This window comes from Gorilla gorilla, chromosome 20 (genome assembly GCF_029281585.2).
Source record: "Gorilla gorilla gorilla isolate KB3781 chromosome 20, NHGRI_mGorGor1-v2.1_pri, whole genome shotgun sequence".
Classification (NCBI taxonomy): Eukaryota; Metazoa; Chordata; class Mammalia; order Primates; family Hominidae; genus Gorilla; species Gorilla gorilla.
The window spans coordinates 56,278,942-56,348,479 of NC_073244.2; the positions used below are offsets into that span (position 1 = coordinate 56,278,942).

The window sequence follows — 69,538 nt, forward strand, 5'->3', positions numbered from 1 at the left end:
TGTCACAACCAGGGCTCTGCCACCAAATGACTAAATGACTCAAGGTGAAGTGACTTCACCACAATGAGCCTCAGTTTCCTCACCTGTAAAAAGGGAATCCCCCGGACCCCTTGGGGTTGATGGGTTGTTGGGCACTTAATGAGAGTGTGAGTGTCAGGCACTTAGCCCAGGACTTGGCCCGTCATCAGCCTGCAGTGTGTTGGAAGTCCTCTTGTGCTTGTGGGTCTAGGCTGTGGGTGATGTGGCTTTTCGTGTATGAGAAACCGTCCCCGGGCTTGAGAGCTGAACCCAGCACTGAACTTTATAAGTAACTTCTCTAAAACAAGGGATCTGGCCTCTGTACACATGGAAATCCCCTCTCAGCCTCCTAGACCTTGGGACTAGGCACATGTCCTTCCACAGTCTTCCCCCTTCCGCTGGAGAAAGGCAGACTCCAAAGATGGAGGAAGGGTCCTGCTTGGGGTCTCCAGCCTCCCAGCCTTCACAGAATTAAGCACTCATAGCCTGGCCAACATGGTGAAACCCCCGTCTGTTCTAAAAATACAAAAATGTGCTGGATATGGTGGCACACATCTGTAGTCCCAGCTACTAGGGAGACTGAAGTGGGAGGATTGCTTGAACCTGGGAGGGGGAGGTTGCAGTGAGCCAAGATCGTGCCACTGCACTCCAGCCTGGGTGACAGAAAAATAATAATAATAATTTAATCACTCACCCCTCAACTTCCAAAGCTCCTCATGGGTGACAGTCCTAGCATTCCGGGGACAGCTCTAACGCCAGAAGTCATACCTTCAATGCATTTCTCGGGGCTCCACTCGCTTGTCCTCACCACATTGAGTAAACCCAGAAAGACAGAGGACATCTCTCCTAGATGCGTGTGTGAAATCTGCCAGATTCTAAATGCCTGGGACATTCCAAAAAGTGACTTTAAGAGCATTGTCCGGGCGCAGTGGCTCACACCTGTAATCCCAACCCTTTGGGAGGCTGAGGTGGGAGGACAGACTGAGCCCTGGAGTTCAAGACCATCCTGGGCAACATGGGTAGACCCCGGCTCTAACCCCGAACATGGCGGCACGTGCCTGCAGTCCCAGATACTCAGAAGGCTGAGGTGGGAGGATCGCTTGAGCCCAGGAGGTTGAGGCTGCAGTGAGCTGTGACCATGCCACTGCACTCCAGCCTGAGTGACAGCGAGAGACTTTGCCTCAAACACACACACACAGAGTCAGGGGACGGTGTCTTACACCTGTAATCCCAGCACTTTGGGAGGCCAAGGTGAGTGGATTGGCCAGGAGTTCAAGACCAGCCTGGGCAACATGGCAAAATCCCATCTCTACAAAAATTAGCCAGGTATGGTGGCACCCACCAACTTGAGAGGCTGAGGTAGAAGGATTGCTTGAACCCAGAGGCAGAGGTTGCAGTGAGCTGTGATTCAGCCACTGCACTCCAGCCTGGGCGACAGAGGGAGACTCTGTCTCAAAAAAGAAAAAGAAAAAAAAAAAGAGTGTGAAAGGTAAACAGAACACATCTTTTTTTTTCATTGTTTGTTTGTTTTTTGAGACGGAGTCTCGCTCTGTCGCCCAGGCTGGAGTGCAGTGGCGCGATCTCAGCTCACTGCAAGCTCTGCCTCCTGGGTTCATGCCATTCTCCTGCCTCAGCCTCCCGAGTAGCTGGGACTACAGGCGCCCGCCACCACGCCCGGATAATTTTTTGTATTTTTAGTAGAGATGGGGTTTCACCGTGTTAGCCTGGATGGTCTCGATCTCCTGACTTCATGATCCGCCCGCCTCGGCCTTTCAAAGTGCTGGGATTATAGGCGTGAGCCATGGCGCCCGGCCGAACACATCTGTTCTTTAAGTGTGTTTTCAGACCTTCACATAAGCCAGACTTTTACTTTATAGAAAGGGAAACTGTGGCCCAGGGATGGAAGAGACTGACTTGGTGAATCGATAGGTCTGGGATTCCATGATTCACCATAACCAACTGACCAAATCTGTCAGCATTCTTGGGACAACCAGCATCATGTGCCTCCTGATATCATGTACAGAGAAGGACACAGCATCACTTCTGTAACACTCCTGCCACCAGAATCTAATCACAAGGAAACATCACACAAACCCAAATCAAGGAGACCTTCTCCAAAAGAACTAGCCTATAATCTTCAAAAATGTCAATTCCATGAAAAACAAAGAAAGGCCAAGGAACCGTACCAGACTGAAGGAAACCGAAGAGATGAAAACTTTTTGCTATGACAGATAGTTTGGGGACAGCTGGCAATTTGCATACAGGCTGCACTGTTGGATACTACTGTCACTGAGAAATGTACACTGCTCCTCTGTACTGTGGTGGTGTAAGAGAACGTCCTTACACTTGGAAATGCAACTGAAGCATTTAGAGGCAAAGGGACATAATGTCTGAAACTATTCTTGCAACTTCTCTGTAACTTTAAAATAATTTCAAAAGAAAAACAAATGATTTCAAAGTAAAAGTCATGGTTTAAGAGTCTGTGATTTTGGCCGGGCGCGGTGGCTCTCGCCTGTAATCCCAGCACTTTGGGAGGCCGAGGCGGGCAGATCACTTGAAGTCAGGAGTTCGAGACCAGCCTGGCCAACATGGTGAAACTCCATCTCTACTAAAAATACAAAAAATTAGCCGGGTGTGGTGAGATGCGCCTGTAATACCAGCTACTCGGGAGCGTGAGGCACGAGAATCGCTTGAACCCGGGAGGCGGAGGTTGCAGTGAGTAGAGTTCGCGCCACTGCACTCCAGCCTGGGCGACAGAGCGAGACTCAGTCTCAAAAAAAAAAAAGAAAAGAAAAGTCTATGGTTTAAGGTTCTGTGTTTCCGAGGATCTCTAAGTCTGTGCATGCATTTGTGGTCAGAGTCTGGGGAGCTGGGGGCGTGAATGGGCTGCTTCAGACACTGCTTTGAGGGTGTGACCAGGACCTTAGGGTGTGGTTAAGGTGTAGGGGTGGGGCTAGGCCCTTGGGGGTGTGACCACAGTCCCAGAGGCGTGGCCAGGGCCTCGAAGGTATGGCCATAGTTTGAGGCGTGGCCGAGAAACTCCGTTCCCAAGGGAAGTGGTAACCCTGTGCTCAGAGCGCCCTCTTGTGGCTATCCTCAGGTCTCCACTTTTTATTCAACAGCTTTATTTCGTTTTATTTTTTTCAACTTTCATTTTAGATTCAGGGAGTGCATGTGCAGGCTTGTTACCTGGGTATATTGCATGATGCTGAGGTTTGGGGTACGATTGATCCCGTCACCCAGGTACTGAGCATAGTACCCAACAGTTTTTCAACACTTGCCCCCTCCCTTCTTCCCTCCCCACTTTAGAAGTCCTCAGTTTCTATTGTTGCCATCTTTATGTCCCTGAGTACTCAACGTTTAGCTCCCACTTACAAGTAAGAATGAGCGGTATTTGGCTTTTTGATCCAGCCTGTTTTATTGAGATATAATGTGTATACCATACAATTTACCTCTTTAAAGTGTACAATTCTGGCCGGGCGCGGTGGCTCATGCCTGCAATCCCACCACTTTGGGAGGCCGAGGTGGGAGAATTACTTGAACTCAGGAGTTCAAGACCAGCCTGGGCAACACAGAGAGACCTCGTCTCTATAAAAATAAAAATAAAATTTTAAAAAGTGTACAATTCAGTGACTTTAGTATATTCACAAAATAGTGCAATTATCACCAGACTTTTTTTTTTTTTTTTTTTTTTTTTTTTTTTTTTGAGGTGGAGTCTAGCTCTGTCGCCCAGGCTGGAGTGCAATGGTTCAATCTCAGCTCACTGCAACCTCTGCCTCCCAGGTTCATGCCATTCTCCTGTCTCAGGCTCCCGAGTAGCTAGGATTACAGGTGCATGCCGCCATGCCCGGCTAATTTTTTGTACTTTAGTAGAGACAGGGTTTCACTGTGTTGCCCAGGCTAGTCTCGAACTCCTGAGCTCAAGCAATCCACCTGCCTCAGCATCCCAAAGTGCTGAGATTACAGGCGTGAGCCACCATGCCTGCCTCACCAGATTCTATTTTAAAACAGTTGTTCACCCCAAAAAGAAATCTCATACCCATTAGTAGTCACTCCCTATTTCCCCTCAACACCCTTCCAGCTCTAGACAACCCATAACATACTCTCCCTTTTTTGTATTTTTGGAGATAACATAGTTGTACATATTGTGGGGGTACATGTCATGTTTTGATACATGTATACAATGTGCAATGATGAAATCAGGGTAACTGGGATATCCATCACCTCGTTTATCTTTTCTTTGTGTTTAGAACATCACAATATTCTCTTGTAGCTTTTTTTTTTTTTTTTTTTTGAGATGGAGTCTCGCACTGTCGCCCAGGCTGGAGTGCAGTGGCGCGATCTCAGCTCAATGCAAGCTCCGCCTCCCGGGTTCACGCCATTCTCTGCCTCAGCCTCCAGACTAGCTGGGACTACAGGCGCCCGCCACCAAGCCCGGCTAATTTTTTGTATATTTAGTAGAGACGTGGGTAACACGGTAAGACGTAGTAACACGGGGTTTCACCGTGTTAGCCAGGATGGTCTTGTTCTCCTGACCTCGTGATCCACCCGCCTCTGCCTCCCAAAGTGCTGGGATTACAGGCATGAGCTACTGCGGCCGGCCCCCCCTTTTTTTTTTTTTTTTTTTTTGAGATGGAATCTTGCTCTGTCACCCAAATTGGAGTGCAACGGCACTATCTCAGCTCACTGAAACCTCCACCTCCCGGGTTGAAGAGATTCTCCTGCCTTAGCCTCCCGAGTAGCTGGGATTACAGGCACATCTCACCGCGGCTGGCTAATTTTTGTTTTTTAGTAGAGAGGGGGTTTTACCATGTTGCCCAGGCTGGTCTCGAACTCCTGACCTCAGGTGATCTGCCTGCCCTGGCCTCCCAAAGTGCTGGGATTACAGCTGTGATCTGCCCAGGCTGGCCAGTGACTGGCTTCTTTCACTTAGCATTATGTTTTTTTTTGAGATACTTCATTCCTATTAGCAGGGAGTGACATGCACCTGTGGTCCCAGCTACTCAGGAGGCTGAGGCAGGAGGATTGCTTGAGCCCGGAAGATCGAAGATGCAGTGAGCTGAGATTGTGCCACTGCGCTCCACTCTGGGAGACAGCACAAGACCCTATCTCAAAACAAACAAACAAACAAAAAATCATTCCTTTTAATGGCCAAAGAATTTTCCGTTGTATGAGCAGACCACATTTTGATTATCCATTCTTCAACTGATGGACATTTAGGTTGTTTCCACAAGTCTTTGGGTAGATATATGCTTCCAATTCTCTGGGATATATATATACGTAGGAATGCTCTAGCCCTGTGTTTAACATTTTGGGGAGCTGCCAAACTGTTTTCCAAAGCAGCTGCACCATTTTACATTCCCACCAACAGCGTAGAGGGTTCCAATTATTTCTCCATATCCTTGCCAACACTTGTGATTGTCTGTCTTGTTTATGACAGTCATCGTAGTGGGTGTGAAGCAGCATTCACTGTGGTTTTGATGTTCATTTCCTTAATGGATCACATTGTGGAGCATCTTTTCATGTCATTCACTTCATTTGTATCCACTTTGAGTCAAATCTGGAAAAAGAGTTATTATAGTTGCAAAGTGGATACAAAAAAAACCTGTCAAATCTAGGAAAAGAGTTCATATAGTTGCAGATTTTTTTTCTTTTTTAGACAAGATCTCACTGGGTCATCCAGGCTGGAGTACAGCAACACAATCATAGCTCACTGAAGCCTCAAACTCCTGGGCTCCAGCAATCCTCCCACCTCAGCCTCCCGAGTAGCTGGGACCACAGGCAGCATCCCAGCACGCCCAGTTTTTTTTTTGTTGTTGTTGTTGTTGCTTGTTTTTGTCTTTTTCAGACGGAGTCTCGCCCTGTCGCCCAGGCTGGAGTGCAGTGGCATGATCTTGGCTCACTGCAGCCTCCGACTCCTGGGTTCAAGAGATTCTCCTGCCTCAGCTTCCTGAGTAGCTACGATTACAGGTGTGTGCCACCACACTCAGCTAAGTTTTGTATTTTTCGTAGAGATGGGGTTTCACCATGTTGGTCAGGCTGGTCTCGAACTTCTGAGCTTGTGATCCGCCTGCCTTGGCCTCCCAAAGTGCTGGGATTACACGCGTGAGCCACTGCACCCAACCATTTTTGGTTTTTTGGTTTTGCTTTGTTTTGTTTTTGTTTTTGTTTGTAGAGACAGGGCCTTGCTATGTTGCCAGGTTGGTCTCAAACTCCTGGCTTCAACCGATCCTCCCACATCAGCCTCCCAAAGTGACAGGATTACAGGCGTGAGCACCACCCCTCTTCCACCTTGTGGTGTTTACTGGTAATCTTTGGTGGTGTTTGGCTTATAGATGCATCACTCCAATCTCTCTGCCGCCATCGTCATATGTTGTGTGTGTGTGTGTGTGTGTGTGTGTGTTTGTGCACCTGTAACTGTATCCAAATTTCCTTTTCATAAGGATATCAGTCAGATTTAGGACCCACCCTAATCCAATAGAAACTTATCCTGATCTGATTACATTTGCAAAGACCTTATTTCCATATAGGGTCACATTCATAAATTCCAGTGAACATGAACTTGGTGGGGAGGGGAATGATTCAACCCAGGCCACTCATTATTATGTGCTTATGACACACACTGTTGGTATTTGTGTCCAGTTCATTCACCTTAATTGCTGCACAACAGTTTATTGTGAGAGTACACCACAATTTATGTCAGGCTGCTGGTGGTGAATACCCACCTTGCTGCCACTTTCCTCCACTTCCGACAAGAATGCAGTTAACATCCCTGAACATGTCTCTTGGAGTTTCTTAGGGCAGTATTTTTCAAACGGCCAAACGAGATCCATTAGTGGGTTGTGAAATCAATTTAGTGGGTTATAAACAATTTTTCCTTTAATGAAATGGAATTAAATAGAAGCTATTAGAGTGCATGCTCATAGTCGGAGTGAGAGCTCTTCTGTGAAACTTTTGCTTCAGGTGTCTATAGCTGTATTAATGTCCAGCAAAAGTGTTTACAAGCCACAGCTCTGAAAGAGGTAGCTGGACAAATGACCTGTCCATTTGTCCAAAGGTCTCGTGGATGCTGCTAAATTGCTCTGCAATGTAGTTTGTCCATTTGCACTCACAGCAGCTCCTTGCCAATACTTGCTAGTCAACACTTTGAACTTTTTCAGGCTAATGGGTTTTCATCCTGTTTTGTTTTTTGTTTTGTTTTGTTTTGTTTTGTTTTTTGAGACAGTCTCGCTCTGTCGCCCAGGCTGGAGTGCAGCAGCATGATCTCAGCTCACTGCAACCTCTTCCCCCCGCTGGGTTCAAGCGATTCTCCTGCCTCTGCCTCACAAGTAACTGGGATTACAGGCACACCACCATGCCCAGCTAATGTTTGTATTATTTTATTTATTTATTTATTTATTTATTTATTTATTTATTTTTATTTATTTTTGAGACGGAGTCTCACTCTGTCACCCAGGCTGGAGTGCAATGCTACAGTGTTGGCTCACTGCAACCTCTGCCTCCTGGATTCAAGCGATTCTCCTGCCTCAGCCTCCTGAGTAGCTGGGACTGCAGGCACGCAACACCATGCCCAGCTAATTTTTGTATTTTGAGAGAGGGGGTTTTGCCATGTTGGCTAGGCTAGTCTCGAACTTCTAGCCTCAAGTGATCCACCCACCTCGGCCTCCAAAAGTGCTGGGATTACAGGCATGAGCAACTGTGCCCAGCCTAATTTTTGTATTTTTAGCAGAGATAGGGTTTCACCATGTTGGCCAGGCTGGTCTCAAACTCCTGAACTCAAGTGATCCACCCGCCTTGGCCTCCTAAACTGCTGGGATTACAGGCTACAGGCATGAGCCACCACACCCGGCCCCATCTATTTTTTTTTTTTTTTTTTCTTTTTGGTCATTTTTTAATTTAAAGAAAAATTTTAAGATTTTCAATTCCTACGAGATGAGGGTGGGGCTAAGGAGGGGCTCAGGGTGCATTGGGAGGTTCGGCTCTCATCCTATGCCCCCTACCCGCCGACCTCAAAGGACTTTTGAGAATTCAGTGTGCAAATGTTTGCAAAGCATTACACACAGGGCCTGATAGACAGCAAGCATCCAATAAATGCTAGCTATGGCCGGGTGTAGTGGCTCATGCCTGTAATCCCAGCATTGTGGGAGGCCCAGGCTGGAGGATTGCCTGAGCTCAGAAGTTCAAGACCAGCCTGTGTAACACAGTGAGACATCATCTCTACTAAAAACTAAAAAAAAAAAAAATAGCCAACGTGGCAGTGCATGCCTGTAGTCCTAGTTACTAGGGAAGCTGAGACAGGCGGATCACTTGAGCCCCGGAGGTCAAGGCTGCAATGAGTGGTGATCCGACAACCACTGCACTCCAGCCTAGGAGACAGAGCAAGACCCTGTCTCAAAAAAATAAAATAAAATAAAATAAAAGTTAGTTATTACTATTATTCTCTGATTCAAAGTTCTCTAGATATGTGCACATTTGCGATCAGAACTTGGCCTGGTCTGACCAGGCATGGTGGCTCACTCCTGGAATCCCAGCTCTTTAGGAGGCCAAGCAGGCAGGATTGATTGAGCCCAGGAGATCCAGGCTGCAGTGAGCTATGATCAGGCCACTGCACTCCAGCCTAAGCAACAGAGCAAGACCAAGCAAGACCCTGTATCACAGGGAAAAAAAAAAAAAAAAAAGAACTTGGCTTGGCCTAGGATGGGGCGTGGCCAGAATGCCTTGCTTAGGGGCGAGGCCCACAGCGCCCCGATGGCTGCCCAGCGAGCAACTGAGCAACCAGGCTGATGTTACAGGTTCTACAGGTTGGGTGAAAGCCACGCCCAGCCACCCCTACACAAATGAGTTGCTCCCCGCCCCCACAGTCTTGAACCCCATCCTCCCACCTGGCTTCTTCGGGACTCAGGAGTATCTTAACTCTGGCCTGATTTCTCCCATGCCACACCATTAGGGGGACCCAGAAATCTTGTTGCCAAATTCCTGCCCCCTCAGACACCCACTTTCCAACCCTTGCTTCTAGGGAACCCAAGGGCCTGGTGGCTCTGTGCCTCCTTCCTCGGAGACAGAGAGAGAGCAATGCCTCCCTGACCGGTTCCTCCTTGAAATCTCAGTTATCTGACCTTTAACCCCATGCCACGACCAAAGACCCATACCTTCGACAAGGTGCTGTGTCCAAGTCCCACCTCTCGGTAGCTCCCAGCCCTTCCCCTCCCCTCTCCAAGAAGAGTCCCATGGCAGGGCAAAATGGCTCACGCCTGTAATCCCAGCACTTTAGGAGGCCGAGGCGGATGCATCGCTTGAGCTCAGAAGTTCAAGACCAGCCTGGGCAACATGGTGAGACCCAGTCTCTACTAAAAATACAAAAAATAAAATAAAATAGCCAGGACTGCTGATGCGCGCCTGTGACCCCAGCTACTCAGGAGGGTGAGGTGGGAGGATCACTTGAGCCTGGGAGACAGAGGTTGCAGTGAGCTAAGATCTCACCACTGCACTCCAGCCTGGGTGAAAAAGCAAGACGCTGTCTCAAAAAAAAAAAAAGTCCCAGGCCTCCCCTAGCCCCTTGCCCCTCTCTGAAGGGACCCAGATATCCTACCTGCACTTCCCATCCACACACTGAGAAGCCCCCTCCTACCGCTACCCACCAAAGCCACCCCACCCTGCTCCTTTTTGAGAATCAAACTCAAACCGCACCAGCTAATTTTTTTTTCTTTTTTGTATTTTTAGTAGAGACACGGTTTCACCATGTTGGCCAGGCTGGTCTCGAACTCCTGACCTCAGGTGATCCGCCTGCCTCGGCCTCCTAAAGTGCTGGGATTACAGTTGTGAGTCATCGCGCCCAGCCACATTTTATTTTATTTTAAAAAATTTTTTAGAGATAGGGCCTCACTATGTTGCCCAGGCTGGTTTATGAACTCCTGGGCTCAGGTGATCCTTCCACCTCGGCCACCCAAAGTGCTGGGATTACAAGCATGAGCCACCTCTCCCGGCCTCCAAATCCCACCTCTTGAAGACCCACGGGCCAGGTCCTCCAGCCCCCGCCCCCTTTGGAGACACTGGAACCTGCAGGCCCCTCCCCGGTTCTCTAGGACCCGCCCTCTCCTTTCACTCTGGGCGAGGCCGCGCCTATCCCAGCCGCACCGGTCCTTCGCGGCACACGCGAGGCTCCCATGGCTCTGGCGGCGGCCCCGTGGGGGCGACAGTGGGAAGAGGCCCGCGCCCTGGGCCGGGCAGTCAGGATGCTGCAGCGCCTAGAAGAGCAATGCGTCGACCCCCGGCTGTCCGTGAGTCCCCCTTCGCTGCGGGACCTGCTGCCCCGCACAGCGCAGCTGCTTCGAGAGGTGGCCCATTCTCGGCGGGCGGCCGGCGGAGGCGGCCCCGGGGATCCCGGCGGCTCCGGGGACTTTCTACTCATCTACCTGGCCAATCTGGAGGCCAAGAGCAGGCAGGTGGCCGCGCTGCTGCCTCCCCGGGGCCGAAGGAGTGCCAACGACGAGCTCTTCCGTGCGGGCTCCAGACTCAGGTGAGCCTTCGCCCCAGAACAAAGTCCTCTGGGGTGAGGCCCAGGTCTTGCTCCCAGCCCCTCCTCCCCCAGACCCAGGAACTCAGGCCCCCACCCCCTCCTCCCTCAGACTCAGGGCTCCAGCCCCCACCTCTCCTCCCTCAGACCCAGGGGTCCAGGCCCCAGCCCCTCCTCCCTCAGACCCAGGAACTCAGGCCCCCACCCCCTCCTCCCTCAGACACAGGAACTCAGGCCCCCATCCCCTCCTCCCTCAGACTCAGGGGTCCAGGCCCCCAGCCCCTCCTCCCTCAGACCCAGGGATCCAGGCCCCAGCCCTTCCTCCCTCAGACCCAGGGGTCCAGGCCCCAGCCCCTCCTCCCTCAGACCCAGGGGTCCAGGCCCCAGCCCCTCCTTCCTCAGACCCAGGGGTCCAGGCCCCAGCCCTTCCTCCCTCAGACCCAGGGGTCCAGGCCCCAGCCCCTCCTCCCTCAGACCCAGGGGTCCAGGCCCCAGCCCCTCCTCCCTCAGACCCAGGGGTCCAGGCCCCAGCCCCTCCTTCCTAAGGGAACCTGGAAAATGGGCCACCCAGTTTTCTCCTTCCTTGGGCACCCATGCCCTCAGCCTGATTTTGCCATTTCCTTGGTCACCCAGCAGCCCAATTCTGGTTCCCACTATCCCACTATCTCAGAATTCAGGGACCCCATGGGGTTTCCTACAATGAGGATAAAATAAAAGTTAGCTATTACTATTATTCTCTGATTCAAAGTTTTCTAGATGTGTGCACATTTGTGATCAGAACTTGGCCTGGTCTGGCCGGGTACAGTGGCTCACACCTGTAATCCCAGCTCTTTGGGAGGCCCAGCTGGGAGGATCAGGCCTCAGAATGTGGAGACCCCATGGGCTCCTAGGTGGAGGAGAGGTAGATGGACACACCCAAAGAAACTGATCATTAGGCCCCCATCACGGTTTCTGCCTGGACTACCCACTTGGTCTTTAGTTCCTGAGGAACAGCTGGCTCCAGACCCAGGACCTGCCTGGAGGCCACCCCTCTGCTGTTCTGCACTGAGGAAGGAATCTCAGAGTGACCGGGCAGATGAGGTTTGGGGCCCAGAGCCCAGAACAAGGTCTAGTTCAGTGACCCATGCCACTTCTTTATATTAAATATTTTGTAGTGTCTCTTTTTTTTTTTTTTTTTTTTTTTTGGACACAAGGTCTGGCCCTGTCGCCCAGACTGGAGGGCAGTGGCACCATCATGACTCACTGCAGCCTCCAACTCCTGGGCTCAAGTGATCCTCCCACCTCAGCCTCCCATGTAGCTGGGACCACAGGCGTGCACCACCATGCCAGGCTAATCTTTTTATTTTTTGGTAGAGAGGAGGTCTTGCTATGTTGGCTAGGCCGGTCTCAAACTCCTGGCCTCATGCGATCTTCGTACCCTCAGCCTCCCAAAGTGCTGAGATTATAGGCGAGAGCCACCATGTCCAGCCAAGTGTTTCCTTAATTCATCCTGAAAGGACATGCAGAGGTTCAACAACCTACCCACCTATAGTTTTTTAATCACTATAATGCCCAAATTATAAGAGAGTGATCAAAGGAATTTTTTTCTAAATATTATCTATGTTTTAAATGAAAATGCCAAGGCACAATTATTCTTGGAAGGCAGAGCTGACTAGTCAGACACTCGTACCTGTAGGTAGAACCACCGTCATACAGAATCAAATAGTCTTCCCTTAATATATAGGAGAGCTGGATTTCTGCAAAATTCAGCATAATTTTTTTTTTTTTTTTTTAGACATGGTCTCACTCTGTTGCCCAGGCTGGAGTGCAGTGGCGCAATTTTGACTCACTTCAGCCTCTGCCTCCCATGTTCAAGCAATTCTCCTGCCTCAGCCTCCCAAGTAGCTGGGATTACAGGCACCCGCCACCACGCAGCGATAATTTTTATAGTTTTTATTAGAGACAGGGTTTCACCATGTTGGCCAGGCTGTTCTCAAACGCCTGACCTCAAGTGATCCACCCACCTCAGCCTCCCAGAGTGCTGGGATTACAGGCATGAGCCACTGCTTCTGGCCAAAATCTAATAAAAGCCATGTATATCATTTTTAATTTTTTTTTTTTTTTTTTTTTTGAGATGGAGTCTTATTCTGTCACCCAGGCTGGAGTGCAGTGGCGTGATCTCAGCTCACTGCTACCTCTGCCTCCTGGGCTCCAGCGATTCTCCTGCCTCAGCCTCCTGAGTAGCTGGGATTATAGGCGGGCGCCACCACGCCAGGCTAATTTTTGTATTTTCAGTACAGACAGGGTTTCACCATGTTGGCCAGGCTGGTCCCTAACTCCTGACTTCAAGTGATCCACCCACCTCAGCCTCCCAAAGTGCTGGGATTACAGGCGTGAGCCACCATGCCCAGCAGGAATGGACTCTTACCTTACACTGTTGAGATAGAGTCCAGAGCCTTATCCCTGCAGGTGTTCCCCATGAGGGGAGGAAGAGGGTGTCAGTGGGAGCCCCAAGGATAGCCAGAGTCCTTGCCCATCCCCACAGGCGACAGCTGGCCAAGCTGGCCATCATCTTCAGCCACATGCACGCGGAGCTGCACGCACTCTTCCCCGGGGGAAAGTACTGTGGACACATGTACCAGCTCACCAAGGCCCCCGCCCACACCTTCTGGAGGGAAAGTTGCGGAGCCCGGTGAGTAAGCCCTTGTCCTCAGGGACCCTCATCTCCCGGAGCCCCATCCTGCCCTGGCCCAGGGACCCAGGGGTCCAGGCCCACAGCTGCTTCTTTCCTGGAGACCCTCCCATCATAGGCTCTGGGAGGCCTCAGCGGTGTCTCCCCCACCCCTCTCCCACCCAGGTGTGTGCTGCCCTGGGCTGAGTTTGAGTCCCTCCTGGGCACCTGCCACCCTGTGGAACCAGGCTGCACAGCCCTGGCCTTGCGCACCACCATTGACCTCACCTGCAGCGGGCACGTGTCCATCTTCGAGTTCGACGTCTTCACCAGGCTCTTTCAGGTCAGGGAAGGCCAAGGCTGGGAGCTAGACTCGGGTCCAGGAGGAAGTAGAGGGCTGAATCCTGGATTCCTGGGTCTGAGGGAGGAGGGGCCGGGACCTGGACTCCTGGGTCTGAGGGAGGAGGGGCTGGGACCTGTACTCCTGGGTCTGAGGGAGGAGGGCCTGGGGCCTGGACTCCTGGGTCTGAGGGAGGAGGGGCCGGGGCCTGGACTCCTGGGTCTGAGGGAGGAGGGGCCGGGGCCTGGACTCCTGGGTCTGAGGGAGGAGGGGCCGGGACCTGGACTCCTGGGTCTGAGGGAGGAGGGGCCGGGACCTGGACTCCTGGGTCTGAGGGAGGAGGGGCCGGGGCCTGGACTCCTGGGTCTGAGGGAGGAGGGGCCGGGGCCTGGACTCCTGGGTCTGAGGGAGGAGGGGCCGGGGCCTGGACTCCTGGGTCTGAGGGAGGAGGGGCTGGGGCCTGGACTCCTGGGTCTGAGGGAGGAGGGGCTGGGGCCTGGACTCCAGGGTCTGAGGGAGGAGGGGGTGAGGGCCCAGACTCCAGGGTTTGAGGGAGGAGAGGGCTGGGGGCCTGGACTCTTGGGTCTGAGGGAGGAGGAAGCTAGGGTCCCAAACTCCTGAGTTCTGGAGAAAGAAGAGCTTGGGGTCTTGTAGAAGGGATATGCCTGAGGCCCACCATGGGTGTGAAGGAGGTGGTTGGATCCTCGAGCCCTAGGGACTACTTAGGGATGTGAGCTGCTTCCCTGGTCGCTCCCTGACCCAAGCCCTGCCCCACCCCAGCCATGGCCAACACTCCTCAAGAACTGGCAGCTCCTGGCAGTCAACCACCCAGGCTACATGGCCTTCCTCACCTATGATGAGGTCCAAGAGCGTCTGCAGGCCTACAGGGACAAGCCAGGCAGGTAAAGGGTCCAGGGCTCAGCAGAACAAGGCTGCAGGACTCAGGGATCTGGGCTCTGGGCTGGTGCGTGGTGGAGCCCAGATGTCCTTCCAAGAGTGGGAACAGAGGTACCCAGGACCCCAGAGAGTTGATAACTCAGAGGCAGGACACTGAGTGCCCCTCCCAGCCCACCTCTTCTCTCGAGGCCTCCTGTACTGTCCCATAATCCTGCAGCTAAGGGACAGTGCCCGCTCTAGCAAGGAGCCCAAAGACCCGCTTGAGGGTAAGGTCCGTTTCTGGTAGGTCAGTCATGTTGTACCATCTGTTCAGTATTTTGAGTATGAATTTCCCACCTGTTGGCATAGGAGACTGAAAAACAAGACATGAGAGTCCTTAAATTATTTCAACCAGGAGTTTTGAGCTGTTGGGTGGGTCCCCCTAGAGGGCTGAGAATTGAGCTGTCTAGATACCAAGAGAATAGAAGGTCAGGTTTGTGAATCTCTGCAGGGCTGAGGTGCAGGGGTAGGACGGTGAGTGCATTAGCATTCTTCCAGTTACACTTCAAACTGATTTAAGGGAAAAGAAAAAGGAAAGAATAAGTTCCTATAATTGAAAAGGCCAGGCCCCGCACAGTGGCTCACACCTGTAATCCCAGTACTTTGGGAGGCTGAGGCGGGCAAATCACTTGAGGTCAGGAGTTCGAGACCAGCCTGGCCAACATGGTGAAACCTCATCTCTACTAAAAATACAAAAATTAGGCCTGGCGCAGTGGCTCACAACTGTAATCCCAGCATTTTGGGAGGCTGAGGTGGGTGGATCACCTGAGGTCAGGAGTTCAAGACCAGCCTGGCCAGCATGGTGAAACCCCATCTCTACTAAAAATACCAAAAATTTAGCCAAGCGTGGTGGCGTGCGCCTGTAATCCCAGCTATTTGGGAGGCTGAGGCAGGAGAATCACTTGAACCCAGGAGGTGGAGGTTGCAGTGAGCCAAGATCACGCCATTGCACTCCTGCCGGGCAACAAGAGTGAAACTCCATCTCAAAAAAAAAAAAAATACAAAAATTAGCCTGGCATGGTGATGCGTGCCTGTAGTCCCAGCTACTTGGGAGGTTGAGGCACAAGAATCACTTGAACTCGAAAGGTGGAGGTTGCAGTGAGCCAGGATCCCACCACTGCACTCCAGCCTGGGCAACAGAGCAAGACTCTGTCTCAGAAACAAAAAGGAAGAAAAGAAAAGAAGCCTAGGGTGTGGGTTTCAGGCACAGCTAGATCCAGGTGCTCAATGGCTACTGTCAGGAATCAGTTCCTGTTCATCCCCTTTCTCTGCTTTCCTCTGTTTGCTTCATTCTCAAACATGGTTTCTCCTCATGGTGGCAAATGACTTCTAGAAGTCCCAGCTATGTACCCTACCTTTAGCAACCTCTGTGAGAAAGGGGGCACCTTGCTCTGACACTTGCAGCAAAAGTCCCAGAACGGACTCCCATCACTGTGGTCAGGGGTCCTGAAATGCACTGATTGGCCACCCCAGCCTTGTTTAAACTCCAGTGAAGCGAGGAGAGATCTCCAAATGGAATCAGGGCTGTTTTTATCATAAAAGAGACAAGCAGGCAAAAACAGCATATATCCCCTAGAGAGGCAGGCAGGGGTCTAGCACATGCCATTGCCTAGAGGATGGGAAGCTGGGGGTGAGGACCTAGACACCTGGATTCCCAACAGGCCAGGGGACTGGAAGTTCACAAAAGGGATGGCAGTGACCACTCCCTCACCCCATCCTACCTACCTCTCCCTCCAGTTACATCTTCCGGCCCAGCTGTACTCGCCTGGGGCAGTGGGCCATCGGCTATGTGAGCTCAGATGGCAGCGTCCTGCAGACCATCCCTGCCAACAAACCCCTGTCCCAGGTGCTCCTGGAGGGACAGAAGGACGGCTTGTGAGTCTCCATTCTGGTAGGAGGAGGGTGTCAGCAAAATCTGGTTGGAAAGATCTTGCATGTTGTGCACTGCCGGTGGCCACCACGTTTGAGGGTGCAACCATTCACATAGGGGACACCTCAAATCTGCAGTACTACAAAATTCCAGCAGGTGGCAGTCAAAGGTCTTGAGGAAGGGGCGCCTCTGAGGTTCACGCAAAGTGGCCATAGATCGGGCCCAGCCACAGCTCCGAGGAGAAGTGTGTGGGGCATTGGGCACAACCGCAAGGGCTCCATTCCTTGGAACTGAGCTCAAGAGCGTTTGCTTCTATTTTCTTCCTCTTTTACTTTAGTTAATTTTTAAAAAATGAGATGGGGTTTCGCCATGCTGCCCAGGCTGGTCTGGAGCTCCTGGGCTCAAGCGATCTTCCCGCCTCGGCCTCCCAAAGTGTTGAAATGACAGGCGTGAGCCACCGTGCCCAGCCAGCTTTTGTTTCTAGATATGAGATCCTGCTCTAGAATCTGGATTGATGGGGCAGAAACAGAACTGGAGAACTTGCTGGACAGGTGTTTTTTGTTTTTTGTTTTTTGTTTTTTTGAGACGGAGTCTCGCTCTGTCGCCCTGACTGGAGTGCAATGGCATGATCTCGGCTCACTGCGACCTCTGCCTCCCAGATTCAAGCGATTCTCCTGCCTCAGCCTCCTGAGTAGCTGGGATTACAGGCGCCCACCACCACACCCGGCTAATTTTTTGTGTGTGTTTTTAGTAGAGACAGGGTTTCACCATGTTGGTCAGGCTGGTCTCGAACTCCTGACCTCGTGATCCACCCACCTCGGCCTCCCAAAATGCTGATTACAGGCATGAGCCACCATGCCCGGTCCTAAGTTTTGGATTTTTAATAGAGATGGGGTTTTGCCATGCCAGGCTGGTCTCAAACTCCTGACCTCCAGTGATCTTCCCTTCTCAAACTCCCAAAGTGCTGGGATTACAGGTGTGAGCCACTGTGCCCGGCCAGGAAGACAGGTTTCTTTTCAGAGTTTCACCTTTAGCCAGAACTTTCTTATCAATCATATGTATATGACTACTGACATACAAGAGAGGAGATAGGAAGGTAGGTAGCTAGCTAGATAGTCAGATAGGTAGATAGATAGATAGATAGATAGATAGGCAGATAGGTAGATATGCTGTTGATTATTTGCAATAATTATTATTAATTTTTTAATATATAATTTTTTTAACATTTTTGGTGGGGCACGGTGGTTCACGCCTGTAATCCCAGCACTTTGGGAGGCCAAGGCAGGCGGATCACCTGAGATCAGGAGTTCAAGACCAGCCTGGTCAACATGGTGAAACCCCATCTCTACTAAAAATTTAAAAAAATTAGCTGGGCGCAGTGGCGTGCACCTGTAATCCCAACTACTCCGGAGGCTGAGGCAGAATTGCTTGAACCTGGCAGGTGGAGGTTTCGGTGAGCTGATATCACGCCACTGCACTCCAGCCTGGGTGACAGAGCGAGACTCCATCTGAAAAAAACAAAACAAAAAAATTTTATTGTATATTTGGTAGAGATGGGGGTGGGGTGTGGCTCACCATGTTGCCTAGGCTGGTCTCGAACTCCTGAACTCAAGCAATCTGCCCGCCTCACCCTCCCACAGTGCTCAGATTACAGGTGTGAACCACACGCCTGGCCAATTTGTAGTAATTATCTTCTATAAAATCACCACACACCCTGAATTATTGAATATCAAGCCGTTGCTCCCAGGGGAAATACATTCTTGGGTCCTGAGTAGCTAGGACTACAGGTGCACGCCACCACGCCCAGCTGGGTCACCACATTTTTGTCAACCAATCACAACATAGTAACCTTTATGTATGTTTTCGTTTAAAGACACTTTATTCAAGGCCGGGCGCAGTGGCTCACACCTGTAATCCCAGCACTTTGGAACACCGAGTCGCGCAGAACACGAGGTCAGGAGATCGAGACCATCCTGCCTAACACTGTGAAACCCCGTCTCTACTAAAAACACACAAAAAAAATTAGCCGGGCGTGGTGACGGGCACCTGTAGTCCCAGCTACTCAGGAGGCTGAGGCAGGAGAATGGCGTGAACCCTGGAGGCGGATGTTGCAGTGAGCCGAGATCGTGCCACTGCACTCCAGCCTGGGCGACAGAGCAAGACTCCGTCTCAGAAAAAAAAATTGACACTTTATTCAGTACCTATTGTTGGTTCACTAACATTGAACTCACAACCAACAGCAGTATAACTTGTGTCTCAGCAAAGCTTATACAACACACACGTTTTCTCCATAAGACACATCACAGCCTTCTTTCACTTAGGAACAGGAGACAACACTTCAGCTACTCTTGGGGACCATTTAAAACAGAGAAATCAGAGGCCGGGCATGGTGGCTCATGCCTGTAATCCCAGCACTTTGGGAGACTGAGGCAGGCAGATCACTTGAGGTCAGGAGTTCGAGACCAGCCTGGCCAACATGGTGAAACCTGGTATCTAGCCAGGCATGGTGGTGTATGCCTATAATTCCAGCTACTCAGGAGGCTGAGACGAGAATTGCTTGAACCCGGGAGGTTGAGGCTGCAGTGAGCCAAGATCACGCCTCTGCATTCTAGCTTGGGTGACAGAGTGAGATTCCATCTCAAAAACATAAAAATAAAGTCAATCATAAGCCGGGCGCAGTGGCTCACGCCTGTAATCCCAGCACTTTAAGAGGCTGAGGTGGGTGGATCACCAGGCCAGGAGATCGAGACCATCTTGGCTAACACGGTGAAACCCCGTCTCTACTGAAAATACAAAAAATTAGCCGGGCGCAGTGGCGGGCGTCTGTAGTCCCAGCTACTCAGGAGGCTGAGGCAGGAGAATGGCGTGAACTCGGGAGGTGGAGCTTGCAGTGAGCCGAGATCGCGCCACTGTACTTCAGCCTGGGTGACAGAACCAGACTCTGTCTCAAAAAATAAAAATAAAAATAAAATAAAGTCAATCATAGAAGTCCCTTCTTATTGGGTGTTTATGCACAGAGGAGGACGCTGCATTTAAAATTTTTTTCTAATTTAAAAAATTTATTTGCACCGGGCACGGTGGCTCACACGTGTAATCCCAGCACTTTGGGAGGCCGAGGCGGGCAGATCACCTGAGGTCAGGAGTTCAAGACCAGCCTGGCCGACATGGTGAAACCTCATCTCTACTAAAAATACAAAAATTAACCAGGCGTGGTGGCAGGCGCCTGTAATTCCAGCTACTTGGGAGGCTGAGGCAAGAGAATTGCTTGAACCCGAGAGGCAGAGGTTGCAGTGAGCCGAGATCACGCCATTGCACTCCAGCCTAGGGCACAAGAGTGAGACTTCATCTCAAAAAAAAAAAAAAAAAATTTATTCACCAAGCATGGTGGCTCATGCCTGAAATCCTAGAACTTTGTGGGAGGATCACTTGAGCCCAAGAGTTTGAGACCAACCTGGACAACATAGTGAGCCCCCATCTCAATAAAGAGAAAAAAAGAAAAAAAAATTAGTTACCGACAAGGTATCACTATGTTGTCCAGGCTGGCCTCAAATTGCTGGGCTCAAGCGACCCTCCCTCTTCGGCCTCCCAAAGTGCTGGGGTTACAGGTGTAAACCACTGCACCTGGCCAGTGCTTCATGTTTCTTTTGGTGGTTCTTTTTTTTCTGTGACAGGGTCTCACTGTCACCCAGGCTGGAGTGCAGTGACATGAACATGGCTCACTGCTGCAGCCTCGACCTCCCAGGCTCAGGTGATTCTCTCGCTCCAGCCTCTCCTGAGTAGCTGAGACCACAGGCACATGCCACCATGCCCAGCTAATTTTTTTAATTTTTTTTTTTTTAGACATAGTGTCTTTCTGTGTTGCCCAGGCTGGTCTCGAACCCCTGGGCTCAAGCAATCCTCCCGCCTCAGCCTCTCAGAGTGCTGGGATTCAGACATGAGCCACTGCTCCCAGCCAGGGCTGCATGTTTTATAAGCACTGTCTTTCTTATTTATTTTTAAAATTTCTTTTTTTTTTTTTTTGAGACAGAGTCTTGCTGTGTTGCCCAGGCTGGAGTGCAGTGGTGCGATATCCATTCACTACAATCTCTGCCTCCTGGGTTCATGAAATTCTCCTGCCTCAGCCTCCCAAGTAGCTGTGATTACAGACACGCACCTCCATGCCTGGCTAATTATTATTGTATTTATTTATTTATTTTGCTATTTTTAGTAGAGACGGGGTTTCACCATGTTGGCCAGGCTGGTCTCAAACTCCTGGCCTCAAATGATCTGCCTGCCTTGGCCTCCCAAAGTTCTGGGATTACAGGTGTGAGCCACCGTACCCAGCCAGCACTGTCTTATTTAATCCATCACAAATCTTTGCCTCAGGCATGATCATGTCCATGTTACAGAAGGGGAAACTGAGGCCAGAAAGGTCGAGTGGCCCCAGCCAGGTCACACAGTGTGTTAGTGAGAGAGCCACTGTGGGGCCCAGGTCAGGGATCCTGCACTGCTCCACATGACAGGCCAGGCAGGGCCACTAGCCTCAGGGAGTCTGAGGGTCCAATATTTCATGTGGTATACATGTCGGGATAACTGGAGTAGCATTGAGGCATGCCAGATAGGCCAAGGAAATGATCCAGGGGGAGACCCAGGGAGCCCAGAGCTTGCTTCTCCGGTGTCCTGGAGCCCAGTGCTGAGATCTCACCTACAACCCTGGTTCTCAATCTCTCTGGTCCTTGCTGTGTGACCTTGGGCAAGTGCCTTTCCCACCCTGAGCCTTGGGTCACTGTCTGTGAGGGAAGAAGTTGTACAGGTGTTCTCAGAGGATCTTTCCATCCTGATATTATCAAATTCTAGGATTTGATCACTTTCATGATCTGTGACGCTAAAATCTGTTATGCTTGGGCGTGGAGAAGGGTGAGGTTCTAGAAGAGCTAAGCCAGAGGTTTTCCTTTTTTTTTTTTTTTTTTTTTTTTTTTGAGACAGAGTTTCACTCTGTTGCCCAGGCTGCAGTGCAGTGGCATGACCTTGGCTCACTGCAACCTCTGCCTCCTGGATTCAAGCAATTCTCCTGACTCAGCCTCCTGAGTAGCTAGGATTACAGGCATGCACCACCACGCCCAGCTAATTTTTATATTTTCAGTAGAGACAGGGTTCCACCATGTTAGCCAGGCTGGTCTTGAACTCCTGACCTCAGATGATCCACCCACCTCGGCCTCCCAAAGTGCTGGGATTACAGGCGTAAGCCACCACAGCTGCCCTAAGCCAGAAATTTTCATATCGTTTTCTGGTTCTTAGTCTATCTCATCCTTGTTTCTGGAGCTTGAGTCACTGAGGTTTTGTGTGCCCTACCTTGGGAGTCTGAGGGGACATAGCCCTGCCCTGGGGTATCTGAGAAAACACAGTCCCAATTAGAGGCGGGTGGAGGGAAAATAAGCCCAGGCCAGCAATGGATTTGGGACAGATCCTCATCTCAGGGAAATATGGGGCCCTGTAGGGGGTAAAGGTCCTTGTTCGTCTGGGGGTGGGAAATACTGGATGGCCCCCCAGTCCCCCTCTCTTCCCTTCCCCCAGCTACCTCTACCCAGATGGAAAGACCCACAACCCAGACCTGACTGAGCTCGGCCAGGCAGAACCCCAGCAGCGCATCCACGTGTCAGAGGTGAGCCCCGCACCTGCACCCGCAGTCCCAGTTCCCTGACCCTGCCACCCCCACGTTGCCTTGGCTCAGAGGCCTGGGGTTGGAGTGTTGGCTTGGTGGCTCTGTGACCTTGGGTAAATCACTTGACCTCTCTGAGGCTCAGTTATTCTTCCGGAAAATACGGCTCCTCCTGCCTCTTTCCCAGGGGTGATCACGGGGATTAAATAAGGAACTGATGCTGCTGAGATCATCAGGACAGCTAATGCATTCGAGCATTTGCCAGCGATAGCCCCGTGCCAGCTCCTAATCTTCACGGCCACCCCACGAGTGAGAAAAACAACAATAATAAATAAATAATTTATTTTTTATTTATTTTTATTTTTAGAGACAGGATCTCTTCTGTCACCCAGGCTGGAGTGCAGTGGTGCGATCATGGCTCACTGCAGCCTCGACCTCTGGGCTCAAGCAGTCCTCCCACGTCAGCCTCCCGAGCAGCCGGGAGTACAGGTGTGAGCCACTGCACCCAGCTAATTTTTGTATTTCTCTGTAGAGATGGGGTTTCGCCATGTTGCCCAAGCTGGTTTTGAACTCCTAGGTTCCAGCAATCCTCCCGCCTCCACCTCCCAAAGTGCTGGGATTATAGGCATGAGCCACTGTATCTGGCCCTAAATTTTTTTTAGTATAAATATATCCCGTGCAATATTTGGGACATCCTTATACTTCAAATTGTATTCACGGTTTACATGAAATTCAAATTTGGAGGCCGGGTGCCACCGCACCCATAATCCCAGCACTTTGGTAGGCCGAGGCGGGCAGATCACCTGAGGTCAGGAGTTCAAGACCAGCCTGGCCAACATAGTGAAACCCATCTCTACCAAAAATACAAAAATTAGCTGGGTGTGGTGGCTCACACCTGTAGTCCCAGCTGAGGCACTTGAGTTGGGAGGCTGAGGCACAAGAATCACTTGAACCCAGGAGGCGGAGGTTGCAGTGAGCTGAGATCACACCACTGCACTCCAGCCTGGGCAACAGAGTGAGACTTGGTCTCAAGAAAAAAAAAGAAAAGAAAGAAAGAAATTCAAATTTAGGTTAGGCACGGTGGTTCATGCCTGTAATCCTAGTACTTTGGGAGGCTGAGGCAGGTGGATCACTTGAGCTCAGGAGTTCAAGATGAACCTGGGCAACATGACAAAACCCCATCTCTATAAAAAATGCAAAAAATTAGCCCACCTACTTGGGAGACTGAGGTGGGAGGATCACTTGAGCCTGGGAGTTGGCGGTTGCAGTAGGCCAAGATTGCGACCCTGCACTTCAACCTGGGTAACGGAGTGGGGCTCCATCCCACAAAAAAAAAAAAAGAAAAAGAAAAAGAATGAAATTCAAATTTAGCAGCATCCAATACTTTTATTTGCTAAATCTGGCACCACTGGGTGTAGACAACTGGGGAGAAGAAGTCTCATAACAAGGAGTGAAGACATGGCCGGGCGAGGTGGCTCACGCCTGTAATTCCAGCACTTTGGGAGGCCAAGGCGGGCAGATTACTTGAGGTCAGGAGTTCGAGACTAGCCTGGCCAACATGGTGAAACCCCATCTCTACTAAAAATACAAAAATTAGCCAGGTATGGTGGCTCATGCCTGTAGTCCCAGCTACTCAGGAGGCTGAGGCACAAGAATCGCTTGAACCTGGAGGCAAAGGTTGCAGTGAGCCAAGATCGCGCCACTGCACTCCAGCCTGGGCAACAGAGCAAGACTGCGTCTCCAAAAAAAAAATGAGTGTAGACATGTAGGAGGCCATTGGACATGCCAGCCTTGGACTTAGGAGAGGGTTCAGGTCTGGCACAGAGGTTTGGTTTATTATTTTTTTTTAAATAGAGACAGGGTCTTACTATGCTGCCCACGCTGGTCCAGAACTCCTGGGCTCAAGCATTCCACCTGCCTTGGCCGCCAGAAGTGCTGGGATTACAGGCATAAGCCACAGTGCCAAGATAGAGGAGGTTTGGGATTTTCTTTCTTTCTTTTTTTTTTTTTTTTTGAGACGGAGTTTTGCTCTTGTTACCCAGGCTGGAGTGCAATGGTGCAATCTCAGCTCACTGTAACCTCCATCTCCCGGGTTCAAGCGATTCTCCTGCCTCAGCCTCCTGAGTAGCTGGAACTACAGGCATGCACCACCATGCCCAGCTAATTTTTGTATTTTTAGTAGAGACGGGGTTTCAACATGTTGACCAGGTTGGTCTTGAACTCCTGACCTCAGATGATCCCCCTGCCTCAGCTTCCAAAGTGCTGGGATTACAGGCATGAGCCACCACAACCAGCCGAGGTTTGGGATTTTCTTCCTGTGGCCCGAGTTGTGTCCCCATGACTGACGCATGCCCCTCGCTGTCTTCTGTATCCTCTCACCTGCCAGGAGCAGCTGCAGCTCTACTGGGCCATGGACTCCACATTTGAGCTCTGCAAGATCTGTGCTGAGAGCAACAAGGATGTGAAGATTGAGCCATGCGGGCACCTGCTCTGCAGCCGCTGCCTGGCTGCCTGGCAGGTGGGTCTGACCCCTGTGGTGCCTTCCCCTCTGGTCTCCCCTCTCTACAGGGAAAGCCCCAAAAGGATCTCCATGCCTCATTGATCATATGGGGAAACCGAAGGCCAGAGAGGGCAAAGAGCTGATGGCAACCACTCAGGAGCCCGGCTGTCTTTCCCCGGGCCTCTGGTTCCATCGCATTCTGCACACGCTGCCTCTGTTTCTCCCTCTCCGGCAATGTTATCAGTGGAAAGCTCTCCTTCCTTCTCTGCCTAGGTGATCCCCAGCCAGTGGCTTCACGTCTCTGAGCCTTAGCCTCATCCCCTGGAGAACGGGGCTGAGAATAGTGACCTCCCAAAGGCCACAGTGAGGCTGGGCACGGTGGCTCACGCCTGTAATCTCAGCACTCTGGGAGGCCGGGGTGGGTGGATCACTTGAGGTCAGGAGTTCGAGACCAGCCTGGCCAACATGGTGAAAACCCGTGTCTACTAAAAAAAAAATACAAAAATTAGACGGGTGTGGTGGTAGGTGCCTGTAATCCCAGCTGCTCGGGAGGCTGAGGCATGAGAATCACTTGAACCTGGGAGGCAGAGGTTGCAGTGAGCAGAGATCGTGCCACTGCACTCCAGCTTGGGTGACAGAGCGAGACTCCATTTTTTTAAAAAACAACAACAGCAAGGGCCACAGTGAGGGTCTGAGCCCGGAAAGGCCTGGCCCGGAAGCTGTGGCCACAGCTCCATGGGGATCCCTGGCCTGTGTGCCCCCTCCTGACCTCAGCTCTGGTTCCGTTCCTCTCTCACCTTCCCTCCCAGCATTTCCCTCCACATTCCTCTGCTCTCCACGACTCCTCTTCTCTCCTTCCGTCTCCCTTCCTCTGTCTGTCTTCCCCACATCAATCTTTTGGGCAGGGAGCTCCTCGTTGGCCCAAGGGACAGGATGGAGAGCAGGGGAGCACTGACCCTTTCCCTCCCGACCTCCCCCAGCACTCGGACAGCCAGACCTGCCCCTTCTGCCGCTGCGAGATCAAGGGCTGGGAGGCCGTGAGTATCTACCAGTTCCACGGTCAGGCTACTGCTGAGGACTCGGGGGACAGCAGTGACCAGGAAGGCAGGGAGTTGGAGCTGGGGCAGGTGAGCAGGGCCAGCCGGGAGCTGGAATCCAAATTCCTGAGGCCTGAGGGGGGAGGGACTGGAGCCTGGACTCCTGGGTCTGAGGGAGGAGAGACTGGGGGCCTGGACTCCTGGGTCTGAGGGAAGAGGGGTTGGAGCCTGTACTCCTGAGTCTAAGGGAGGAGGGCTGGGGGTCCTGGACTCCTGGGTCTGAGGGAGGAGGGGCTAGGGGCCTGGACTCCTGGGTCTGATGGAGGTGGGTATGGGGACCTGGACTCCTGGGTCTGAGGGAGGAGAATATGGGGGCCTGGACTCCTGGGTCTGAGGGAGGAAGAGCTGAGGGCCCACACTCCTGGGTTCTAGGAGAGGAGGGGGCTGATAACAAGATTCTCAGGTCCTAGGGAACTGGTCTTTTGCTTCCCCAAGGGCTGGGGCTGTGGCTTTCCCTGGCTGTAACCCTCCTAAGCGTTCGTACGTTGTCTTGGTCTCTGTTATATCTTGAGTCTAGAACAGTGCCTGAATGCTGAGTCCCAGGCAGGAGAATATGGAGGCGAGAAGAAAATGGCAGCTCACAAGCCCCTTCTCCTTCCTCTGTCCCCCCCAGGTGCCCCTTTCGGCTCCTCCATTGCCCCCACGGCCAGATCTGCCCCCCAGGAAGCCCAGAAATGCCCAGCCGGAAGTGGTGAGTCAGGCACTGGTCTGAGGTTGGGGGCTGGGGTCTCACTTACCTCCAGGGTCCCTGGTTCACCTGTGCACTCAGGGGTGCCAGGGCAGGGACTCATCCTTGGCACCCATTTCCAAGGCACCCATCCCCTCTGTGACCTCTTCCCTTGTTTTCATTCCCCCTCTGGGACTTTCTTTTTTTTTTTTTTTTTTTTTTTTTGAGACGGAATCTTGCTCTGTCGCTCAGGCTGGAGTGCAGTGGCACAATCTTGGCTCACTGCAACCTCCACCTCCCGGGTTCAAGCAATTCTCCTGCCTCAGCCTCCTGAGTAGCTGGGATTACAGGCACCCACCACCACGCCCTGCTAATTTTTGTATTTTTAGTACAGACAGAATTTCACCATGTTGGTCAGGCAGGTCTTGAACTCCTGACCTCATTATCTGCCCCGCTCAGCCTCCCAAAGTGCTGGGATTACAGGAGTGAGCCACTGCACCTGGCCTCAAGGACTTTCTAGCTCTCCTTCCAGCATCCCAGATGTGTCCTACCTCAGGGCCTTTGCATAAGCTGTTCCCTTGGCCTGCACAGCCTTTCCTGAGACTTGCTTTCCCATCCCTTTTCAGGGAGGCCTTCCCTGACCACTCTGTTCAAGATAGTACCCCTAGCTGGGGTGGTGGCTCATGCCTGCAATCCCAGTACTTTTTTTTTTTTTTTTTGAGAGGAGTCTCACTCTGTACCCCAGGCTGCAGTGCAGTGGCATAGTCTCGGCTCACAGCAACCTCTGCCTCCCAGATTCAAGCAATGCTCCTGCCTCAGCCTCCTAAGTAGCTGGGACTACAGGCACCCACCACCATGCCCGACTAATTTTTGGATTTTTAGTAGAGACGAGGTTTTGCCACATTGGCCAGGCTGGTCTGAAACCCCTGCCCTCAGTTGATCCACCGCCTTGGCCTCCCAAAGTGCTGGGATTACAGGCATGAGCCACCATGCCCGGCCTGCAATCCCAACACTTTGGGAGGCCAAGGCAGGAGGACGGCTTGAGCCCAGGCATTTGAGACCAGCCTGGGCAACATCACAAGACCCCAACACTACAAAAAAATTTTAAAATTAGCCCAAAGTGGTGGCGCACACCCGTAGTCCCAGCTGCTCAGGAGGCTGAGGTGGGAGGGTCCCTTGATCCCAGGAGTTGGTAGCTCCAGTGAGGCGTGATCACACCACTGCACTCCAGCCTGGGCAACAGAATGAGACCCTGTCTCTAAACCAATAAAGAAAAAAAAAAAGAGTCTGTAATCCCAGCTGTTAGGGAGGCAGAGGCAGGAGGAAAGCTTGAGCCCAGGATTTCGAGACCTTTCTGGCAATATAGCGGGACCCCGTTCTCTAAAAAAAAAAAGAAAAGATGAAAATAGCACCGCTGTCCCTCGGGGCCCTGCTCTGCTGTAAGTTCAAAGATCTTTCGCCACCCGGCAGAGCTTAGGGTTGGTTTTGTCGGCTTTTATCACTGTCAGGTTGCAACCTTCCTGCAGGTCAGGCCTTTGTTGTCTTCTTCATCATATCTCCAGAGTGCAGAACGGTGCCTAGCACACACACACATCATAGGTGCTCAATAAATAGATGCCAAATGAATACACTGAAGTGAGTCTTCCCAACAGCCCTATGAAGTCAAAAGTATTCCTCTCCCGGCTGGGCGCGGTAGCTTATGCCTGTAATCCCAACATTTTGGGAAGCTGAGGCAGGTGGATCACTGAGTTCAGGAGTTCGAGACCAGCCTAACCAACATGGTGAAACCCTGTCTCTACTAAAAATGCAAAAATTAGCTGGGCGTGGTGGCACACACCTGTAATCCCAGCTACTTGGAAGACTGTGGCAGGAGAATCGCTTGAACCCGGGAGGTGGAGGTTGCAGTGAGCCAAGATCGCGCCACTGCACTCCAGCCTGGATGACAGAGTGTGAGACCCTGTCTCAAAAAACAAACGAATGAATGTTCCTCTCCCCATTTTCCAGAGGAAAAAAGTTCAGAGAGGTGACAGTACCTGCCCAAAACCACACAGCCTGAAAGAGGAGAAGCCAGCGTTGGAGTCTTTAAGGCCCCCAAACCATCTACTTATTTTTTTGTTGTTTCTTTGTTTGTTTGTTTTTCTTTTGAGACGGAGTTTCACTCTTGTTGCCCAGGCTGGAGTGAAATATTATGATCTCAGCTCACTGCAACCTCCGCCTCTGGGGTTCAAGCTAATTCTCCTGCCTCAGCCTCCTGAGTAGCTGGGATTACAGGCAGGTGCCACCATGCCTGGCAAATTTTGTATTTTTTAGTAGAGTTGGGGTTTCTCCATGTTGGTCAGGCTGGTCTCGAACTCCCAACCTCAGGTGATCCGCCTGCCTCGGCTTCCCAAAGTGCTGGGATTACAGGGGTGAGCCACCGCGCCCGGCCTACTTATTTTTTAATAAGCCTTGTCCTGGCTTTCTTTTCTCCCTGCGCTGCCACCCCAGGATTTTTGGGACCCTGGATTGCTGGGGAGAAGCAGATCTCTTAGTATCTCTGGCTGAGTACACACAGGCTTCGATCAATACTGAGCTGTCTTCAAACAAACAGCTCAGGAAGTCCGGGAACATTATTCGACCACAGCAAACAAGAGAGCCAGCAGGAAGCGGGGGGGTGGCGGTGAAACCAGCCAGGGAAGCTAAAAACAGATCCAACCTGCTGCCAAAAGCAAATGGAAACATTAGGAGGCACTCAGCCGGCTCTCAGAGGACAGTGATGGGGGACACAGCCAGGACAGCAGGCTGACAGGGACCTCGGGCCTGATGGTGACACCTTTGCCTAGGCCGTACCCTCCACCTCCCCCACCTTTTCCTCCTCTCCCCAAACCCTGCCTGATTAAAATTCCAGTCCACTCCCACCTACTCTTTCATTCTTCAAAACATACCACAGAAGAGACAGCCTTGGGTTTGTTACTTCTCAGCAAGGCACTGTCATAACTTTTGTTGTTGTTGTTGTTGTTTGAGACGGAGTCTCACTTTGTCACCTAGGCTGGAGTGCAGTGGCACAATCTCAGCCCATTGCAACCTCCGCCTCCCAGGTTCAAGCGATTCTCCTGCCTCAGCCTCCCGAGTAGATGGGGTCACAGGTGCTCACCACCATGCCCGGCTAATTTTTGTATTTTTAGTAGAGACAGGGTTTCATCATGTTGGCCAGGCTGGTCTTGAACTCCTCACCTCCGGTCATCTGCCTGCCTCGGCCTTCTAAAGCGCTGGGACTACAGGAGTGGGCCCCGCCTGTCATAACTTTTGCTATGTGCCTGGCATTGCTTTTTTTTTTTTTTTTTAAGATGGGGTCTCTGTCTAGCGGAGTGTGGTGGCGTGCACCTGTAATCCCAGCTACTCAGGAGGCTGAGGCAGGAGAATCACTTGAACCCAGGAGGCAGAGGTTGCAGTGAGCCAAAATAGAGCCATTGCACTCCAGCCTGGGCGACAGAGCGAGACTCCATCTCAAAAAAAAAAATAGGGTCTCTGTCAGCCAGGCTGGAGTGCAGTGGTACAATCACAGCTCACTATAGCCTCAATCTCCTGGGCTCAAGTGATCCTCCCTCCTTAGCCCCCAGAGTAGCTGGGACTGCAGGTGCATGTCTCCACACCCAGATCATTTTTAAATTTTTTGCAGCAGTGAGGCTGGGGCTGCTGTGGACACTGGATGTGATGGGACTGTGTCAGTGGTCAGTGTCACCATGGTTGTGATCTGTGTATGGTGCTGTGGCCCCTGGGGTTGCTGTCTGCACACTGCTGTTCTCCATCTGAGAAACCTCCCTTTAGGGGACGACACTGCCATTGAGCTGGATCTCATCACCCCACTGACCACTGGGGACCTCTCTGACCCTCAGTGTTTTCATGGGGAAAATGGGGACCAGCCTGACACAAGCCCCACAGGCTGGGTTTTTTTGTTTGTTTGTTTGTTTTAATGTTTTAATTTAATTAGAGACAGAGTCTCACCGTGTTGCCGAAGTTGGTCTCTAACTCCTGGGCTCAAGTGATCCTCCTGTCTCGGCCTCCCAAAGTGCTGGGATTACTGGCATTAGCCACTTCGTCTAGCCTCCCCATGAGTTTTGATGAAGCCAGCAAGCTCAGTCATCTCTAACCTGAGTCATATCCCCTCCCTCACCTCTCAGAAATCTCCACTGGCAGCCAAGCGCGGTGGCTCACACCTGTAATCTCAGCACTTTGGGAGGCCGAGGTGGGCAAATCCTTTGCTTGAGGTCAGGAGTTCGAGACCAGCCCGGCCAACATGGTGAAACCCCGTCTCTACTAAAAAATACAAAAATTAGCTAGGCATGGTGGCGGGCACCCGTAATCCCAGCTACTCGGGAGGCTGAGGTAGGAGAATCGCTTGATTCTCGCTTGATTATCGCTTCCGCCAGGAGGCGGAAGTTGCAATGAGCCGAGATTGTGCCACTGCACTCTAGCCTGGGCAACGGTGCAAAAACTCCGTCTCAAAAAGAAAGAAAGAAAGAAATCCCCACTGGCTCCCCAGGGCTCTAAGAACTCAAGCCAAAGTCCTCTCCACCGCCCAAAGACCTGGGGCTGGGGATCTGACTCTTCCCCACCTCTCTGATCTCCCCTACTCCACCTCCTTTCCAGCAACATTGGACCCTTGCTGCTCTTCTAACTTGCCAGCAAGCCCCCACTCACTCGGAGCCTCTGTCTGGATCCTTCTTGCACTCAGGCATCGGCTGGGTCATTCCCATCTCCAAGAGGCCTCCCCGGCATCTTCCCTCTCCCAGGCACTTTGAAGGACATGGAACTTGCTCTGGGACATTTCCTTGTTCAGGAGCTGATCATTCACTGCGAGCCTCAGGTTCAGTGGAGCATCAGCTCCACCAGGACAAAGATAGTTTTCTGTCTTGTTCACAGCTGTCTTCTCAGAGCGAAAAACAGGGCCTTGGCCTGGTGCGGTGGCTCATGCCTGTAATCCCAGCACTTTGGGAGGCTGAGGCAGGAGGATGGTTTGAGCCCAGGAGGTCAAGGCTGCAGTGAGCTATGGTCACATACATCACTGCACTCCAGACGAGGCAACAGAGCGAGACCCTGTTTTGCTTTGTTTTGTTTTGAGACAGTTTCGCTCTTGTTGCCCAGGCTGGAGTGCAGTGGTGCAATCTTGGCTTATGGCAATCCCCACCTCCTGGGTTCAAACGATTCTCCTGCCTCAGCCTCCCAAGTAGCTGGAATTACAGGAATGTGCCACCACCCCTGGCTAATTTCGTATTTTTCATAGAGACAGGGTTTCACCATATTGGCCAGGCTGGTCTCAAACTCCTGACCTCAGGTGATCCACCCACCTCGGCCTCCCAAAGTGCTGGGATTACAGGCGTGAGCCACCGCGCATGGCCCCTGTTTTTTCGGTTTGTTGTTGTTGTTGTTGTTGTTGTTGTTTTTAAAAAAGAAAGAAAAGGAAAGAGAGAGAAAGGGAGAGAGAGAAAGGAGGAGGGAGAGAGAGAGAAAGGAAAGAGAAATAGAAAAAGAAAGGGAGGGAAAGAGAAAAAAGGAAAGAGAGAGCAAGAGAGAAAGAAAAAAAGAAAAGAAAGAAAAAGAAAGAAGCAAAAAGAGAAAAGGAAAAGAAAATGAAAGAAAGGGCCTGACCCACTGGAGAGGCTTGGGAACTGTCTGTGGGGCACACGAGTGAGCAGAAGGGTGGACACTTGGATGGACAGGCGGACAGACAAACTGAAACTTCATCCTACACGAGTTAGAGGTGAGAGGGAAAAGGCAGCATGGACTAGTGACAAGGCCAAAGGTCCTGTCAGATGGTGGCCGCCACCACTGTGTCACCCCTGTCCAGGGCCTGTGAAAGGACGTCCACCCAGGCTGCAGCCTAGCAGAGACATTTCTTAATCTCCTCCCCCCAGGCACTTCTGGCCCTCCCCAGACTTCGGGCCCCTCTTCTCTTGCCAAGAATTAAGGCTGTGGCCTCAGCCGCGCAGGAAGCCACCTCCAGCCCCCAGGTGGTCTGGGACTCCCAGGTCTAAGACAAAGGGGACAGGGAAGAGGGGCAGAGGGAAAGATTGGATGCCGGGAATCAACCGCCCTCTCAAAATATCTCCATTGCAGAGACTCCTAAAGGGGAACTCCCCTCCAGCTGCCCTGGGACCCCAGGACCCTGCCCCGGCCTGAAGGCCAGGTGAGTCCACTCCCTAACCCTCCCTGGCCCACTCCACCATCCTCCACCTGGAGGTGACCTCATCTAACCCACCCCTCTCTCCGCCTACAGGGCACCGAGATGTGCTGCTCAAGGGAGCCCCAAGGGCTGGAAGGGGTTTGTGAAACCGAAATAAACTGCCAAGCCTGGTCTGTCCTCCAGGGTGCAAAGGAAGAGTGCAGTGGCCAGCAGGGGGCAGCAGAGGGCAGCAGGCACTGGGAAAGGGCCGTCCCCAGGCCTGGTCCCCACCTGAACAACAGGAGTCCAGGCCCCAGCCCCTCCTCCCTCAGACCCAGAAGTCCATACTCCAGCCCCTCCTCCCTCAGACCCAGGAGTCCATACTCCAGCCCCTCCTCCCTCAGACCCAGGAGTCCATACTCCAGCCCCTCCTCCCTCAGACCCAGGAGTCCATACTCCAGCCCCTCCTCCCTCAGACCCAGGAGTCCATACTCCAGCCCCTCCTCCCTCAGACCCAGGAGTCCAGACCCCCAACCCCTTCTCCCTCAGACCCAGGAGTCCAGGCCCCAGCCCCTCCTCCCTCAGACCCAGGAATTCAGACCCCCAGTCCCTCCTCCCCCAGTCCCAGAAGTCCAGACCCTAGTCCCTCCTCCCTCAGACCCAGGAGTTCAGACCCCCAGTCCCTCCTTCCTTGGACTCAGGAATCCAGACCCTAGACCCTCCTCCCTCGGACCCAAGAGTTCAGACCCCAGCCCCTCCTCCCCGAGACCCAGGAGCCCAGACCCCAGCCCCTCCTCCCTCAGACCCAGGAGTCCAGGTCCCCAGCCCCCTCCACCCTCAGATCTTCAAATGGAATCTGGGGCCAGGCACGGTGGCGCACGCTTGTAATTCCAAGGCTTTGGGAGGCCAAGTGGGAAAGACTGAGCCTAGGAAGCTGAGGTTGCAGGGAGCTGTGATTGTGCCACAGCAATTCAGCCTGGGTGACAGACCGAGATCCTGTCTTAAAAAAAAAAAAAAAAAAAAAAAACTGGGCCCCCAGCCTTCTCTGTGATACCCAGGAGTCCTGCTCTCAGGATTTAGAAGTCCAGAATCCCAAGTTTTCTGAGAATCGGGCATCCAACCCTCCTCCTTCATCATGGCAAAAAAAATTCCTGGACCCAGACCCAGATATCCAGGTTAAGTCCCTGGCCAAAAGGACCACACATTTCCCTGATGGTTATCCACCTTGCCTTGCCACGGTCTGTGCTCATCCCTCTCTCTGTCCTTCATTCCTCTCTGACATCTTTCTCCCAGAGTAACTGCTAACTTCCAGTCTAAATCTTGCTGAGGAAGAAGAGATACCACCTCATGATTCATCTTGGAGTGGCCCAAGCCTCCCTCCACCTTGTTTAAATTGTCCCATTCCCAGAGACCTTGCCCTGTGCCCAGCACTGGGCTGAGCAATGCTGACCAGGAAGCAGGGATCACTGCCCCACTAGGGCTCACCTTCCACTAGAGGAAAGAGACCTGTCCCTAGATAGTGATGACCCAGAGTGGGCATGGCTGGGGTAGGGAATCCCAGGGGGCTACAGGAACCCAGAGTGGGCACCTGACTCAGCCTGGGAGGTCAGGGAGTGCTTCCAGGAGGAGGCGATGTCTGAGCTGATACTTAAAAGATGATGAGGCCAGACGTGGTGGCTCATGCCTGTAATCCCAGCACTTTGGGAGACTGAGGCAGGCGGGATGCTTGAGCTCAGAAGTTTGAGACCAGCCTGAGCAACGTGATGAAACTCCATCTCTACAAAAAATTTTGGAAAAATTAGCCAGGCATGGTGTGGCACATGCCTGTAAGTCCTAGCTACTCAGGAGGCTGAGGTAGGAGGATGGCTTGAGCCTGGGAGGTCAAGGCTTCAGTGAGCCGAGATGGCACCATTGCACTCCAGCCTGGGCAACATGGCAAGACCCTGTCTCAAAAAAGAAAAGAACATTTTTTAAATGATGAAAAAGTATTCCAATGGACAGGAGGCTTGAAAGAATGTATCAGGGCCGGGCGCAGTGGCTCACAGCTGTAATCCCAGCACTTTGGGAGGCCGAGGCAGGTGGATCATCTGAGGTCAGGAGTGAAACCCCGTCTATACTTTCACCCCAACATGGTGAAACCCCGTCTGTACTAAAAATACAAAAATTAGCCAGGCATGGTGGCGGGCACCTGTAATCCCAGCTACTCGGGAGACTGAGGCAAGAGAATCACTTCAACCCAGGAGATGGAGGTTGCAGTGAGCCGAGATTGTGCCATTGCACTCCAGCCTGGGCAACAAGAGCGAAACTCTGAAAAAAAGAAAAAAAAAGGAAGGAAAGGAAGGGAGGGAGAGAGAGGAAAAGGAAGGAGGGAAAGAAGGAAGGAAGGAGAGAAAGGAAAGAAAGGAAGGAAGGAAGAAAGAGAGGAAGAAAGAAAGAGAATTATCACAGATTTAGTTCCAAGCAACAGACGCTACCTCAGGGGCAGAAAGGGAATTTATTGAGAGGATTTGGGGTCGCTCACAGAATCCCAGGAGTGAACTGGGGAATCAGGATTGGAAAGTGAGCAGGAAGAATCCTGGCAGCTGGCCAGCAATTGTAACCCAGCCACAGTGACACCACAGAACCGGTCTGATGAGGCCATGCTGGCGATGGCCACTAGACACTGTAGTTGTCTCGCTGCCTCTGCTGCCCCAGAAATAGGATATGGCTGCTCTTCTCATTAGCTATTGCTGGTAATAAATCACTTCACAAGTTAGCCGCAAATGACAGCAATCATTGCATTAAGTCTCATGGTTGCTGTGGGCTGGGATTTGAAGAAAGGCGTGGCTGGTTTGTTTTGGCTCAGGATGCAAACAAACAGGGCAATCAGTGATGCTTGCCACAGGGCGGCTGGGGGTGCTGGACAAGTGGGCATCTCTCTATGGTCTCAGGGCCTCCCCCACCATGTGGTCTCTGCACTGGCCAGCTTGGGCTTCCCCACAGCATGGCTGCCTCAAGGTAGTCAAACTTTATATGGCCGCTGAAGACCCAGGCAGAGGCTGCATGGCCTTTTCTAGCTCATTTTGGGAGTTCCGCAACTTCACTTCAGCTGAATTCTGTTGGTTGCATGCAAGTCACCAAACTGCACAGATTTGGGAGGAGGGTGCCATAGACCCCAGCTCTTGATGGAAAGAGTATCAAGCTCTCATTGTGGAAACACATGTGGGATGAAAGACACTGTCACAACATGGCAAAATCCCATTCCTACAAAAAAAAAAAATTTAGGAGTGGTGGTGCACACCTGTACTCACAGCTACCCAGGAGGCTGAGGTGAGAGGATCACTTGAGCCCTGGAGGACGAGGCTGCAGTGAGCCATGATCATGCCATTGCACTCCAACCTGGGTGACAGAGCAAGACCCTGTCTCAAAAAGAAAAAAGAAAGAGATTGTTGTAGCCGTCTTTGGAAAACAGAATCTGTCCCAGCTGCCATGCATGGCTGGAAGAGATGGCCAATTCCTGATATTCAAAAGTGTGGAAGGATTTGCCAAGCTTAAGTCACCTTAGCTCCAACAGATGTAGGAAAGCAAACATCCATTCTTGTTGGCTTCAAGAGTGGGCAACAGAGGCTTTCAGACAGTAGGAATTTCCTTAAATGTGGGAAGGGGCTGCAGATGCTAGGTAATCCTTCCCGCAAAATATCGACTATAGCCCGCTCCTTTGGTTTTTTTTGTTGTGTTTTGTTTTTTAGACAAGGTCTCACTCTTTCACCCAGGCTGGAGTTCAGTAGCACGATCTTGGCTCATTGCAGCCTTGATCTCCCCAGTTCAAGCGATCCTCCCACCTCAGCCTCCTGAGTAGCTGGGACTACAAGCACAAACCACCACCACCCCCGGTTAATATGTATTTTTTGTAGATACAGGGTTTTGCCATGTTGCCCAGACTGGTCCCAAATTCCTGGGCTCAAGCGATCTGCCTGCCTCAGCCTCCCAAAGTGCTGGGATTGTAGGTATGAGCTACCACAGCTGGCTTTGAATGTTCAATATCAATAGGCCCTTCGCAGAAGTTCTTATCGAAACTTTCCCTGCACAACCGTCTCTCATTGTACAATCAAAAAATGCATTCACACTGCCACCCAAGACAAAAAATTTCAATAGTTCCATTTTCCAGATCTGAGACTGGAATCAGGGAAGAACCATTCCCCTCCAAATATGTCATTCTCCCCATATTCCACAAGCTGTGAGCTAGTTGTAAAGTTAATCGTCATACACTGTGTGAAAAATAATGGGAAAAAAGGTCAAGAAAAGATAAGTCAGCCAGGCGCTGTGGCTTCCGCCTGTAATCCCAACATTTTGGGAGGCTGAGGCTGGTGGATCACCTGAGGTTAGGGGTTCGAAACCAGCCTGGCCAACATGGTGAAACCCCCTCTCTACTTAAAATAAAAAAACTAGCCGGGGGTTGTGGCAGGTGCCTGTAATGCCAGCTACTCGGGAGGCTGAGGCAGGAGAATTGCTTGAACCTAGGAGGTGGAGGTTGCAGTGAGCCAAGATCACGCCATTGCATTCCAGCCTGGGCAACAAGAGTGAAACTCCGTCTCAAAAACAATGAAAAGGTAAGTCTGGCCAACCGTGGTGGCCCACACCTGTAATCCCAGCACTTTGGGAGGCTGAGGTAGGAGGATCGCTTGAGCCCAGAGTTTCAGAAAAGATAAGCCTTGTTAGTTAAAATATGTGAGGATATACACCTGCGGCAGCATGGATGGAATTAGAACTTGCTTTTTTTTTTTTTTTTTTTGATACTGAGTCTCGCTCTGTCACCCAGGCTGGGGTGCAATGGCATGATCTCAGCTCACTGCAACCTCCACCTCCTAGGTTCAAGCAATTCTCCTGCCTCAGCCTCCCGAGTAGCTGGGATTACAGGCACCTGCCACAACCCCCGGCTAATTTTTTTATTTTAAGTAGAGAGGGGGTTTCACCATGTTGGCCAGGCTGGTCTCGAACTCCTGACCTCGGGTGATCCGCCCACCTCGGCCTCCCAAAGTGCTGGGATTGCAGGCATGGGCCACCATGCCTGGCCATTTTTATATTTTTTTGTAGAGACGGGGTTTCGCTATGTTGCCCGGGCTCAAGCAGTCCTCCCGCCTCAGGCTCCTAAATTGCTGGGATTACAGACGTGAGTCCCTGCGGCTGACCTGGACCTCAGCTTTTACCCTAAGTGAGACAGAAGTCATGGGAGGACCCTGGGGCAGAAGAGTGACATGAGTTGATTCACATGTAAAAGGAATCCTTCAGGCTGTTTTGTGAGAATAAATTACAGGGGACAAAGGCAGATGATGTTACAAGACTAGTTTCTGCAAGTCTGCAAGGGGCCACGGCTGCTGTTTTGGTGTTTCTGACTTTTCTCCTTCATACACATGCCATAGAGTTCTCCTCCCTCACCCAGAACCTCAGATGGCTAGGTTCTTCTTTTTTTTTTTTTTTTTTTTTTTTGAGACAGAATTTCACTCTTGTTGCCCAGGCAACATCGTGCAGTGGCACGATCTCAGCTCAGTACAACCTCCACCTCCCAGATTCAAGCGATTCTCCTGCCTTAGCCTCCTGAGTAGCTGAGATTACAGGCATGTGCCAACACGCCCAGCTAATTTTGTATTTTTAGTAGAGATGCGGTTTCACCATGTTGGTCAGGCTGGTCTCGAACTCCTGACCTCAGGTGATCCACCCACCTCGGCCTCCCAAAGTGCTGGGATTACAGGCATGAGCCACAGCGCCCAGCCTCAGCTGGCTGGGTTCTTGAGGGAGGTGGAAGTGGGGGATGGCTGCTGAGAGGGCATGTACCAGGGTCCAGCCCAAACAGAAGGTGCACAGGCTGGGGACAGAAGAGCTAGGGTATGGGTGTCGGTGCTCGCAGTGTGTGAGCTTGACAGCACCTGGGACTGTCTTGGAGTGCCGCCGCATTCCCCATGAGTGAGTTTGTATTGTGTATCCTGGGATGCTCCAGTCTGGATGGAATCTGCACGTGAGCTTGTGTGCCTTGCAAACAAACCTTCCCTGAGCACCTGCACTGTGTCTGGTCTTGTGCTGGGCGGGGTGCCCAGGGGAGGAGCCCTTAGCTCACCACAGTGATCAAGACATCCCTGGCCCTGCCCTCACAGGCTCACAGTCCACTGAGGGAGACAGACCTATCCCCAGCCAGGGACCCCCAGAGTGTGCCGGGCTCAGGTGGGGGAGCCCACAGGGGGAACCTGACCCAGCCAGGGAAGGCAGAGGGGACTTCCTGGAGGAGGGGATGGTACAGTTAATCCTAAAAGGTCTTTCCCAATGTAACAGTTGCTCTGTAGGATGGATGCAGTGGCTCATGCCTGTAATCCCAGCACTTTGGAAGGCAGGAGGATCACTTGAGCCCAAGAGTTGGAGACCAGCCTGGGCAACATAGTAATACCCTGTTTCTATTACCAAAAAAATACAAAAATTAGCTGGACATGGTAACACAAGCCTATAGTCCCAGCTACTTGGGAGGCTGAAGTGGAAGGATTGCTTGAGCCCAGGCGGTTGAGGTTTCAATGAGCTATGATTGCGCCCACTGCACTCCCAGCTGGGCAACAGAGCGAGACCCTGTCAAAAACAAAACAAACAAACAAAAAAAACGTTGCTCTCCTGTATGACCAATGGATAAAGTAACCTTGACCAGTCTAATAACTCCCAGGCTGACCTGTAGTCCAAGCCTTGTCTGTATGTCTGAGCAGGCAAAGCCCAGCTCCAGGGCTACCTCAACCCCCAGGCTGATCAGAAGCCTGGGTAACCTCTCCCAGTGTGGCCAGCGACCCCCCACCCTCCCAGGTTCTGACCACTGTCCTGGGCAACTAGTGACATCTAGTGGGGGATTTTGTCCCAGTCTGACCTGGCCTGTAGGGGCCTTGGGCAGTCGGACCTGTGACCCACGCTTCCTAGCAGTGGCTGGACTCCTCCCCCTTCCCGCAGGTGCCCTGGCCTCTTCCCCTGCCCTCCTCACCTGCTCCGGCCAGCCTGACTCCTCCCCTCCCCACAAGGTTGGGAGGGAATGAAGGAGAGAGCGGGAAGGAGGAAGGGAGGGTGGCATTCCTGGGATTCCCTGGATAGGGGGAAGAGTGGGAGGGCCTTCCATGGGTGAGCAAGCAGAGAGGGCACCCCGTACCCCACCCCCAGCCCCATCATCGAAGCGGCCTAGGAGGACCTGGATTTGAAGACCATTGAAGATAAGAGATTAAACCGGTTGATTCCAGGCTACTGGTCAGACGAGGAAAGCAGCCCAGAGCACTGACCACAGGGGAAAACATCTCCGGGCATACTGGGAGCAGCTGCTGGGGGCCACTGGTCTGGCTGCGGGGGTCACTGGTTGGACTGGGAGAGGCCAGTGCAGGCCACTCGGACGGCACGCTTGGGGCCATTAGTTACACTGGGAGAGGCCATCGCAGGCCACAGGTTGCAGTGGGGTCCTCTGGTTAAAATCGACGATGCCAGCCCAGGCTGCTGGTCACAGTGGGGACGAGTCCCCAAGGCCCCTGGTCAGAATAACGAGGAGAGGGTCCGCGATTGCCTGGTGAGATACCAGCTCGGGTCACTGGCTACACTGGTCGATCAGGCCCCCCGCTGCAGGCGCTGGTCAGTAAGCCCGGACAGCTCTAGGCTTGGGGGCGGACGAGCCCCGAGCCTGGCCCCGTGCACTGGGAGGTCCGCTCCGGGCAGTGGGAGGTCCTGGCCCCGCGCCCGGGCATGGGGGGACGAGGGGGGCCTGGAGGGCGGGGCGGGGCGGGGCTGCCGGGGGCGGGGCCTCTGGCTCCCAGCCCCGCAGCGGCCGAGCTGCAGCCGGGGCTCAGTCTCCGCCGCCGCCGTGAACATGGAGCCCCCGGACGCACCGGCCCAGGCGCGCGGGGCCCCGCGGCTGCTGTTGCTCGCAGTCGTGCTGGCGGCGCACCCAGGTATGGCTCGGGCTGAGGGCAAGGTGGGACTGGGGAGAGGCCCCTGGGGACCCCGGGAAAGCGAGGAGAAAGGGCTTTACCCTGACCCCAGGAAGCAAAATGTGGGGACCCCAAGGAGGAGGGATATGGGAGTGTTGGAAGGTATGCCTTCCAGTGAGAGAGATCTGGGGACAGCCAGGCAGGAGAGCTGGGGATACCCAGGCGGTGGATCAGAGACAACCAGAGAAGTCAGCCCCCTTCCCACTCAGCACCCTGGAATCTGGGTCCCACCTGCCTCCTCCCTCAGACCCTGGAATCTGGGCCCCCAGCCCCTCTTTCCTCAGACCCAGGAGTCCAGGCCTCCAGTGGCTAGAATAGCTTCCCCCAGGGCACAGAGGATCAAAACCCCAGGGCTTTCTCCCTCAAAGGTCCTCAAGTTTTGAGAGGTCCAGGGCAACTAGTGACCTTAGAGAAGCGAGGACCATGTGTCCCCACACCAGCGATCCACATGTATTTAGGAGTTTCCAGAGTCCAGTATAAAGAACCCGCCTCCCTCAGGAAAGGGCTGGAACACCAGCCCCGGGCAGTGACAGTGGAACAAAGTGTTTCCAAGTGACAGGCCCCCTTCCTGGGGCCTCAGCTACATTTACACACCTGCATGGGGATAGAAGGAGAGGAGGCCCGGGGCTGGGGGGTGGGGGTGGGGGTGCTGGGGACAGAGGGACAGAGAGATGAGAGAGATTGGGGAAGAGAGAGGAACTCTCTGCCTCCACTTGTCTGCAGATCAGACCCAGCCTTAGGCACCAGCCTGGACCCCGTCACCCCTCCCTGGGGACAGGCTGGGGCCAGAGGTGAGCGCTTGGGAATCTAGGCCCCTGGCACACTCATGGTCAACAGTGGGTCCCCAGGGGTAGGGCTGGGCCAGATTGAGCAGAGAAGGGAAGGGAGTTTCTAAGAAGCACTGAGAGCTGAAGCCAGGATGCCAGCCCAGAGGGTGAGGGAGGGTGGTGGTTTTTCTACAAGAACTACTCCACCAGGCCCCAGCCTCCTCTTCCCTCTGATCCCAGGAGTCCAGGTGCCCAGCTTCCCAAGATCCTGGGCCTCAACCTTATCCTTTTGCAAGATGACTCGACTTATCCCATTTGCTGTTGTATCAAACTGAGAGGGGGGCCAAGAGGCAGCTGGGGGCTCTGGCTCCAGGCCGGGCAGGTCTCAGCCAGCCTGTCCCTCCCACATTCCTGAAACCTGCCCAGCCCTGTCCCCCCTCACCGCCCCCACACACCCATCCCGCGTAAGCTCCGGGCCCAGCCACAGCCCACACCCCAGCCCCTCACTCATGGGAGAGCGGAAGAGACCCAGGGACTGAGTGGTGCAGGTGCAGAGAGAGGCAGAGACAGGGACAGAGATGGAGACCCAAGAGGAGAGACACACGCAAAGGTGGAGACCAGGATGGAGAGAGACATGTATCCATCATCACAGAGGTGGCCCTGCCCAGGGTGCTGGAGGCAAATGGCTGAGCCAGGCCTGGCCCTGCCCTGGGGGGTGGCGTGTGCTCTGTTGGGATAAGCAAGGGCTGGTGCAGTATTACCCCAGGAGTGTTCAGCGGAGGCCACAGGGCCCTGTGCAGCCCAGAGGAGGAGCCCTGAGCTCTGCAAGTGCAGGGAGAGATGGATTTGAGACCCAGAGATGCAGGGAGAAGGGATGGAGGGCGAAAGGATCTCAGGGAGGAGGGGCTGGGGCCTAGACTCCTGGGTCTGAGGGAGGAGGGGCTGGGGCCTGGACTCCTGGGTCTGAGGGAGGAGGGGCTGGGGCCTAGACTCCTGGGTCTGAGGGAGGAGGGGCTGGGGCCTAGACTCCTGGGTCTGAGGGAGGAGGGGACAGGGGCCCAGATTCCTAGGTCTGAGGGAGGAGGGGCTGGCACCTGGACTCTTGGGTCTGAGGGAGGAGGGGCTGGGACCTGGACGCTTGTGTCATGGGGGAGAGGGGACCCTGTCTGGAGGGCTCTTCCTGTTGGTGTGGTGGACGATAGCTCAGTTGCTCTCTTGCAGATGCCCAGGCGGAGGTGCGCTTGTCTGTGCCCCCGCTGGTGGAGGTGATGCGAGGAAAGTCTGTCATTCTGGACTGCACCCCTACGGGAACCCACGACCATTATATGCTGGAATGGTTCCTTGTGAGTGCTTGGGGCTGGGGGGCCTGGAGTCAGGGCACAGCAGGGCAGCAAAGGTTCATTCTCTCATCAGTGCCTAAGGCCTGTAGAGATCCACCAAGCCACCCTCCTTGTTACAGATGGGGTCACTGAGTCCCACTGAGGGGAAGGGATCTGCAAGGTGCCCCGTGTCTAGGCACAGCCAAGTCTAGAATGACATTGACCTGCTCTGGACCGTGGGCTCTTGAGAGAGAGAACAGAGACAGACATCAAGAAAGCAGAAGCCAGGCACGGTGGCTCACGCCTGTAATCCCAGCACTTTGGGAGGCCCAGGCGGGTGGATCACCTGAGGTCAGGAGTTCGAGACCAGCCTGGCAAACATGGCGAAACCCCGTCTGCAAAAATATAAAAATTAGCGGGCGTGGTGGCGGGCATCTGTAATCCCAGCTACCCAGGAGGCTGAGGTAGGAGAATCACTTGAACCTGGGAGGCGGAGGTTGCAGTGAGCCGAGATCATGCCACTGCACTCCACCCTGGGCAAAAAGAGCGAAACTCCATCTCAAAAAGAAAAAGAAAGAAAAAAAGAAAGCAGGAGACTCGAGGGGTCAGGGAGGACTAAAGAGGAGAGGCCAGGCACGGTGGTTAACGCCTGTAATCCCAGCACTTTGGGAGGCCGAGGCGGGTGGATCACGAGGTCAAGAGATCAAGACTGTCCTGACCAACATGGTGAAACCCCGTCTCTACTAAAAATACAAAAATTAGCTGGGCGTGATGGCATGTGCCTGTAATCCCAGCTACTCAGGAGGCTGAGGCAGGAGAATCGCTTGAACCTGGGAGGTAGAGGTTGCAGTGAGCCGAGATCGAGCCAATGCTCTCCAGCCAGGCGACAGAGCAAGACTCTATCTCAAAAAAAAAGAGGAAAGAAAATGAGAGACAATCGGGAGAGGGAGAGACCGAGAGGAGAAGGGATGGGACCGGAATGAGATGGAGAAAAGGAGACAGGAAAAATCAAGAACTGATAGGGAATGGGGGCAGGAGAAGGTGGGGAGGGACAGAGGGACCAGGGAGACCCATAACAAGAGGAAAAGAGGCAGAGCCAGGAGCTGCAGAGAGAAAGGACCCAGAGAGAGACTGAGGAGCGCTGGGACACCCGGAGCTGAGAGCCTGCCCCATGCCCACAGACCGACCGCTCGGGAGCTCGCCCCCGCCTAGCCTCGGCTGAGATGCAGGGCTCTGAGCTCCAGGTCACAATGCACGACACCCGGGGCCGCAGTCCCCCATACCAGCTGGACTCCCAGGGGCGCCTGGTGCTGGCTGAGGCCCAGGTGGGCGACGAGCGAGACTACGTGTGCGTGGTGAGGGCAGGGGCGGCAGGCACTGCTGAGGCCACTGCGAGGCTCAGCGTGTTTGGTAAGTGTCCTCGGGCATCCCCCGAAGGGAGGCAGGCAGGGAGGGGCGCAGGGCAGGGGCTCCTGACGTGAACGTCTTTTTCACAGCAAAGCCAGAGGCCACTGAGGTCTCCCCCAACAAAGGGACACTGTCTGTGATGGAGGACTCTGCCCAGGAGGTACCTCTCGGGTGGACCTTGGCCCCAGGGTCCTGGAGGAGGAGGGGACAGGGCCCTGGACTCCTGGGTCTGAGGGAGGAGGGGCTGGGGACCCCTGGGTAATAAAGGAGGAGGGGTAAGGCCAGGCGAGGTGGCTCATGCCTGTAATCCCAGCATTTTGGGAGGCAGAGGCAGGCGGATCACCTGAGGTCAGGAGTTCCAGACCAGCCTGGCCAACATAATGAAACCCCGTCTCTACTAAAGATACAAAAATTAGCCGGGTGTGTTGGTGTGCAACTGTAATCCCAGCTGCTTGGGAGGCTGAGACAGGAGAATCACTTGAACCCAGAAGGCAGAGGCTACAGTGAGCTAAGATCACACCACTGCACTCCAGCCTGGGCCACAGAGCAATACTCCGTCTCAAAAAAAAAAAAAAAAAGAAGAAGAAAAGAAGAAGAAAAGAAAAAAGAAAGGAAGGGCAGAGGGGGAGACTCCTGTGTCCTAGGAAGGAGAGAGCTGGGGGACCCAGAATCCTTGGTCCCTGGAGGATGGTGCTGGAGGCCTGGACTCTTTAGTCTGAGTCGGGGACTAGGAATTCGGACTCCTGGGTCCTGGGAGAGTCGGGAGTTAGGAACCCGGCTCATGAGTCTGAGTGGGGAGAACTCCTGAGAGAGGAGCCCCGACTTCAGAGTCCCAGCTCCAAGCCCAGGGCCATGCCCGTGTCTGCCTCAGATCGCCACCTGCAACAGCCGGAACGGGAACCCGGCCCCCAAGATCACGTGGTATCGCAATGGGCAGCGCCTGGAGGTGCCCGTAGAGATGAACCCAGGTGAGCAGCGCAGGAGCGCGGCGGGACGTTGGCTGGGGTGGGTGGCGGGGCTAGGGCCTGGCTGACTGCCACCTCCCCCGATCTCTCCCAGAGGGCTACATGACCAGCCGCACGGTCCGGGAGGCCTCGGGCCTGCTCTCCCTCACCAGCACCCTCTACCTGCGGCTCCGCAAGGATGACCGAGACGCCAGCTTCCACTGCGCCGCCCACTACAGCCTGCCCGAGGGCCGCCACGGCCGCCTGGACAGCCCCACCTTCCACCTCACCCTGCACTGTGAGTCTGTGCTGGCCTTTGACGTCTGACCTCAGGCTCCACACCTCATGAGGCCTGACCCTCCACCCGGGGGCTTCACACTCCCCTCTGACCCTCTGCCTCCCTACTTCATGCTAAAAAAAAAATGTGCTAGTGCTGGCCACTGACCTCTGACCTCAATTGGTCGCACAAGCCCCATCCTGACCTCTGACCTCCGACCTCCACTTAGCACCCTGGACCCCATGAAGTTTATGACTAAATGGTGCTTTCCACTTTCTCACACTGAATCCGGTCCCCCTATGACATCTGGCTCCAAGTCTTACACTGACCCATCGCCCATGCGGACCTCTGACTCTTGACCTATACTCTTAGTTTATTTCAACCTCTGAACTCTGGCACTCAGAATAAGTGTGAACCTGAGGCTTGAAACCTATGACCCGTAACCTTTGACCCGCCATAGCCCTCACCTGGGATGCAGGGCTGACCTCTCGCCTGTCCTCTAGCCTTGACCCTTCCCCTGATCACAATTCCCATCTCCCTGCCCTTCCCTTAGATCCCACGGAGCACGTGCAGTTCTGGGTGGGCAGCCCGTCCACCCCAGCAGGCTGGGTACGCGAGGGTGACACTGTCCAGCTGCTCTGCCGGGGGGACGGCAGCCCCAGCCCGGAGTATACGCTTTTCCGCCTTCAGGTGACCCACCCAAGGGTCCCTCTGGGATCCACCCCCCAGCCCCTGACCTCTGTGACCTACTAACCTGCATAACTTCTAATGTGGGACCTGGGAGGCCCCATGGCATAGGCAGCCACCTGATCTGGTGGCCCACGAACTAAAAGGACCTCTGACCCCTGATTTGAGAGAGTCAGGACTTAGCATGCCACCTGACTTGATGGCCCCTGACCCCTGATTCTGGCTTAGCATGACACTAACCTGGTGGCTTCTGACCTAGCATAAGCCTGCTGAACCGGGGTGGCTTCTGAGCCTGGTTCCTCGTCCCCCGTCTCCCAGGATGAGCAGGAGGAAGTGCTGAATGTGAATCTCGAGGGGAACTTGACCCTGGAGGGAGTGACCCGGGGCCAGAGCGGGACCTACGGCTGCAGAGTGGAGGATTACGACGCGGCAGATGACGTGCAGCTCTCCAAGACGCTGGAGCTGCGCGTGGCCTGTGAGAGCCCTGGGGGAACGGGCGGGCAGGAGGGGCCCTGGCATCAGTGCCTCTGCGCCCTCCTCCCTACAGCCCTGAAGTTGCTCTGTCATCCCGAACACTCTGTCTTCAACCCTTTCTCTGCATTTCTTGGGGGTTTTTTTGGTTGTTTTTTTTTTTTTTTTTTTTTTTTCAGAGACAGGACCTGGCTATGTTGCCCAGGCTGGTCTCGAACTCCTCATGCGATCCTCCTGCCTTGCTCTCCCAAAGTGCTGGGATTACAGGAGTGAGCCACCGCATCTTGTCGAGAGCTCTTTCCGTAGCACAGACCTGACCCTCCTCTGCTCAGAATCTGCCATGGCTCCCCAGTACCCTTGGGAGAAGCCCAGCTGTCTCACCACGGCCTTCAAGGTCCACCTGGCCAGTTCCACCATTAGCTAGCTGATCCTTCTCCCCAGTCAAGGCTATCTCCTCATCACCCCCCAGGCTCCTCTGGTTCCTACCTTCACTGCCCATCCTTCCTACCGTCTGTTTCTCACCAATCCCTTGAATCCCAGGCTTCTAAGAATGCTTTTCAGTTCACTCGCATCCAGGCCCTGGGGAAAGGCTGTATTCTCCCTTGGCACTTCTTACATATCCCTTCCTGGGGTAGACCCTGCGCCAGATGCTGGGGACACATCTGTGAACAAGACAGGCCACCCCTGTTATTTCAGTAGGGGAGACAGATGGTCAATGCTAACTAAGCCCTTTCGTAACAGTAGTGTATCTACAGGTGATATCACCAGTGAGAGAGAGCAGGAGAAGGGATTATTTTAGGTGGCGGGTGTTGCAGTCTGCTTTCCTGAGAAGCAGATTCTGACTTGGATGTTTTCAGGCAAGAAGTTTATGGGAAGTACCCTGGGTTCCACACCTCTTGGGTCTAGAGAGGTAAAGGAAGCAAGATTTGGCAAGGGGAGAAGTTGGACTGAAGTCTAAGGAAGATCTCGGGCTGGGTGCAGTGGCTCATGCCTATAATCCCAGCACTTTGAGAGGCTGAGGCAGGAGGATTGTATGAGCCCAGGAGTTTGAGGCCAGCCTGGGCAACAGAGGGAGACCCCATTTGCACACACACACAAAAATTAAAAATTAGCCAGGCATAGTGGCACACACCTGTAGTCCCAGCTACTCGGAGGCCCAGGTGGGAGGATCGCTTGAGTCTGGAAGGTTGAAACTGCAGTGAGCCAAGATTGTGCCACTGCACTCCAGCCTGAGCGACAGAGAAAGACCCTGTCTCAGGAAAAATAAAAATAAAAAAGTAGGCCGGGCCCCGTGGCTCATGCCTGTAATCCCAACACTTTGGGAGGCCGAGGTGGATGGATCACCTGAGGTCAGGAGTTAGAGACCAGCCTGGCCAACATAGTGAAACCCCCTCTGTACTAAAAGTTAGCCGGGTGTGGTGGCACACACCTGTAATCCCAGCCACTCAGAAGCCTGAGGCAGGAGAATCGCTTGAACCCAGGAAGCGGAGATTGCAGTGAACTGAGATCGTGCCATTGCACTCCAGCCTGGGCAACAGAGTGAGACTCCATCTCAAAAACAAATAAAAGAAAGAAAGAGGGCCTCAGTCAGCCCCACGGGGCACTTGGAATCCAGGATGGCCCTTCACAGTTGTCCCCAGTTGGGGTGAGGGGGCTGGGCCTTAATAACCTCTACATCAACCAGTCCTCAGAGGTGTGCTGGCCTTAGGCAAGGGGCTCTCAGCAGCTGAGGCAGCTCCCAGAGAGGGGTGACAGCTGCAGGCTGACAGCTGTCATCCTTCTTAGCAGCTGGTGGAATAAGTCCTTCCGTGCTGTAGGAAAGATCTGGGTGTCCACAATAGGGGAGGTCAGGGAAGCCTCTGAGAAGAGACATTTAAGTGAGACTCAGAAAAGCAGACAGCAGCCAGGCACGGTGGCTCACACCTGTAATCCCAGCACTTTGGGAGGCCGAGGCAGGTGGATCACCTGAGGTCAGGAGTTTGAGACCAGCCTGGCCAACATGGTGAAACCCCGTCTCTACTAAAAATATAAAAATTAGCCAGGCATGATGGCTGGCGCCTGTAATCCCAGCTACCCAGGAGACTGAGGCAGGAGAATCGCTTGATCCTGGGAGGCGGAGGTTGCAGTGAGCTGAGATCGTGCCACTGAACTCCAGCCTGGGTGACAGAGCAAGAGTCTGTCTCAAAGAAAAAAGAAATTGGCCGGGCGCGGTGGCTCACACCTGTAATCCCAGCACTTTTGGGAGGCAGAGGCGGGCAGATCATGAGGTCAGGAGTTTGAGACCATCCTGGCTAACACGGTGAAACCCCGTCTCTACTAAAAATACAAAAAATTAGCCGGGCGTGGTGGCAGGTGCCTGTAGTCCCAGGTACTCGGGAGGCTGAGGCAGGAGAATGGCATGAACCCAGGAGGCGGAGCTTGCAGTGAGCTGAGATCCCGCCACTGCACTCTAGCCTGGGCGACAGAGCCAAACTCTCTCAAAAAAAAAAAAAAAAAAAAAACAAGAAATGCAGAGAGCTACAAAAAGAGCACTGCAAGTAGAGTGAGCAAGTGCAAAGGCCCTGAGGCAGGCCCCAACTTGGTCTACTCAAGAAAAACAGCAAAATAACGGGGTAGCTGGGAGCACAGGAGGAATGGGGAAGAGTGGGAGATGGTTCAAGAGGTTGGGTGAGGGCCAGACCAGGCAGCATCTTTTAGGCACCCTCAAGAAGTTTGGCCTCGATGCCAAGGGTACTGGGGAGCCACTGCAGGGTTTTATGCAGAGGGGAGGGATGACCAGTGGGTGGTTGTTGTTTTTTTTTTTCTTTTTTGAGTCAGAGTCTCACTCTGTCACCCAGGCTGGAGTGCAGTGGCACGATCTCGGCTCACTGCAACCTCCACCTCCCAGGTTCAAGCGATTCTCCTGCCTCAGCCTCCCAAGTAGCTGGGACTATAGGCATGCACCACTATGCCCAGCTAACTTTTGGATTTTTAGTAAAGATGGGGTTTCACCACGTGACCAGGCTGGTCTCGAACTCCTGACATCAGGTGATGCACCCGCCTCGGCCTCCCAAAGTGCTGGGGTTATAGGCATGAGCCACCGCGCCCGGCCTGACCGGTGGATGTTTTAAAGAGGTCCCTCTAGCTGCTCAGTGGAGGATGGACAAGAGGGAGGAGCAGGCTAGTGAAGAGGTGGTTGGGACAGTCAAACCTGGGGCCAGAGATGGCAGGAAGCCAGAGGATTTGTCCTGGGAGCAGACCAGATAAAGACTTGCTGAGGCCAGGAGCAGGGGCTCATGCCTGTGATCCTAGCACTTTTGGGAGGTCAAGACAGGAGGATCACTTGAGGCCAGGAGTTTGAGACCCAGCCTGGCCAACATAGCAACACCTTGTCTCTATTCAAAAACAAAACTTTGCAGAAAAGATGTTTGGGGGTAACAGGGAGGTTACCCCACAGGTTGGGGTTTGAGCAAAAGGTTTGTGTGCTAAAGTCACAGAAGGGACACCTTCCACACCTAAGGTTATTCATTAACCTTGGGCTCAGATGTCAGCTCTGAAGAAAAGTAATTGACTTGGGCATGTCAATGTTGGGGTTAGACTGCTAGATTTTTGGTTGGAGAGCCTGGATGGGAGAATGGAGATTTCATGGAGATGGGGTAAACCAGGAGGATTACTTGCTGTTCTCTGCTTCCAACTGTCCATTCATGTTTGCACCCCTGAGCGCCCCTGGAGAGCCCCTAATTGAGTGGGTGGCGGCCTGGGAAGAGTGACGGTCTGTCCCCCACTGCAGATCTGGACCCCCTGGAGCTCAGCGAGAGGAAGGTGCTTTCCTTACCTCTAAACAGCAGTGCAGTCGTCAACTGCTCCGTGCACGGCCTGCCCACCCCTGCCCTACGCTGGACCAAGGTGAGAGGGAAAGGAGCCCCCTCGGGCCCTGCACTCGCACCCTCCTCTCTCCCCTCACTCCTCGCCCTCTCACAGCGTCCTCCTCCTCCTCTGCCCTTCCCAGGACTCCACTCCCCTGGGCGATGGCCCCATGCTGTCGCTCAGTTCTATCACCTTCGATTCCAATGGCACCTACGTATGTGAGGCCTCCCTGCCCACAGTCCCGGTCCTCAGCCGCACCCAGAACTTCACGCTGCTGGTCCAAGGTTCAGGGGGCAGGGAGGGGGTGGGCTTGGATGGGGACAGTGTGGGGTGTGGGACCTGGACAAACAGGACGAGTTCCTGAGTCCCTGGCTGGGGACTCCATCTTCTGCTCGATTCCTCTCTTCTCTCTCTCTCTCCTCTCCCTTCACTTTCTTCCCATCCCCACCACCCACAGGCTCGCCAGAGCTAAAGACAGCGGAAATAGAGCCCAAGGCAGATGGCAGCTGGAGGGAAGGAGACGAAGTCACACTCATCTGCTCTGCCCGCGGCCATCCAGACCCCAAACTCAGCTGGAGCCAATTGGGGGGCAGCGTAAGGGACCTTCCTCTCCACCCTGAGCTCCCTCTCACTCATCCAAGTATCACATCCTCCTTTCCACTTCCTGGGAGACTGGACGTCTTTCACCTCTGCCCTTGCCCCCACCCCTTGACCCCACCAGCCGGGGCCTGATCGGAGCCTCCACAGCCCGCAGAGCCAATCCCCGGACGGCAGGGTTGGGTGAGCAGCTCTCTGACCCTGAAAGTGACCAGCGCCCTGAGCCGCGATGGCATCTCCTGTGAAGCCTCCAACCCCCACGGGAACAAGCGCCATGTCTTCCACTTCGGCACCGGTGAGTGACTGAGGTGGTGGCAGAGGAGCCGGGTGTGGGGCAGACAGAGCCCACTGCCTGACCCACGCCTCTCTCCATCCTGTCCCTGCAGTGAGCCCCCAGACCTCCCAGGCTGGAGTGGCCGTCATGGCCGTGGCCGTCAGCGTGGGCCTCCTGCTCCTCGTCGTTGCTGTCTTCTACTGCATGAGACGCAAAGGGGGCCCCTGCTGCCGCCAGCGGCGGGAGAAGGGGGCTCCGTGAGTGGCCTGCTATCTGCAATGACCACCATAGCTTAACCCCATCCCCACCCTCAACCCCAAGCTCAACCCATAACCTCAACCACATCTTATCCTCCACCCCGCATCCCACCACATCCACCTCCATCCCCAACCCATCCTCATCCCCAACTACAGCCCCAAACCCAGCCCCAGGCTAATCCACAGCCATCCCCAACTCATCCTCATCCCCAACTACAGCCCCAAACCCAACCCAGGGCCATTCCCAAACCCATCCCCAAGCCAAACTCAACACCATCCCCTTCCCTAATCACCTCTCCTGCCCCTAGCTCAGCCTCATCCCCAACTCCATGCCTGTCTCCAATCCCAACCCTGCCCCCAATCTCCCCTCAACTCCAATCCATAACCCCCTTCAAACCATCCTCAACTAAGCTCCTCTCCAGCCCTGGCCACATCCCCATCCTCCCCCAACCTCCAGCCCCAACACCCATCATCCCCCTGAGCTCACACTTAACTCCAATTTATCCTCCAAGCCTATCTCTCACCATCCAGCCCTCACCTAGCCATTTCCCAACCCTAGTCCTCCACCATCCCGAAGCCAACTTCACCCATGTCCCCTTCCCCAATCTTGTCCCCATTCCTGACTCCGAATCCAACCCCTAAGCCTCCCCAAGCTCCTCCTCATCTAACCTTGTCTCCAGCCCCAACCACATGGCCGTCCTCACCTCCAATCCGTAACCATCCCAGACCGATCCCAAAGCCAACTCCAGCTACATTCCCACCTCCAACCCCAATAGCATCTGCATCCCCATGCCCAACCCTAACCCCAGTGCCATTACCAGCCCCTACCCCATCCCTATGCCATCCCCACCCAGCACACCCCCATCCTCACCTCCATCCCCAGCCGCATCCTAGTCCCACCCACCCCCATCCTCAGTTCCTCCCCCTGCTGTGTGCACCTCCAACACGACGCCTCCGCCCGCTGCCTCCTCCCCCCAGGCCGCCAGGAGAGCCAGGGCTGAGCCACTCGGGGTCGGAGCAACCAGAGCAGACCGGCCTTCTCATGGGAGGTGCCTCCGGAGGAGCCAGGGGTGGCAGCGGGGGCTTCAGAGATGAGGTGGGTGAGGGCCTGGGCCCCCTGGTGAGAGGGACCTGCTGGGCAGTGGAGCACGCCCGTGGGCACAGGCTGACATCTCCATCCGCTCCCCAGTGCTGAGCCAAGAACCTCCTAGAGGCTGTCCCTGGACCTGGAGCTGCAGGCATCAGAGAACCAGCCCTGCTCACGCCATGCCCGCCCCCGCCTTCCCTCTTCCCTCTTCCCTCTCCCTGCCCAGCCCTCCCTTCCTTCCTCTGCCGGCAAGGCAGGGACCCACAGTGGCTGCCTGCCTCCGGGAGGGAAGGAGAGGGAGGGTGGGTGGGTGGGAGGGGGCCTTCCTCCAGGGAATGTGACTCTCCCAGGCCCCAGAATAGCTCCTGGACCCAAGCCCAAGGCCCGGCCTGGGACAAGGCTCCGAGGGTCGGCTGGCCGGAGCTATTTTTACCTCCCGCCTCCCTTGCTGGTCCCCCCACCTGACGTCTTGCTGCAGAGTCTGACACTGGATTCCCCCCCCTCACCCCGCCCCTGGTCCCACTCCTGCCCCCGCCCTACCTCCACCCCACCCCATCATCTGTGGACACTGGAGTCTGGAATAAATGCTGTTTGTCACATCAACACCATCCTGTGGCCAGAGCTTCCTCTGGGAGTAGGGAGGGGAAGGGCGATGCAGGTGATTCCCTGCTCTCAGCTGCCCCCCCATCCGCCCCCTTGCAAGACCTCAGAAGACGCCTGATGTCATGGAGAAAGAAATGAGACAGGGCTGGGCGCCATGGTTCATTCTTGTAATCCCAGTGGTGGTGGCTCATGCCCGTAATCCCAGCACTTTAAGAGGCTGACACTGAAGGGTGGCTTCAGGCCAGGAGTTCAAGACCAGCCTGGGCAACATATGGAGACCCCATCGCTACAAATAATAATACTAATAATACAGAAATTAGCCAGGTGTGCCTATAGTCCCAGCTATTCAGGAGGCTAAGGTGGGAGGATTCCTTGAGCCCAGGAATACGAGGTTACAGTGAGCTATGATCACGCCATTGCACTCCAGCCTGGGTGACAAAGCGAGACTTCATCTCTAAAAAAAAAGAAGAAAACAAAAAGAGGCCAAGCTCAGTGGCTCAAACCTGTAATCCCAGCACTTTGGGAGACCAAGGCAGGGGGATCACTTTAGGTCAGGAGTTTGAGACCAGCCTGGCCAACATGGTGAAACCCCATCTCTACTAAAAATACAAAAAATTAGCCAGGCGTGGTGGCGCGAGCCTGTAATCCCAGCTACGTGGGAAACTGAGGAGGAGAAAATCTTGAACCCAGGAGGCAGAGGTTGCAGTGAGCCGATATCGCACCACTGCACTCCAGCCTGGGCGACAGAGCGAGACACTCCGTGAAAAGAAAAGAAAAAGAAATGACAGCATGAGAGCGAGTGAGCATGCAGAGGGCGACTTAGCTGGCCGAGGGTGGACGGAAAGATGCCAGGTCCCGAGGGTGCTGGGCTTGGCCCCCGAGGACCAGCGTCTGCCTGGAGATGGGGTGCTGTCCCCTTAAGTAAAAGTTCCCAGTCTGTCTTGCCAGAGCCCCAGAGGGAATTGAAACTGGGCGAGGAAAAGCTCCCTCTTAGCTGTAGAGTCAATAGAATTAGGGATGGAGCCACCTCCTCTGGGGAGGAGTCCCTGGGGAAAGCGGGGAGCTGGGAGGAATCCAGAGAAAAGGGGGCCTGGGGCAGAGAGGACACACAGACATTACAAGGCCAAGAAAGAGGGACGTGAGAAAGGGATGGAAAGATTTAGGGGGAGGCGAGAGGGATGGGTTGGGAAGCTCCGAGAGAGCCCTGGAGTAAGAGACAAAAACAGATCTGGGGAGACAGACAAAAAGAGTAGTGTGCCAGGTCCAGTGGCTCATGCCTGTAATCCCAGCACTTTGGGAGGCTGAGGCAGGAGGATCTCTTGAGGCCAGGGGTTTGAGACCAGCCTGATCAACATACCAAGACCCCATCTCTACAAAAAATAAAAAATTAGCCGGGCATGGTGGCACACGACTGCAGTCCTTAGCACAGGCAAGAGGATCACTTGAGGCCAGCAGTTCAAGACCAGCCTGGGCAACAGAGTGAGACCCCATCTCTACAAAAAAATAAAAAATTAGCTGGGCATGGTGGCAAACACCTGTGGTCCCGCACTTTGTGTGACCAAGGCAGGTGGTTCACTTGAGGCCAGTAGTTCAAGACCAGCCTGGGCAACACAGCAAGACCACATCTCTACATAATTTTTTAAAGAGAAATACAGAGAAAGAAGAACTGGAGTTCAGAGAGATCATTGCAGTTGGAAAGGGAGAGAGGAAATGAAGCAGCAGCCTAGAAGGACGGAGGAGGGTAGCGGGAGGTCAGCACGGGTGACTGGCTGGCGACCTCACCTCTGTGAGCCTTTCTTGTGCATCGAATGGGGATCAATTGCACTTTGGCCACGGCGGGCTGCTGTGAGGTGTCAGTGTGATCTTAGAGCCATGTGGGGTGATGGGGGCACTGCACTCACACACCACCCAGGGCCTCCTAGCATTGCCTTCTCAAATCTCAGGCACGCAGCTCCGCTCTCTGCTCTCAGTCACCTCAGCCACAAAGTGGACAGAGTGGGATCTGTCACCATAGGAAATTGTTCAGATGCTACAGAAGCCTCCTTCCTGGTAGGTAAACCAAGCAGCCTGCCCAGGCAGAAGAGCTCATGGGCCACGTTAAGGCGCTCAGATCCCATGGTTTATTGAATTCATTTAAAACAAACACAAGGTTATTGTTTGCTTTTCAACTGTGTGGTGGTAGGAAGTGCTCCTGACGGTTTTCCCATGGCAATAATTTACTCCTTGATTTCACCCACCACTACTGTGACAGCTTTCTCTCACTGATTCACCCAAAAGTGGGCTTTTCTTTGTCATTCATTCTTTTTTTTTTTTTTTGATGGAGTGCAGTGGCAAAATCATAGCTCACTACCTCAAACTCCTAGGCTCAAGTGATCCTCCTGCCTCAGCTTGCTCTGCAGCTAGACTCACAGGCACATGCCATCACACCCAGCTAAATTTTTATTTTTATTTTTTGTGGAGACAAGGTCTCAAACTCCTGGCCTCAAGCAATCCTCCTGCACAAAGTTTTAGGATTACAGGTATGAGCCACCATACCCAGCCTAAAAAAAAAAATTTTATTTTTTTATTTTTTTTAAACAGGGTCTCACTCTGTCACCCAGGCTGGAGTTCAGTGGCAAGATCTCGGCTCACTGCAACCTCCACTTCCCAGGCTCAAGCGATTCTCCAGCCTCAGCCTCCTGAGTAGCTGGGTCTGCAGGCATGAGCCACCAACTCCTGGCTAATTTATGAATTTTTTGTTGAGACGGGGTTTCACCATGTTGCCCAGGCTGGTCTTGAACTCGAGCTCAAAATGATCTGCTTGCCTTGGCATCCTAAAGTGCTGGGATTACAGGCCTGAGCCACTGAGCCCGGCCTCTAAAAAACTTTGTATTAACAACTTTCTTCTTCCAAAAAACCTGCAGTTCCCACTCTTGTCGATGTGTGTGAGGTGCCCATTACTCCATACTTTGGCCAGCACTTGCAATTATCCTCTAAATTTTTGCCTACTTGATGGGTAACAAAATGGCTCTCATATTTGTGTCTCTTTTTTTTTTTTTTGAGACGGAGTTTCGCTCCTGTTGCCCAGGCTGGAGTGCGATGGCACAATCTCAGCTCACTGCAGTCTCTGCCTCCTTGGTTCAAGCAATTCTCCTGCCTCAGCCTCCTGAGTAGCTGGGATTACAGGCACCCGCCACTACGCCCAGCTAATTTTTTGTATTTTTAGTTGAGACGGGGTTTCACCATGTTGGCCAGGCTGGTCTTGAACTCCTGACTTCGTGATTCACCCACCTCGGCCTCTCAAAGTGCTGGGATTACAGGTGTGAGCCACTGTGCCCGGCCTAATTTTTAGGCGGGGTTTCACCATATTGGTCAGTCTGGTCTTAAAACTCCCGACCTCAGGTGATCCACTCGCCTCAGCCTCCAAAAGTGCTGGGATTACAGGTGTGAGACACCGTGCCTGGCCGATAATTTGGTCTTGAGGTCCCTTTCATGAGCATGGCCATAGACTCTGGCTTTGCCCTGCCTGGGCTCCAGGGGATTAGATCATAAGTGTTTACAATGTGCTTTTCAGCAGATTTTCCTTTATCCTGGCAGGCAGCCCAATGCCTAAGTGTCTGACTTGTACACAGGTGTCCCTCTCACAGGAAATGTATTTATACTGGCCAAGACCCTTTGTGGCTCTTATCTGACCTGTGTCCAGTTTATTCCTAACCAGGAAAGAGATTAGGTTCAGGTGTGTCAGTCAAGTGACACACAAAGGAGGCAACTCAACAAAACACATGAAATATCAGAAAGAGGCAGGGTGCAGTGGATCACGCATATAATCCTAGCTCTTCAGGAGGCCAAGGCAGGAGGATCACTTGATGCCAGGAGTTTGAGGCCAACCTGGCCAACATGGTGAAACCCTGTCTCTACTAAAAATAAAAAAAATTAGCCGGGTGTGGTGGTGTGCGCCTGTAGTCCCAGCTACTCCGGAGGCTGAGGCAGGAGAACCACTTGAACCCAGGAGGTGGAGGTTGCAGTGAGCCAAGATCATGCCACTGCACTCCAGCCTGGGCGACAGAGGGAGATTCTGTCTCAAAAAAAATAAAGGAAGAAGAAATAACAGAAGCAGAGGCTGGACATGGTGGCTCACACCTGTAATCTTAGCACTCTGGGAGGCCAAGGCAGGAGGATCAGTTGAACTCAGGAGTTCGAGACCAGCCTGTGCAACATAGCGAGACCCTGTCTCTATTTAAAAATTAAAAAAGAAGAAAGAAAGATATAACAGAAGCAGTTTATTACTTATGGATCCCAGAGAGAAAAGAGCAGCACACTTCCCTGGGCCAGTGGGGAGGGGGCAGCTGCCTGAGACATGCAGGCTCAACCAGCAGGTGGAGAGAGACCCCCCCAAAGCCTTTACTGGGGTCCAGGGCATGGCGGAGACGGAGTTCCCCAGGGGAGTTCTAACTGATGGGTTTAGAACAAGCAGGCACAAGAGTTCCATAGAGACACACTGTGATGGAGGTTGTCATATCTGCACAGTCCATTCATTGGAGGTGTGGGGATCAGTAGCGTGGGTCAAGTAGTTTGTGTCTATCTAGCTGTCCCATACAGAGATGGTCCCATACAGGAGGAGGTGAGATAAAGCTGATACCTTGATCAACTCCAGTAAGAAACCGGAAGGAGAGCCGGGCATGATGGCTCACACCTGTAAACCCAGTGCTTTGAGAGGCTAAGGCAGGAGGATTGCTTGAGGCCAGGATTTTGAGACCAGCCTGGACAACATAATGAGACCCTGTCTCTAAAAAAGAAATAGAGAGATGGAAGAGAGGCAGGGAGGGAGGGAGGAAGGACTGGGAGGAAGTATAGAGCTGGAAACTGTGTCAAGGATAACTAAGTCCAGATTTTGGCATGAGAAAGTTAAACATATTCAGAATGGATGCTAAGACAATATAGAATTATACAAATTCACCACAATGGCATATTAATTTGTTTTCATTTGAATTTCCGTGGCCTCTAGTGTGAAAACGGTGTTTCTCTGTATGTTCATTGGCCATTTGCTTTTCTTGTTTATGAACTGTGGTATACTCTTGCCTACTTTTCTCTTTTTTCTTTTTTTTTTTACCTTTTCTTATTAATTTGCAGGATCTCTCTACACACCAGGAATATTAACCTCTAATCTTATAAAGCTTTTATCTCAGGCTGGGTGCCGTGACTCACGCCTGTAATCCTACCACTTTGGGAGGACGAGGTGGGTGAATCACTTGAGTCCAGGAGTTCAAGACCAGCCTGGCCAACATAGCGAAACCCTGTCTCTACTAAAAATACAAAAAAATAGCCAGGCAGGGGGTAGCCAGGCATGCCTGTAATCCCAGCACTTTGAGAGACCAAAGCAGACGGATCGCTTGAGCCCAGGAGTTCGAGACCAGCCTGGCCAACATAGTGAAACCCTGTCTCTACTAAAAATACAAAAAATTAGCCGGGCATGGTGGCGCATGCCGGTGATCCCAGCTACTCAGGAGGCTGAGGCAGCAGGGTTGATTGAGCCTGGGAGTTCGAGGCTGCAGTGAGTCTTGATTGCACCACTGCACTCCAGTCTGTGTGACAGAGTGAGACCCTGTCTTTACATAGATATAGACAGATGATAGATGATAGATAGATAGATAGATAGATAGATAGATAGATAGATAGATAGATGATACATAGATAGACAGACAGATATCCACATAGATACCTCAAACCTATTATGTCCCAAATCGACCTCCAGTCTTTCCTCTCGCATAAATGGTATCCTTGCCCTCCAGCTGGGTGAGCCCAAAACTTAGAATTTATCCTGGATTCCTCCATTTCCTTTACCTCCCACTCACATAACCCAAAGGCACATCCCATGGGTCCCCTCCCATACAGCTCTCTTTCCTGACCACTTATCCCCCGGCTTCCCATATTCAATAAACCTTTTAACTCTATACCCTGCCACAGGGCATAGAGCTGCAGCTAGCTCTTTCTACAAATGGTTTCACGGCCATCAGTCAAAACATACATCTTCTTTCACCTGGATCAATGCACTTATAAAAGCAAATGCTCAACAGCAATCTTTGATGGCTCTAATACTCACATCAGTTAAAAATTTAAACGTTACCTTTCAGTCACCCTTCCCATCCTTTTAAAGTGGAATTCCTAAATCTAAAATGGTAAAAATTAAAAAAAAAATAAAATAAAACACCAAGCTCATATGGCTCCATAAAATACAGAATAACTTTAAAATGTATCTTATAGGCGGGGCCGGGCGCGGTGGCTCACGCCTGTAATCCCAGCACTTTGGGAGGCTGAGGCGGGCGGATCACGAGATCAGGAGATGGAGACCATCCTGGCTAACACGGTGAAACTCCGTCTCTACTAAAAATACAAAAAATTAGCCGGGCGTGGTGGCGGGTGCCTGTAGTCCCAGCTACTCGGGAGGCTGAGGCAGGAGAATGGCGTGAACCCGGGAGGCGGAGCTTGCAGTGAGCTGAGATCATGCCACTGCACTCCAGCCTGGGCGACAGAGCGAGACTTCATCTCACAAAAAAAAAAAAAAAAATTATCTTATAGGCAATACTTTCATTTGTCAATTCTCTTTTTTTTTTTTTTTTTGAGACGGAGTCTCGCTCTGTCGCCAGGCTGGAGTGCAGTGGCGAGATCTCGGCTCACTGCAACCTCCACCTCCCGGGTTCAAGCAATTCTCCTGCCTCAGCCTCCTGAGTTACTGGGACTACAGGCAAATGCCTTCACGCCCAGCTAATTTTTTTATTTTTAGTAGAGACGGGGTTCCACCATGTTGGCCGGGATTGTCTCAAACTCCCAAGCTCAGGTGATTGGCCCACCTCGGCCACCCAAAGTGCTGGGATTACGGATGTGAGCCACTGCGCCCGGCCAATTTTTTTTTTTTTTTTTTTTTGAGATGGAGTCTTGCTCTGTCGCCCAGGCCAGAGTGCAGTGGCGCAATCTTGGCTCACTGCAACCTCCACCTCCCGGGTTCAAGCTATTCTCCTGCCTCAGCCTCCTGAGTTACTGGGACTACAGGCAAATGCCTTCACGCCCAGCTAATTTTTTTATTTTTAGTAGAGACGGGGTTCCACCATGTTGGCCGGGATTGTCTCAAACTCCCAAGCTCAGGTGATTGGCCCACCTCGGCCACCCAAAGTGCTGGGATTACGGATGTGAGCCACTGCGCCCGGCCAATTTTTTTTTTTTTTTTTTTTTTTTTTTTGAGATGGAGTCTTGCTCTGTCGCCCAGGCCGGAGTGCAGTGGCGCAATCTTGGCTCACTGCAACCTCCACCTCCCGGGTTCAAGCTATTCTCCTGCCTCAGCCTCCAGAGTAGCTAGATTACTGGCGCATGCCACCATGCCCAGTTAATTTTAGTAGAGACAGTTTCACCGTGTTAGCCAGGATGATCTTGATGTCCTGACCTCATGATCTGCCCACCTCGGCCTCCGAAAGTGCTGGGATTACAGGCGTGAGCCACCACGCCAGGCCAATTTTTTTTTTTAAGATGTAGTCTTGTTCTGTTGCCCAGGCTGACCCATTGCTCTCATGTATGTTTGTTTGTTTGTTTTTGAGACAGGACCTGGCTCTGTCGCCGACGCTAGAGTACAATGGTGCAATCATGACTTACTGCAGCCTCGACCTTGGGCTCAAGTGATCCTCCCACCTCAGATTCCCCAGTAGCTGGGACTATGGGTGCATTGCCCTCAGGCCCAGCTAATTTTTGTATTTTTTGTAGAGATGGGATTTCACTAAGTTGGCAAGGCTGGTCTCAAACTCCTGACCTCAGGTGATCTGCCCGCCTCAGCCTCCCAAAGTGCTGGGATTATGGACGTGAGCCACCATGCCCTGCCTATAATTGCTTTTAAACATAATTTTATGCTTTTCCAGGAGCCTCCTAATGCATACTTGTACTGCGTATTCTCGAAATTTATGCTTTTTTAAAACATAAACCAGGCCTGGCACAGTGGCTCATGCCTGTAATCCCAGCACTTTGGGAGGCCGAGGCAGGTGGATCATCTGAGGTCAGGAGTTTGAGACCAGCCTGGCTAACATGGTGAAACCCCGTTTCTACTAAAAATACAAAAAATTATCCAGGTGTGGTGGTGCACACCTATAATCCCAGCTACTCGGGAGGCTGAGGCAGGAGAATCACTTGACCCCAGAGGGCAGAAGTTGCGGTGAGCAGAGATTGCACCATTGTACTCTGGCTTGGGCAACAAGAGTGAAACTCCGTCTCAAAAATAAATAAATAAATAAATAGCAGATTAGAAACCCGTCTGTGACTCAGGTTTTCTCATTTCTCTTAGAATAAAATTCAAACTCCTACAAAAGGCTGCATGCATAGTGCCTCTCTCTCTGCCATTCCTAGCTTCACTTTCCTTGCCTGCATCCTATCAGACAGTCTATCTCTCCAGCCCTTGAATATTTTGTTTCTTTCCTACCTCTTTTTTTCTTTTTTTGAGACAGGGTCTCGCTCTGTCACCCAGGCTGGAGTGCAGTGGTGTGATCATAGCTCACTGCAGCCTCAAACCCTGGGGCTCAAGCAGGTCCTCCCACCTCGGCCTCCTCAGTAGCTGCAACTACAGGCATGCACCACCACAGCTGGCTAATTAAAAAAAAAAAAAACTTTTACAGATGGGGTTTCTCTGTGTTGACTAGTCTGGTCTTGAACTCCTGGCTTCAAGAGATCCTCCTGCCTCAGCCTCCCAAAGCTCTGGGATTACAGGCATGACCCATCACACCTGACCAGGACTCTCAAACTTACTCTTCATTTGTCCTGAAATCTTTCACTACGGATCCTCACGTAATTCATTCATTCTCATACTGCAGATTTTGGCTCAAAATAGCACCTAGCCAGAAATGTCTTTCAGACTCTCTTATTTTAAGGAGCCCTTGCCCCAAACCCACCCAAGTTACTTCCATCATCCTAAGTATTAATACTTTTGCTTGATTTTGTTCTTTTCTAGTTTCTGGGTTCTATGCATAGACCATTTTTACTAATATTCATATTTTCTTTTAAATACCTTAGAAAGATATTTTAGATTTCTTCATTTGAGCCATGCACATTCTTTGAAAATTTATCCTAAAATAGCTGGGTACCCAGCCCATCCCTTGAACCCAGGAGGTGGAAGTGGTAGTGAGCCGAGATTGTGTCGCTGAACTCCAGCCTGGGACACCGAGTGAGACTCCATCTCAAAAACAAACAAACAAACAAAAAAATGTTGGGCACAGTAGTTCATGCCTAGTCCCAGCTACTCAGGAGGCTGAGGCAGGAGGATCACTTGAGGCCAGGAGTTTGAGATCAGCCTGGGCAACACAGCAAGACCTCATCTCTAAAAAAAAATGTTAATGCTAACATATAACTTTGGTTCTGTTGTGATTGGCATATGGTTTATATTATACTTTTTTTTTTTTTTGAGATGGAGTCTCACTCTATCGCCCAGGCTGGAGTGCAGTGGTGTGATCTTGGCTCACTGCAACCTCCATCTACCGGGTTCAAGCGATTCTCCTGCCTCAGCCTCCAGAGTAGCTGGGATTACAGGCACACACCACCACACCCAGCTAATTTTTGTGTTTTTTTTAGTAGAGACAGGGTTTCACCATGTTGATCAGGCTGGTCTCAAACTCCTGACCTCGTGATCTGCCCGCCTTGGCCTCCCAAAGTGCTAGGATTACAGGAGTGAGCCACCGCGCCCAGCAAAAAGTTTGTTTAATTAGCTGAGTATAGTGGCATGAGCCTGTAGTGCCAGCTACTCAGGAGGCTGTGGCGGGAAGAGGGAGGCTGCAGTGAGCTATGATCGCACCACTGTACTCCAACCTAGGTGACAGCAAGAACTTGTCTCAAAAAAAACAGATAACTTCGGCCGGGCAAGGTGGCTCACACCTGTAATCCCAGCACTTTGGGAGGCCGAGTCGGGTGGATCCCCTGAGATCAGCAGTTCAAGATCAGCCTGGCCAACACTGTGAAACCCCGTCTCTACTAAAAATACAAAAAATTAGCCAGGCGTGGTGGCCAGTGCCTGTAACCTCAGTTACTCGGGAGGCTGTGGCAGAAAGATGAAGGCTGCAGAGAGCTGTGATCGCACCCCTGTACTCCAACCTAGGTGACAGCAAGAACCTGTCTCAAAAAAATAGACAAATACATAAAATAAAATCGGAGTGAAGCTACCAATGTAATGTTGAGTGAGTGAAATGGTTCAGAAAATACTTTCTAGATCCTTGATGTTTAATACGGTATCCCTAGTCATATGTGGCTATAGAAACGTAAACTACTTAAAACTAAATAAAATGTAGAATCTCATTCTTCAGTGACAATAGCCACAGTTCTACTGCTCAACAGACAATTGTGGCTTGTGGTTACTATATTGGACAGCACAGATATAAAACATTTCCATCAATACAGAAATTTCTTTTTTTCTCTTTTTTTTTTTTTTGAGACGGAGTCTTGCTCTGTCACCCAGGCTGGAGTGCAGTGAGGCGATCTCGGCTCACTGCAAGCTTCACCTCCCAGGTTCATGCCATTCTCCTGCCTCAGCCTCCCGAGTAGCTAGGACTACAGGCACCCGCACCACGCCCAGCTAATTTTTTGTATTTTTAGTAGAGACGGGGTTTCACCATGTTAGCCAGGATGGTCTCGATCTCCTGACCTCGTGATCCGCCCGCCTCAGCCTCCCAAAGTGCTGGGATTAGAGGTGTGAGCCACCGCGCCCGGCCCCCAGTACAGAAATTTCTACAGGGTAATGCAGATCTAGAATATGATACCATTTTAAAATGAAGTCCATGGCCAGGCATGTTGGCTGATGCCTGTAATCCCAGCACTTTGGGAGGCCAATGCGGGTGGATCACCTGAGGTTAGGAGTTCGAGACAAGCCTGGCCAACATGGTGAAACCCCATCTCTACTAAATCTACAAAAGGTAGCTGGGCATGGTGTCGGGCACCTGTAGTCCCAGCTACTCAGGAGGCTGAGGCGGGAGAATCACTTGAACCCAGGAGGCAGAGGTTTCAGTGAGCTGAGATCGCACCACTGCACTCCAGCCTGGGCAACAAGAGCAAAACTCTGTCTCAATAAATAAATAAATAAAATAAAATAAAGTACGTATGTCACATGTGCGTTTACATGTGTATATATAAATATATTTAACAGGTTTTTAATCTGTTATGTGAATTTTTTAAATTTTTTCATACAGTGTCACTTTATTAAGTGGGTAGAAAATGTTAAATTTTTCTTTGAAACAAGGTTTCTTTTTTGGGGGGGTGGGGGGATGGAGTCTCGCTCTGTCGCCCAGGCTGGAGTGCAGCAGTACGATCTCAGCTCACTGCAACCTCCGCCTCTTGGGTTCAAGCGATTCTCCTGCCTCAACCTCCCAAGTAGCTAGGACTACAGGCGCCCGCCACCACGTCCAGCTAACTTTTGTATTTTTAGTAGAGACGGGGTTTCACCATGTTCGCCAGGCTGGTCTTGAACTCCTGACCTCAGGTTATCCTCCTGCCTCAATCTGCCAAAGTGCTGAGATTATAGGCGTGAGCCACCACACCTGAGACACAGTTACTTAAAACAAAAGAAAAAAAGAGACAGGGTTTCACTCTGTCACCCAGGCTGGAGTAAAGTAAGTAGCACAATCACGGTTCACTGTAGCCTCAACATCCCAGGGCTCAGGTGATCCTCCCATCTCAGCCTCCTGAGTAGCTGGGATTACAGGAGCATGCCACCACACCTGGCTAATTTTTGTATTTTTTGTAGAGATAGGGTTTCACCATGTTGCCCAGGCTGGTCTTGAACTCCTGGGCTCAGGCAATGCGACTGCCTCGGCCTCCTCCCAAAGTGCTAGGATTACAGGCATGAGTCACCACACCTGGCCTCAATTATTAAATATTTAAAATTGCCATGTTCCTTGGAGAAACTCTATTTGACTACATTGTTTATTTTTTTAATATGCTGCTTCATAACATCCATTTATTTAAAAATTTCTTAACATATGATGCAGCAACTCCCCTTCTGGGTATATGTCAAAAAGAATTGGGTCGGGCGTGGTGGCTCACGCCTGTAATCCAAGCACTTCGGGAGGCTAAGGCAGGAGGATCACCTGAGGTCAGGAGTTCGAGACCAACCTTGCCAACATGGTGAAACCCCATCTCTACTAAAAATACAAAAATTAGCCAGGTGTAGTGGCACACGCCTGTAATCCCAGCTACTAGAGAGGCTGAGGCAGTAGAATCACTTGAACCCAGGAGGCGGCAGTTGCAGTGAGCCAAGATCACGCCATTGCCCTCCAGCCTGGGGGATAGAGCCAGACTCTGTCTCAAAAAGAAGAAAGAAAAGGAAGAAAAGGAAGGAGGGGGGGGGGGGGGGAAGGAAAGGAGGAAGGGAGAGAGGGAGGGAGGAGGAAGGAAAGGAGGAAGGCAGGAAGGGAGGAAGGGAGGAAGGGAGGAGAAAGAAAAGGAGGAAGGGAAGGAAGGGAATTAGAGGCGTGGGCCACAGCGCCCAGCCTACATTATACTTTCTAACCTGCTAATGGCATCAAATAAATAGGAACCAGTATTTGAGAAGCACATATTATAATTGGAGGCTGCAGTGGCTCATGCCTGTAATCCCAGCACTTTGGGAGACAGAGGTGGGCAGATCGCCTGAGCCCAGGAGTTCAAGACCAGCCAGGGCAATGTGGCAAAACCCCATCTCTACAAAAAATCCAAAAGAATTAGCCAGGTGTGGTGGTATGAGCCTGTAGTCCCAGCTACTCTGGAGGGTGAGATGGGAGGATCACCTAGTCACAGGAAGGTGGAGACTGCAGTGAGCTGTGATCTGGCCAGTGCACTCCAGCCTGAGCCACAGAGGGAAGGAAGGAAGGGAAGGAAAAGGGAACAGTGACAAACAGAGACCAGAAACACAGAGGGATGCTGAAGCATAAGGAACGAAAGACCCAGAGATACAGAAATTTAGGAACACAAAGAGACCCAAAGATAGTGACAGGAACAGAGAGACAGAGGAAAGTCTAGAAAGAAACAACGCAGTGACACCCAGCACCTTCATTTATTTATTTATTTACTTATTTATTTATTCATTCATTCATTCATTTATTTTTTGAGTTGGAGTCTTGCTCTGTTGCCCAGGCTGGAGTGCAATGGCACGATCTCAGCTCACTGCAACCTCCACCTCCTGGATTCTCCTGTCTCAGCCTCCTAAGTAGCTGGGATTACAGGTGTGCACCAGCACGCTTGGCTAATTTTTGTATTTTTAGTAGAGACAAGGTTTCACCATGTTGGCCAGGCTGGTGTCAAACTCCTGACCTCAGGTGATCTGCACACCTCGGCCTCCCAAAGTGCTGGGATTACAGGCATGAGCCACCTCGCCCGGCCTTATTTATTTATTTAGAGACAAGGTCTCGCTCTGTCATCCAGGCTGTAGTGCAGTGGTGCAATCACTGCTCACTGCAACCTTAACCTCCCAGGGCTAAGCAGTCCTTCTGCCTCAGCCTCCCGAGTAGCTGGGACCATAGGCATGTGCCACCACGCCAGGCTAATTTTTTATTTTTGTAGAGACGGGATCTCACTATGTTTCCCAGGCTGGTCTTGAATTCCTGAGCTCAAGCCATCCTTCTGCCTTGGCCTCCCAAAGTGTTAGGATTACAGGCATGAGACACCACGCCCAACCTCCTGCATCTCTCTTTTTTTTTTTTTTTTTTTTTGAGACGGAGTCTCACTCTGTCGCCCAGGCTGGAGTGCAGTGGGGCGATCTCGGCTCACTGCAAGCTCCGCCTCCCGGGTTCACGCTATTCTCCTGCCTCAGCCTCCCAAGTAGCTGGGACTACAGGCGCCCGTCACCACGCCCAGCTAATTTTTTATATTTTTAGTAGAGACGGAGATTCACCGTGTCAGCCAGGATGGTCTCGATCTCCTCACCTTGTGATCCACCCGCCTCGGCCTCCCAAAGTGCTGGGATTACAGGCGTAAGCCACCGCGCCCGGCCTCCCACATCTCTTTAATTTTATGTATTTATATATACATATATACACGCATATATATTTATATATGTATAAATATATATATACATATATATGTGTATATACACGCGCGCACACACACACACATATATAGAAGCTTTTACTTTAAAGCTTTGATTATTGCTAAGTTTATTTTCATTGTCTCAAGATCTGTTTAACCCTGGAGCCAGACCGGGTCAGTGGGTCTGTGTGGTGCCTCATGTACCTGTCTCTGCCCCTTGAAGTTCTGTTTACCACCTCCAAGAGGCACAGCCTGCAGTCTCAGCAAAAGGATAGATTCCCAGGAAGAGTGCGAGAGGTTTGGGGCCCAGGTGGGCAGCCCACCCAGCTGACCCCACCAGGCGGGCATGATATCATGATATCAAATATGCTAAATTTGTGTCTGTGTATATCATGTTCTGGCCCCAGGGAAATGAGGTTGGTGCCATTTTGTTTACCATCTATGCCTGAGGAGGAAAGACTGGAGGAAAGAAAGACCTAAGAGGCCAGTTTATATTCACAAACATGGAAGTCAAGCCTGTTCCACCTTTCCAATGCAATAGAGCACCTACTGGGAAAGCCATGCCTGGCCAGCCCCTGGCAAAACACACCTGAGGATTCATTCCTCCATTCACGCAATCATACCTTCAAGAAAAGTTCAGCCAGGCGTGGTGGCTCGCGCCTGTAATCCCAACAGTTTGGGAAGCCAAGACTGGCTGATCACCTGAGGTCAAGAGTTCGAGACCAGCCTGGCTAACATGGTGAAACCCCGTCTCTACTAAAAATACAAAAATTAGCCTGGCATCGTGGTGCATGCCTGTAGTCCCAGCTACTCGGGAGGCTGAGGCAGGAGAATCACTTGAAACTGGGAGGCGGAGGTTGCAGTGAGCTGAGATCGAGTCACTGCACTCCAGCCTGGGTAACAGAGCGAGACTCCATCTCAAAAAAAGAAAAAGTGTATTGAGTGTTTACTGTGTGCCAGGCACTGCGGAGACATCAATGAACAAAATTCACAACCCACCAGGCACAGTGGCTCACGCCTGTAATCCCAGCACTTTGGGAGCTCAAGGCGGGAAAATCACTTGAGGTCGGGAATTCAAGACCAGCCTGGGCAACACAGCAAGATCCCATCTCTACAAAAAAATTTTTAAATTAGCCAGACATGGTGGCACACACCTGCAGTCCCCACTACTCAGAGTGGGAGGATCGCTCGAGTCCAGAAAGTCGAAGCTGCAGCGAGTTATGATGGCATTACTGTACTCCAGGCTGGGAGACAGAGCAAGATCCTGTCTCCAAGACATGATAATAATAATAATAATTCACATCCTAATGGTGTTGCTGGACTCCAGTGGGGAAAGTGGTCAGTGGAATTCCTTAGACGGTCCACAGACCTAGGAAGAGACTTCAGGAACTGCAACCAATCCCTGACTCTCTAGGGCCCGAGGAGGCACTTGGGCGGGAACACCCTCCACCTCCCAAGAGAAGCAGTTGACTCCTCCACGAGGAAGCACTGGACAGCCAGGAGGCGCCTCTTGTTAACCAAAGTGGGCTGTTGACCTTGAACTCCAGCTCAGAGATCTTGTCCCTGGTCTTGTTCTCAAGACTCATCAGGTTCTCTTTTTCTCTGGACATGGAATCTAGATCTTCAATTTTGAAGCCAAATCTATGGGAGTAAAACAAAGAGATTTGATTAAAACAAAAGATGTTGTGCAAAACTCAAAAAATAAAATAAAACAGGCTGGGCGCTGTGGCTCAGGCCTGTAATCCCAGCACTTTGGAAGGCCAAGGCAGGAGGATCACTTGAGCCCAGGAGTTCGAGACCAGCCCTGGCAACAAACGGAGACTCTGTCTCTACAAAAAATGCAAAAATTAGCCTGATGTGGTGGTACACGCCTGTAGTCCCAGCTACTCGGGAGGCTGAGGTAGGGGGATCCCTTGAGCCTGGGAGGCTGAGGCTGCAGTGAGCCGTGATCCAGCCACTGCATTCCAGCCAGGGCAACAGAGCGAGATCCTGTCTCAAAAAATAAAATAACAGTAGTCCCAGCACTTTGGGAGGTCGAGGCAAGCAGATCACTTGAGGTCAGGAGTTCTCAACCAGCCTGGCCAACACGGTGAAACCCCATCTCTACTAAAAATACAAAAATTCGCCAGGGGTAGGGGGGCACACCTGTAATGCTAGCTACTGGGGATGCTGAGGCAGGAGAATCACTTGAACCCGGGAGGCGGAGTTTGCAGTGAGCAAAGATCACGCCACTGCACTCCAGCCTGGGCAACAGGGCGAGACTCCGTCTCAAAACAACAACAAAAATAAACATGAGAAGCTAGATGACTGTAGCTGGCTGATCACCTGCTTAGCAGCCACAGCTTTTACCTGTGTCTTGGGCTCGGGACTCATGGAGCAGAGTGGGTGTCGCCCACAGGACGCATGAATGCTTGGAGCTTACTGGATCCCTGCATCCCTCCCATCTGTGTTCAGCTCACATTCTTAGTATGTCTAACAGGTCTCATGAGTTGCTTTTTTTTTTTTTTTGAGATGGAGTCTTGCTCAGTTGCCCAGGCTGGAGTGCAGTGGCGCGATCTCAGCTCACTGCAACCTCCACCTCCTGGGTTCACGCCATTCTCCTGCCTCAGCCTTCCGAGTAGCTGGGATTACCGGCGGGTGCCACCACGCCTGGCTAATTTGTTGTATTT

The 69,538-nt window shown here is 52.4% G+C and overlaps 2 protein-coding genes across 4 annotated transcripts; both read left to right on the forward strand.

The window, feature by feature from the left end:
- Positions 1 to 10,118: 10,118 nt before the first annotated feature.
- On the forward strand, positions 10,119 to 33,240 carry CBLC (Cbl proto-oncogene C). Of its 3 annotated transcripts, XM_031007431.3 has the most exons (11): positions 10,137 to 10,534; positions 13,056 to 13,202; positions 13,368 to 13,524; positions 14,302 to 14,423; positions 16,195 to 16,332; positions 21,881 to 21,968; positions 24,352 to 24,483; positions 25,446 to 25,592; positions 26,176 to 26,253; positions 32,326 to 32,395; positions 32,486 to 33,240. In XM_031007431.3, exons 1-10 carry the CDS (start codon positions 10,182 to 10,184, stop codon positions 32,386 to 32,388), a joined length of 1,425 nt encoding a protein of 474 aa, XP_030863291.2. In that variant the 5' UTR covers positions 10,137 to 10,181; the 3' UTR covers positions 32,389 to 32,395; positions 32,486 to 33,240. The 3 variants fall into 3 exon arrangements, with proteins under 3 accessions (XP_055225677.1, XP_055225678.1, XP_030863291.2); XM_055369702.2 differs by lacking the exon at positions 16,195 to 16,332 and having other exon boundaries at positions 10,119 to 10,534; XM_055369703.2 differs by lacking the exons at positions 13,368 to 13,524; positions 14,302 to 14,423 and having other exon boundaries at positions 10,125 to 10,534.
- A 6,899-nt stretch (positions 33,241 to 40,139) lies between these two features.
- Positions 40,140 to 52,877, forward strand: BCAM (basal cell adhesion molecule (Lutheran blood group)). The gene is made up of 15 exons (XM_031007432.3): positions 40,140 to 40,302; positions 42,330 to 42,451; positions 43,609 to 43,837; positions 43,924 to 43,994; positions 44,706 to 44,802; positions 44,894 to 45,076; positions 45,609 to 45,745; positions 46,061 to 46,217; positions 49,983 to 50,098; positions 50,202 to 50,343; positions 50,517 to 50,653; positions 50,807 to 50,951; positions 51,043 to 51,187; positions 52,166 to 52,283; positions 52,377 to 52,877. Exons 1-15 carry the CDS (start codon positions 40,221 to 40,223, stop codon positions 52,380 to 52,382), a joined length of 1,887 nt encoding a protein of 628 aa, XP_030863292.1. The 5' UTR covers positions 40,140 to 40,220; the 3' UTR covers positions 52,383 to 52,877.
- The last annotated feature ends 16,661 nt before the right edge of the window (positions 52,878 to 69,538 follow it).

Bases quoted from the DNA above. Each gene is read 5' to 3' on its own strand.
- CBLC (XM_031007431.3), top strand. From the start codon at position 10,182: ATGGCTCTGGCGGCGGCCCCGTGGGGGCGACAGTGGGAAGAGGCCCGC. The intron at 10,535-13,055 runs GTGAGCCTTCGC...CCATCCCCACAG, and splicing joins CGTGCGGGCTCCAGACTCAG to GCGACAGCTGGCCAAGCTGG. The intron at 16,333-21,880 runs GTGAGTCTCCAT...CCCTTCCCCCAG, and splicing joins GAGGGACAGAAGGACGGCTT to CTACCTCTACCCAGATGGAA.
- BCAM (XM_031007432.3), top strand. From the start codon at position 40,221: ATGGAGCCCCCGGACGCACCGGCCCAGGCGCGCGGGGCCCCGCGGCTG. The intron at 45,746-46,060 runs GTGACCCACCCA...CCCGTCTCCCAG, and splicing joins ATACGCTTTTCCGCCTTCAG to GATGAGCAGGAGGAAGTGCT. The intron at 46,218-49,982 runs GTGAGAGCCCTG...CCCCCACTGCAG, and splicing joins GCTGGAGCTGCGCGTGGCCT to ATCTGGACCCCCTGGAGCTC.